Genomic DNA, 68,247 nt, shown 5'->3' with positions numbered 1-68,247 from the left:
GCCCCATTCTGTCTGAACATGTTTCATACCAAATTTCAAATAAAGCTTATTGCATGGAACACAGCTTTTTGGGTATGGAATCATTCACAGATGAACTTTTGGATAAAATAGAGCATGGTTAAACCAAAACTGCCCATTTTTAGTTATGACCACCAGAGATGACAGTGACATGTGGAAGAAGGGTCTGCAGGATTAGAGTACTGAATAAACACGTTTTTTCAGACTTTCTTATGTGTATTGTTTAAAATTTACCCCTTGGATAGTAAACAAAGAGTTGGATTGACAACACTAGGATCCAAAATAATCCATTTACCCAGAGAAAAGGAATAGCACAGAAAGTGATACTGCAAATGTTCATACTATAAGCAAAGTGGACCTCACAGTGGTGAGGTTGACATAGCATATGGGGAAAGCCCTGTAGGCCCTCATCAACCACTATGGAAGTTATCTGGTGGGAGATTGTCTAGGGCTTCACCTTTACCAGCTCATTACTCCATATGTTGAGTCCTTGGTTTCCGGGGGCTGGCAGAACTTAAGCAAGAGTCTCTCAGTGTTGGCAATCTGCTCCCCAGAGGGGAGGAGTTAGCAATCTGATGTAGATCTGCTCCTCCAGAAGGGAGGAGTAGGCAATCGCTTGTAATTCTGCTGCTCAGAGTTAGCAATCTGTTACCGAGCTCCTCCAGTAGGGGGAGGAGTAGCAGTCTGTTATGGATCTCCTCCTGGAGAGGAAGTAGTTAACAATCTGTTATCGATCCCTGCTACTAAGAGTGGCAATCTGTTATAAGTCCGCCAGAGGGTTAGAAATCTGTTATGAATCCCCCTGCCAAGGGGAAGAGCTAACAATTGTAATACTCCGTAGGCGGAGTTAATGATCTGTGGTGAATTGGCTTCCCACAGAGTGGCAGTTGTATAATATCGCTCTAGTAGTGTAAAGGATGACACTGAGATAAATTGTGATCCCTGGGCCGATGACAGATGACAGCGCTTCAGGAGAATATCCTGAGAGGGACCACCGGCTAGGCTGGAGTATGGAGACAAACACAGATAGTTCTTTATTAGACAGGAAGTAGAACCACCAGAAGTGGCAGTAGTGAGGTAATGTGCCCGGCAGGGCTGAAGTCCTTTCGATACTGAATTGCAGTCTCTGGGTTGCTGAGCTGTAGAGAGAGACTATAGGTAGTAAGTAGACAGGGTATGCTGGATACATAACCAGTAGAAGATGATATACTCACAATTGTAGATATCTGTAATGGCTTCTATGCAACGGAGTCTTCAGTATATTCAGGAACAGGAGCCGTAGGCGAGTGCTGGTTTCTATATGCAGTCTGAAATGAGAACTCACATTATCTGTGTAGGAGATGGCTTGTAGAATAGAAGAGAGTGGAGGGTTTTAGGAACATAGGCCCTCGTGGAGCGAGTACCGACTCCTATCTGCAATCTAATAGTAATGTACCAGATAAAGGTATATAATAACTTCTGATATAGAAGAGAGTTGAGAAGGGATTTAGGAACATGGGCCCTCATGGAGCGAGTACCGGTTCCTATCTGCAATTTACAATAATGACTCACGATCTCCGTACCTGTGATAACGTCTTAGCAGAAGGGAGTCTTCGGAGATTAGGAACATAGGCCCTCATGGAGCGAGTACCAGTTCCTATCTGTAATAGAACTCACTGGGGCAAATTTTAAAAGCCCTGCTCACTAAATCCGCCCGGATTTACGCGAGCAGGGCCTTGCGCGCTGGCGCGCCTATTTTTCATAGGCCTGCCGGCGTGCGCAGAGCCCCGGGACTCGCGTAAGTCCCGGGGGTTTTTTGTCTGGGGCGTGTTGGGGGTGTGTTGGGGCGGGGCCGATCGACGTGGTGTTTTGGGGGCGGGACGCGGCATTTCGGGGGCGGGCCCGGGGGCGTAGCCACGCCCTCCAGAACCGCCCCCGGGTTGCGTCTCAGCGCGCCAGGCGGCCCGCTGGCGCGCGTGGATTTACTTCTCCCTCCGGGAGGCGTAAATCCGGGGACAAAGGTAGGGGGGGGGGGTTTTAGATAGGGCCGGGGGGGGGGGTTAGGGAGGGGAAGGGAGGGGAAGGTGAGGGGAGGGCGAAAGAGAGTTCCCTCCGAGGCCGCTCCGATTTCAGAGCGGCCTCGGAGGGAACGGAGGCAGGCTGCGCGGATCGGCGCATGCCGGCTGCCCAAAATCGGCAGCCTTGCGCCTCGCCGATCCTGGATTTTAGAAGATACATGCGGCTACGCGCATATCTACTAAAATCCAGGATCGGCGCGCCAACAAAAGTACGCGAACGCACATTTTTTAAAAATCTACCCCACTGTGTTCACGTCTGCGATCGCTTCCAGGTAGTAAGGAGTGGTGGTGGAAGCAGAGCAGCAGAGAAAAATTCCCCCTTGCTAACTCGATTCGAATTAGCAAGCAAAATATTTTAAAGTGGAAGCGGATGACATCACTACGGGGGACGCCCCCAAGGTCCGCACCCTTGTCAGTACAAACTCTGGAGCACGCGCATGCGCCTTTACATCATCAGAAACATGGTGGATCCACAGCATCAGGCCAGCCCAGGGATTCCAGGAAGTACTGCGAGAAGAAGCCGTGGCAGCAACTGTCCATCAGACCTGAAGGGAGTCACCACAGAGGTAGAGAGAGTGGAGCGAGGGCGAGAACAGGCATGAATGCAACACTCAGAGAGCAGGGTAGGTGGTAGTCCAGGATCAGGCAAGGGTCAGAGGCAGGCAGTGAGAAAACAAGGTCAACATCCAGGCAAGAGGTCAGTGGCAGTGGAAATCTAGGGCAGTCAGTATTCAACAAGGAGTCAGTGGCAGGGAACAATCCAAGTAGTCAGTGTCCAGGCAAGGGTTCAGTTCCAGTAGTCAATCTGAAGAGAAGATATGGATAAGGCAGGATAGGCTGGAGAGATGAATCAAGACTAAATGAGGCAGTGCAGACTGGAAGGGCAAGTCAATGCTGGACAAAACAAGAAAGGACAGATGGACGAGGCAAGTCTGGATGAGGCAACACAAGCTGGAAGAAGAGGCAAGATTGGATGATACAGGGCAAGCTGGAAGGATGAGGCAAGGCTGGAAGGATGAAAAGCAACAAACCCTACACTAGTTAGGAGGACATATTGCTAAGGAAAGATAGGGATGTCTGTGGGCCCAAACATCCCTACTTTACCTCTGCTGGGTCTTGGGCTTTGGCTTCTGTGGAAAGTGACAATGAAATTCTCTAAGCAACAAGGGAGTTAGGAGGTTGATTGCAGGCTCCCAGGAATTCCCCTCAGGTCCATAATTTTTCCATGCTATGAGATAATTTAGCTTGTTTCAATGTCTGTGGATGTACAGGATTTCTTGTACCTCATAACTGGTGTCCTCTTCGGAGATTGTTTCCATGGGTCAAGATGGTTGCTGAAAAAGCCAGGAGAGTACCAGTGGTTTCAAGAAAGACACATGGAAGATATTATATATATGTAATGTAGGTGGTAGCTTGATCCAGTAAGTCACAGGGCCAACTTGTTGCAGCACAGGGATCAATGAATTGAAATGCCAATCTGAAGGAGGGTATTCAGAGATGCAAATTCTGTGTATTTAACCATACCAAGTCACCTGGGTTGAATTGCAGAATGGGCCTGCACTTCTGTCTGCCTGCTTCTTGGAATCAACTGCTGCCTGGCTAAGCAGCTGATGGTTCCTTTGCCAGAAATCGTAGAGCTCCAGAGAGGTGAGATAGGCTGCCAGAAAAGTTACTGCCTGAGGGAGAGAAAGCGGCTCCCAAGGATTTCTGATGTAAACCACTTGGAATGGATTGGAGCCTGTGAAAGTTCTTGTGTGGTTGTTAGGAGAGAATTCAGCCCAGGGAAGGAGAAGAGCCCAATTGTCTTGCCTGTCTTTGACATACAGTCTGAGGCAAGGACTTGGTTAGTCCTCTCAGTTTATCTGTTTCCTTGGAGGTAGTAAGCTCTAGTAAGGTCTAGCATAATCCCAGATTTCTTGCATGTCCTCCTCCAGTTTTGGGCCATGAAATAAACACCTCTATCTGAGAGGATGTGAGAGGGCAGCCTTTGTAAGAAAAAGACATGTTGTATGAAGAGATGGGCCAATGCTGGATCAGAAGGCAAGCCCAAAAGAGGAATGAAATGTGCCATCTTGGAGAATCTATCTACCATGTGCCATATTGTGCTGGAGCCATGAGAGAGACAGACAGTAGACAAGTGGGTCCATGGTTCGTCAGGGGCTGGTAACAGCTGAAAGAGCCCCCAACATCAGGCTCAAGCAGTCTTGTGTTTCAAACAAGCAGGGCAGGATTCCACATTTCTTTTTACTTCAGTTCTCACTTGGGGGCTACCTGTAGAGATGTAGGATAAGTTCTCAAGTGTGGATGATTCCTGGGTGTCCTGCTAAGCATGAATAATGAGCCCATTTCAACACTTTTTGCCAGCTGCTTGAGGTCTAACATCTATCCAGGGGGTATCAATGTGGCAGTAGCGAAAATGACCTTTGCAGGATCTATGATATGTCTAGGGATTTCTGGGGTATCTTCCATCAGGAAGGAACATGAGAGGGCATCAGTTCAGTAGTTCTTCATTGCTGGTCAGTAGTGCAGCTCAAAATCAAACCGATTGAAGAAGAGTTACCATCCAGAGATGTGCTTTGTTTTTTACTACTGGGTTGTTTTTTGAGTCAAACGCTTCGGGGTAAAGTTCGGTTTTCCTCGGTTAGTTTTTTTGACAAACAAATAAAAAACTAAGAGAGAAAAACGAAACCGGCTCAAAAAATGACGCGGGAAAACGAAGCTAAAAAATCCCACCCCAAGCATTAAAACTTACTATAAAACATTAAATACAACCCCCCATCCCGATCCCTCCCCAAGACTTACCAACATCCCTGGTGGTCCAGCGGGGTCCCGCGAGCGATTTGTCCCTCCGTGCCCGGCGTGCCTGCCTCGCTCAGAATGGCGCCGATAGCCTCTAAATTACTATGTCACAGGGGCTACCGGCGTCATTGGTCAGCCCCTGTCACATGGCCATCGGTGCCATCTTGTGCTCTTACTGTGTGACAGGGGCTGACCAATGGCGCCAGTAGCCCCTGTGACATAGTATGGGCAAAGGCTATCGGCACCATTTTGATTACAGTGTGAATGTTTGCTATGTAGTGTATTGCTGACTGACTCCTTTTCTATACACATAAAAATGATAGAAAGTTAACAGAACCAAAAAGGTTGGCAGCCTGGAAAATCCTTCTTAATCTTCACTTATAAATATGCTAACTTCACTCCACTGTACTAGTCACTCAGACAGAGACAAAAGCACTGCTTCAATCTCCAAATCTTACTCTCCTCCAGTGAACAGAGAAAGCATAGTGCCACTGCCTCTATCTTTCTGATACTTTCTGATACCATTGCAGCAGAGATCAGAAGCAGCCTTTTACCAGTGCCAAAGCCAACTTATTTTTAAGCTTTATTTGAACTCTCAGGGAGCTTCACAAAATAAAAACCTTCTCTACTAACTTCTAGAGATGTAATACAGACTTTCTTGCACATGTGCAGACTTTTCAGTGGGGGGTTGTCAGTGTCACTTGATCCAGATGGCAGTTTTAGGCTGATTAAATAGATGCTTCACTATGATTTGTCTTCCATCTAGTTTCCTTGCCAACTTCTTCTGCCTTGGCTCCCAGGAGGCTGTGATGTCACACAGGCAATAGTTGGTTGAAAAGTTATAGCACCTGTTTGTGCACAGCACAGCCATAGACTTTAATGAATATAACGTTGAATGGGAACATAAACAAATGAGAGAATATTTTCCATTTAAATTCATGGATGCCCTCCATTTGTTTTGGGCATTAGAATCTGGTCTCCATACCAGTTCTGCAGTGTCAGGCCTGGACTCAGACTCTGGCTTTGGCTGATGCCCAGGTGTTGGGACCCAGACTCTGGACTGGGCTGTGGTGTCAGGCCTGTGAACAGGGCCTTGGCCCACTCATCAGGATCCAGTTTCATTTTCCACTTCCACCCAGTCTGTCCCAGTCATACTGACTCATCCCCAGTATGGCCCAGTCATACTCACTCACTTATAGTATGGCCCAGTCTGTCACAGTGATGCTCATTCCCCCTCAGTATGGCCCAGTGACACTCACATACACTGTATCAGCAAAGATGTGCCATTCAGTGAAAGTTTTCCCCAAAGCTCTGTATGAGACTGCTGACCAAATTTTTCTTTATAACATACAACATTCTGGCAAAGGCAAGATGAAGCCAGCCTCCCCAACACCTGGTCGAAAAAGACTATGAATTTGATCATAGCAGTAATATATTTATCTGTGCATTGCTGATGATGTTAGTACGTACTTGGATTATAAAATAACAATGTACGTAATTAAGTGCAAACCACTCTCTGACATGCCTGCTTTTTTCACATGTACATTATCTTTTGAATGCAGATCTATATGCGTTTGTGACTCATTTGCAAAATATGGCTTATATTTATATGCTTCACATACACGCACCTATGCCATATTCGCACTTGTATCTCTTGAAAATTCAACCCATTGTGCATAAATTAATCTATTTATTTATTTATTTATTTGTTTGTTTATTTGACGAGTTTTATATACCGTCATTCGGAATCGTTAAAATAACGCCATCATCTTTACATTGTTTAGTGTGCATCTTTTTTTAGCAAACTATTTGGTAGGCTGACTGCCACCAGAAATATCAGTTGTGTGAACTGATACCTGTCTTTAAAGTAAGAAATGTTCAATGATTATGAGCTTGTGCTTAACAATGAAAGTGGATTTTTTTTTTTATCATTGTGTTCCCTGATGCATCCCTTTTCAGCATAACATTGGCCACACTGGATCATTTCTTAAACATTGCTGAAGGTTTCCATTCCCATATAATTCTCAAGATAAATTGTTTCATTAGAGCATGATGACACTTGAGGGTTTTTTTAGACTTTTGATTGAAATCAAAATGGTGAGTTATGACTCACTGGTGGTACGCTAAGTTTTTTTTCCCTCCTTTATTACAAATCTTAAGAGAGATGGTGTTTAATAACTGCCCACCAAAGTTTTTTCTTAGCTGAACAAAGGAATACTGCCAAATCTACAGAGATGTAATAGTAACTAGTTATTGAGTCCATATTGAAAATGAGCCATGGAAATAAATCATACAATTATCTTATGGCATAACTCAAAGCATGAAGACATCTAAAAAGCAACGTTTCTTCCTTTGGAAATTATCTTAGAGGACAATTGAGCTCAGTTGCTGTGCAATGGGACTTCTTCACTTAGCATTTATAGGAAGGAAATTTCTAGAGGAAAACTATTAAACTGGTATGACTTGCTGAAACTTGTCTGTGTTTTGTGTATGTGTGCAGGCCAGGAGCATTTATTTCCTGTAAAAACCTCCCACTTGTTGGTTAAGAAGAAATAAGCCTGCGGTGTGCCTATGAACAACAGCCACTAGGGAGATCAAAATATACTCTCCCCTCTACTCGTGTTGTATTTTAAGGTTTGTTAACCACCAATGACCCAGTTTGTCACACCTGCATGAAATAACCCAACACCCAGGTCCTCTAGCAGAAGCATTAATTTGAGAGAATTCACATTACATTAATTCATATATGCTCCTACAAGTATGAAATAGCAGGCTATTTCCACCTCAGGCTGTGCTGGCTATTACACAGGGTGTTCATTTCAGCAACTTCATTAAAATTTGTTAAAAGAAGATGATATTGAGTTGAGGTGCTAATTTTAGTAAGATAAATGTTTGGCAATGCAAGCTTTTAGAAGTAAGTTCACTTCCATCTACAATATAGTTCAAATACAAATATAAAGCAGAAAAAGTCAGATTATGAACATAGTTTGAAGATCCATTTTATTTTATTTATATGGTTTTCTGATTTAAGGAATTTCAGTTGCATTTGTAGTACACTGGAAAAGGAAAGAACCTTAGTAGCCCCAAAACCTTGTGCTTCTAAACATTTGATCATCTAATAAAAACTCTCATTTTTATCCAACTGGTTTGCTGGGTTTTTGTTAAACTTAGGAGGTAATTTTCAAAAGTATTTATGCATGTAAAAGTGGCATATATCGTTACAATTTTCAAAAGCCCATTTACACGTGTAAAACCTTTTGAAAATTCAGTGAAATTTCAAAGGAGTTACGCGTGTAAAGGTAGCAATTTTCAAAAGCCCATTTACATGGAGGGCCAGTATCTTTCAAAGTGGCACACAGGCACACATGTACACGTGTTTGTCAGCAGCCCATGCCCAGGGATGCGACAATTTTATAACAAAGACAGGTATATGTGTGCATGTTATAAAACAGCCTGACAGTGTGCACATATGCATGTAATTTTAAGTGGACTCGTGCCTGTGCGTACAAATACCACTTCTACCGCATAAATGGGGGGATTTTAAAAGCCACACTCTCCAAGCCTTTACCACTTTTCCCAGTATGTTCCCAGTTCACCAGGTATGGGATAGGACTTCCAAACCCCCTAGTTTAATAGCCTCCTTTCTCCCGTTAGTCCCAGCCTTTAAAACCATGATGATCTGATTAGAACTTTTTGTTTTACAGATTACACATCATCCATAGTAGAAGTAAAGTTATGCAGCACAGCAGGGGACTCCACTGCACACTAATGCATGTAAGTATTTCCGTGCAAATTTCATGTTACAATCCTGGAACGTCCATTCCCAGCCCAGACCATGCCCACACACTGCACCTTTTTTGGAAACTTCACTTGTGCAGGCAGTGGCATGTGCCCACGTATCTGGGTGGCTTTTAAAATCCACTTGGCGCAGTCTGGCCCAACATATTCGCACATCTCCTAATTGATGCACGAATTGGGCTTTTAAAATTCATCTTATAAAACCCAGTTTTACATACATAACTCCTTTTGAAAATTACTTCCTTAGGGGTGGATTTTCAGAGCCCTGCTCGCCTAAATCCGCCTAAATCCGCCCGGATTTAGGCGAGCAGGGCCCTGCACGCCGGTGCGCCTATGTTCAATAGGCCTACCGGCGCGCGCAGACCCCGGGACTCGTGTAAGTCCCGGGGTTTGGCGAGGGGGGCGTGTCGGGGGCGGGCACGGTCGGCGCGGCGTTTTGGGGGCGTGTCGGCAGCGTTTTGGGGGCGGGCCCGGGGGCGTGGTTATGGCCCGGGGCGGTCCGGGGGCGTGGCCGCACCCTCCGTACCCGCCCCCAGGTCGCGTCCCGGCGCGCGGGGATTTACGTCTCCCTCCGGGAGGCGTAAATCCCCCGACAAAGGTAAGGGGGGGGTTTAGACAGGGCCGGGCGGGTGGGTTAGGTAGGGGAAGGGAGGGGAAGGTGAGGGGAGGGCAAAAGAAAGTTCCCTCCGAGGCCGCTCCGATTTCGGAGCGGCCTCGGAGGGAATGGGGGTAGGCTGCGCGGCTCGGCGCGCGCCGGCTATACAGAATCGATAGCCTTGCGCGTGCCGATCCAGGATTTTAGCGGATACGCGCGGCTACGCGCGTATCTACTAAAATCCCGCGTACTTTTGCTGGCGCCTGATGCGCCAGCAAAAGTACGTCAATTTGCGCGGTTTGAAAATCTACCCCTTAATTTTTAGTATGCGCACTTCTTTTAAAATTTAAAACAGTCTGATTTATTCTAAGTTAATTAGCTAATAAATGCACTGGGTGAATGTTTCATGCCAGAGAAAGCAATCTGTGGAACTACAGAAGATGCCCAGATTTACTAGTTTATTAAAGGTGTAGATTCCTGCATTTCTAGACAATCAAACTTGAGGTTTTAAAATTGTGTATGAAGATTAGTGCAGTGTGAAAGAAAGATACAATTATGTTTGCTCTCCATATTTTGCTCCCATTTGGACTGTGCATTGTTGAAATGCAGTTTTCAGAAAAAATGCCATTTTGTCATAGATCTGTAGACTTCAGAATACTCTTAACTTGAATATAGTAGCTTACTGAATATCTAATGGTGTGAAATATATATCATCCTCAACATTATAATTCTTTTGAAGTAAAACACATACAAGCTTATAAATGGCACAGCCTTTACAGGAAATGCTGTACACAGGAAATTAAGTTATCCAAACATGATTAAAAAAGTTTGTCAGTCTGTGTGTCAATCACACTGTCATGTCTGTCAGTGGCTATCAAGTGGCATGCTAAACAGTGGAAGGTGCACTGTGAAAAAATAATGTGCTCTATCTGCAAAGCCCTGCAGCCTACACACATGAGTACCCACACAGGCACACACACACACACACACACACACACACACACTTTCACACACATACACACAGGTTCCTTCACATGCACACATACACACACAAACATACAGATGCATGCACACAGCCACATACACACACAAGCATACACATGCATGCACATACCCACACACACATAGGATCCAACACAGTTTTTCACACACAGAGGCACATTCACAGGCAGACTCAGGTACACACACAGATAGGCATAAGCAGAAATACACACAGAGACACATTCACATGCACAGGTACCCAAACACACAGGGGAAAATACACAGACACACAGGCACAATCACACACACACAGGTACATACCTCTACACACACAGGCACAGGCAAACACTTACAGGCACAGGCACAAACACAGAGGCACACACCCAGAGGCACAAAGACACACACAGACACCCCAAGCAATGGCTGGTATATATATATATATATATATATATATATACTCATTTTTTTAGTGATAGTTACTTGTACAGTGTCTGCATTCTGTAGTTTACACAAAAACATTTTATCAAGGGTGAAAACTAATGATAGCTATTTCAATAATTTAAGTAATTTCACACATGCAAATGTAATAATGAAAGAAGCATAAGCAACCAAGAATGACTTAACCTTGTTAGTTTTAGATTTGTCAAAGTGTAAATCTTAGTCCACTAACTTACAAAGTCTTGAATCTGGATGTGATAGTAGGGATGTGAATCGTTTTTCAACGATTAAAATTATCGTCCGATAATGTTTATATCGTCTTAAATCGTTATAGAACACGATACAATAGAAATTCTAACGATTTATCGTTAAAAATCGTTAAATCGTGTTAGTGCGCACTAAATCGAGTTAGTGTGCACTAACTCCCCGTTTGTGCGCACTAACTCGATTTAGTGCGCACTAACTGAAAATGATACAAATAAACACTTTCCAGGTCACTGAAGGTCAGTTAGGAATGAATATGTGTTCCTATTGGCTGGCTGCCCTCTTATCTATTGATATTACCAAGGTTACCACTGAGGTGATGGTTGGGGGGATGGGAAATGGAACTGGAAACTAACGAACACCAACAGAAAATGAAACAAAGTGTTCACACTTCCCAGGTCAGTAAAGGTCACTTAGGAATGAATATGTATGTATGTATTCCTATTGGCTGGCTGTGCTCTTATCTATTGATGTTACCAATATGGTTGGGGGGATGTGAAATGGAAACAGTTGGAAGCTTGACAAATAAAGTAATGTAATGATCAGCACTCACCTGACTAGAACTTGTTTGTTTATTATTTTTGTTAGCAGGCACCTGAAATGCTAGTGCATGTTGAATTTGCCAATCACTGTGCATTTTAGAAAGGTGGTCCTGGCTGGAACTGTACACAGTTCAAATATATGTAATTGAATGTTGGTAAGTGTATTTTTTAAGTAGCCACACTGGCACCAGTATGTTTACTTTTCCTCCTACTTAACTCACTAGCTCAGCTTTGTAAGAAGGGCTTCTCTGCTTGTGTGTTGTTTTTGTTTGGTGTGAGGAGAGCAGAAACATCAGATCTTTATTCAATCTACTACAGTCATCTCTTACAGTGCCCTATCCCTATTAATACCAGGAGTGTTGTGATCTTCCTGCACACAGTGCCCTAACCCTGATACCAGTCTGAGACAGCTCCCTCCCTGCATTACTAGTGAGAGGCTGGCTTCACAGACAGGGGGGAGCTGCCTGACCCTCACTCCTGACTTCCCCCATGTCCCAGCTAGTGAATGGTGTGTGGGTGCGGGGGGGGGGGGGGGAGGATGGTGAAGTCTGAGACAGCTCCCTCCTTGCATTACTAGTGAGAGGCTGGCTTCACAGACAGGGGGGAGCTGCCTGACCCTCACTCCTGACTTCCCCCATGTCCCAGCTAGTGAATGGTGTGTGGGTGAGGGGGGGGGGGGAGGATGGTGAAGTCTGAGACAGCTCCCTCCCTGCATTACTAGTGAGAGGCTGGCTTCACAGACAGGGGGGAGCTGCCTGACCCTCACTCCTGACTTCCCCCATGTCCCAGCTAGTGAATGGTGTGTGGGTGAGGGGGGGGGGGAGGATGGTGAAGGCTGAGACAGCTCCCTCCCTGCATTACTAGTGAGAGGCTGGCTTCGCAGACAGGGGGGAGCTGCCTGACCCTCACTCCTGACTTCCCCCATGTCCCAGCTAGTGAATGGTGTGTGGGTGAGGGGGGGGGGGGAGGATGGTGAAGTCTGAGACAGCTCCCTCCCTGCATTACTAGTGAGAGGCTGGCTTCGCAGACAGGGGGGAGCTGCCTGACCCTCACTCCTGACTTCCCCCATGTCCCAGCTAGTGAATGGTGTGTGGGTGAGGGGGGGTGGGGAGGATGGTGAAGTCTGAGACAGCTCCCTCCCTGCATTACTAGTGAGAGGCTGGCTTCGCAGACAGGGGGGAGCTGCCTGACCCTCACTCCTGACTTCCCCCATGTCCCAGCTAGTGAATGGTGTGTGGGTGAGGGGGGGGGGGGGGCGGGAGGATGGTGAAGTCTGAGACAGCTCCCTCCCTGCATTACTAGTGAGAGGCTGGCTTCACAGACAGGGGGGAGCTGCCTGACCCTCACTCCTCCGGGGTATTGTGATCTTTCTGCACACAGTGCCCTATCCCTGATACCAGGGGTGTTGTGATCTTCCTGCATGCAGTGCCCTATCCCTATTAATACCAGGAGTGTTGTGATCTTCCTGCATGCAGTGCCCTATCCCTATTAATACCAGGAGTGTTGTGATCTTCCTGCACGCAGTGCCCTATCCCTGATACCGGGATGTGTGCAAGAAGATCACAACACCCCCGGTATCAGGAATAGGGCACTGTGTGCAGGAAGATCACAACACCCCCAGTATCAGGAATAGGGCACTGTGTGCAGGAAGATCACAACACCCCTGGTATTAGGGATAGGGCACTGTGTGCAGGAAGATCACAACACTCCTGGTATTAATAGGGATAGGGCACTGTGTGCAGGAAGATCACAATACCCCTGGTATCAGGGTTAGGGCACAAGTTCTAGTCACATTGACTGATCACATTACTTGTTTTGTCAAGCTACCAACTGTTTCCATTTCCCATCCCCCATATACTGTCAGTAGGAAACTTGGTAACATGAATAAATAAGAGGGCAGCCAATAGGAATACATATTCATTCCTAAACTGACCTTAACTGACCTGAAAAGTGTCAAATTGTATCATTTTCAGTTAGTGCGCACTAACTCCCAGTTAGTGCGCACTAACTCGAGTTAGTGCGCACTAATCGGAAAAAACGATTTTTAACGATTTTTTAACTAAAAAATCGTGCCTAAGACGATTTTCTTGCCCTGCCACACGATTTCTATCATTAAGACGATATGGAAAACGATTCACATCCCTAATTTGTATCATTTTGAGTTAGTGCGCACTAACTCGAGTTAGTGCGCACTAATCGGAAAAAACGATTTTTAACGATTTTTCAATGAAATAATCGTGCCAAACACGATTTTCTTCTCCTGCCACACGATTTCTATCGTTAAGACGATATGGAAAACGATTCACATCCCTATGTGATAGTACATCTGGTCCATGTTTTGCTGATCAGCATATTTAAAGGAACTTACAAATATGTAATCATGACAAAATTTAGACATACTGTTAACTTTAATTATATTTAATCTCAAGTGTTAAACATGAAGCAAGTGTTAAACATTAGACAATACAAATGGACTTACCTGCCTCAAACCATCAAAAGTATAAGTGCAAATGTCTCTGAGTCAGGTTGCATATTTTGTAAATGCAGATATTAGGCTAATATTTATAATAAAATGGATGTTTGGAATGTTCTGAAAAATGTTGTTTGGATATGAAAGAAAAGAGCTGCCATATAAGCTTCATGATTACCCTCTCTCCACTCATAGACCCGCTTACAAAGAGCAGTTTACATGAATACATATGTGGTGTTTATTTGCCTCTGGGAGCCCTAAGGCAGGCAGAAGTTTGGCCTGGAGTGTTGCCACAGCTGCTCAGTGTTAGCTTCCCTTGCTCACAATGGTACTTATGAGTGAGGTTAGCATGGAGGGGATAAGGGCTAACTGAAACTGAAATCTAAATTGCAGACTATAATCAGGAACTTGTGAAGGGTTACAGGAATGCTGAGGTGAACTTGGAGCTGAGGCAGAGTCCAGAAACTGAAATCTAAAAGCCAGGGCCAGTGCAAGGGTATTAGGCGCCTTAGGCGAACCTTCTGCCTTGTGCCCTTCCCCCCCCCCCCCCGCGGTCGCACCCCCCTCCACATTCCGCCAAAGACTACCGCACCATGGCTGGTGGTTACCCTCCCCTCCCCCGACCTCCCCATCCACTGGGGTCTCTGGTGCCACCACCACGCACGATGCACCCCTAGTTAAGAAGGAGTGGCTGCTCTCTCTCTCTGGGAGAGGCCATGGTGGTGGTGGTGGAAGCATGGCCGGAGCTGATGGGGAAGCGGTTCCTGTGTGCTGACGGTGGAGAGGAGCTGCCTGCTCTTCGTTGCCCCCAAATGGTTGGCACCCGAGGCAGCCGCCTAGTTCGCCTAATGGGACACGTCGGCCCTGCTAAAAGCAGGAGCTGACATGGCACCACGGTGAGGCTGGGGTGAGGCTGGAGCTAATGAGTGAAAAGAGGAACTGAAGCAAGGAACATGTCAAGATTTAGAAGGTAGATAGGAAAAGCAGAAGTTCTCTTCATTACAGAGCTCAGCCAGGCTTGTGGTTCCTGGGAATCACTTTCTGGTTCCAGCAAGCTCTTTTAGACAGGCTTTGGCCAATTCAGTCCCTTTGTGGCCTTTCATGTTCCATGGTCTTACTAATTAGGTCTGTTCTGGGAGCTCTGGACATTCCTTTCAGCTTCCCCTAGTTCAAGCGAGCTGGAGCTGTGGCCTGACCCTCAACTCCTAGTATTTCTTTTGATAATAGCTTTGACATTATGAGAAAATGTAACATTTGGGGGGAAAGGGAAATCTAGTATTAATAAAACGTCTTTGTTTACTGTATCTGAAAATGTTCCAACAATTTTTTCACAACATTTACATGTTTTAAATATTTTTCTCTTTTTAAAGTACACTTTTTTCTGTCTAGGATGGAACTATTTTTTTTTAAGTAGTGGTCTCAACTACTGCTGAAATTATCCAACATCACAATCACACTCTCTCTCTTACCTTATTATACACATAGTTTTACCAACATTCACTATGGTACTCCTTATTTGTCACAGTTTTTCAGTTTTTACACATACATTCAGACTCGCAAGCCACCTACCTTTTACAATCATGCAAATCTACTTCTACGTATCATCCTCTCATCTGCTTAAACAGGCGGCACACTTCCAAAAGGCATATGTGCCGACAGTGCATCAGGGATATTAAAAAACATATACTTTTATTTCCATTATATCTTTATTAAATGTACTCACTCCAAAAAAGAAACATCTTAGATATCACAAAAAAACAAAACATCTCCACAGAAAAAAAATGAAAGAAATATACATTAAATAAATCATATATTCAGGCACATCTTATATCAATCCCCCAAAAAGAGGGGGAGGGACAAAAATAGAAAATAATATGCAAAAACATTAATCATTGCAAACATCATTAGCACCCTTAAATCACCTCCTGAGTAGAATGACAGTTATCCAACCAAACTAAAGTAGTTTCGGATGATTATACCAAAGGTTTCTCTTGCAGAAAAGAAATCAATTGATATGGATCAACAAAAATATAAATATTACCTGCATACGTGACTGTACACTTAGATGGAAATTTAACAAATAATGAAGCTCCAATAGACAAAGTCAAAGGGTGCATCCAAAATACTGCTTTCATAAGAACATAATATATGCCATACTGGGTCAGACCAAGGGTCCATCAAACCCAGCATCCTTATCTCCAACAGTGGCCAATCCAAGTCACAAGTGCTTGGCAAGTACGCAAACATTAAATAGATCTCATGATACAAATGCCGGCAACAAGCAGTAGCTAATCCCTTTTGATTGATAGCAGTTTATGGATTTCTCTTCCAGGAACTCATCCAAGCCCATTTTTAAACCCAGCTACACTAAGCAGTACATTTTAAAAGAAGCGCTCGTGTGGAGCGTGTGGTTCCCCGTACATGCATGTGGAGCGCCAATTTTATAACATGTGCCCGCTAACACACGCACGTTGTAAAATCCGTTACCCGCGTTCACACGAGCGTCCAGTTAGTATATCGAGGAATTCCTCTGCGCAGGGGTGGCGCACAGGGGGTGGGAGATTTTCTTTAGAAGCACACGGCGACTCAGACTGTTGCCAGTTCACTCCCAGTCTGCTCCAATAAAGGAGTGGGGACAAGGGCTAGCCGGGACAGCGCTATTTTGCGCTGTTCCGGTGAAGCATGTGCTAGCAGCTGGCTGGCCTGTGCAACTGACTTCAACTCATCAGAGGAAATAAGTTTTGAAACAGAAAAAAAATGAGAATATTTAGATAGGGATTAGGGGTTGGGGTGGAGAGGGGAAAAAGGTGGCAGGGTAAACCCCACCCACGGCTTGCCCTTTTTCTAAACCCTGGCTCTTCCAAGCTTATCAGCAGATATGCGCTTCGCCGGGCCATTTAGAAAACCCACCTTAACCATATTCTCTGGCAATAAATTCCAGAGCTTAATTGTGCATTGAGAGGAAAATAATTTTCTCCGGTTTGTTTTAAATATGCTATTTGCTAAATTCAATTGTCCCCAAGTTCTTGCATTATCTGAAAGAGAAAATAACCTTTTCACATTTACCCATTCAAGTCCTTTCATGATTTTGTGGACTTCTATCATAGTCCTCGTCTGTCATCTCTTCTACAAGTAAAACAGCCCTAACCTCTTTAGTCTTTCCAAATAGGGGAGCCGGTCCATGCCATTTATCATTTTAGTCGCCCTTCTCTGTACTTTCTCCAATGCAACTATGTCTTTTTTGAGATGCAGCAACCAGGATTATACACAGTATTCAAGGTGCGGTCTAACCATTGAGTGATGCAGAATCATTATTTAAGAACATAAGAACATAAGAAAATGCCATACTGGGTCAGACCAAGGGTCCATCAAGCCCAGCATCCTGTTTCCAACAGTGGCCAATCCAGGCCATAAGAACCTGGCAAGTACCCAAAAGCTAAGTCTATTCCATGTTACCATTGCTAATGGCAGTGGCTATTCTCTAAGGGGTAGATTTTATAAATGTACGCTGGATTTTATAAGATACGCGCATAGCCGCGTGTATCTTATAAAATCTGGGGTCGGTGCGCGCAAGGGGGTGCACATTTGTGCAACCTGCGTGCGCCGAGCCCAGCGTGCGCTGCCTGTTCCCTCCGAGGCCGCTTCGAAATCGGAGCGGCCTCGGAGGGAACTTTCCTTCCGCCTCCCCTCATCTTCCCCTCCCTTCCCCTCCCTAACCCACCCCCCGGCCCTATCAACCCCCCCCCCCTACCTTTGTTGGCAGATTTACACCTGCAGAAAGCAGGTGTAAATCTGCACGCACCAGCGGGCTGCTGCCCCACCTGACCCGGAGCAGGCTGCCCCACCTGCTCCGGGTCAGGTGGGGCAGCCCACCTGACCCGGAGCAGCCCACCGGGTCAGGTGGGCTGCTCCGGACCAGCCCACCTGACCCGGGGGCTGGTCCGGAGCACTCGACCACGCCCCCAGGCTGGCACCACGCCCCTGGGCCCGCCCCTGAAATGCCGCGTCACTTGCGGCCCGCCCCCAAAATGCCGCATCACTCGCGGCACGCCCCTGACACTCCCCCGACATGCCCTTCCATGCAAGCCCCAGGACTTACTCGCGTCCCGGGGCTTGCGCGTGCCGCCGAGTCTATGCAAAATAGGCTCAGAGCGCGCAGGGGGGTTTGGGGTAGGTTTTCGGGGGGGTACGCGCGTATCGTACGTGCGAACCCCTTTGAAAATCTACCCCTAAGTGAACTTAATAGCAGGTAATGGACTTCTCCTCCAAGAACTTATCAAATCCTTTTTTAAACATAGCTATACTAACTGCACTAACCACATCCTCTGGCAACAAATTCCAGAGTTTAATTGTGCGTTGAGTAAAAAAGAACTTTCTCCGATTAGTTTTAAATGTGCCTCATGCTAACTTCATGTGTGCCCACTAGTCTTTCTATTATCCGAAAGAGTAAATAACCGATTCACATCTACCCGTTCTAGACCTCTCATGATTTTAAACATCTCTATCATATCCCCCTTCAGCTGTCTCTTCTCCAAGCTGAACAGTCCTAACCTCTTTAGTCTTTCCTCATAGGGGAGCTGTTCTATTCCCCTTATCATTTTGGTAGCCCTTCTCTGTACCTTCTCCATCGCAATTATATCTTTTTTGAGATGTGGCGACCCGAATTGTGTACAGTATTCAAGATGCGGTCTCACCGTGGAACGATACAGAGGCATTATGACATTTTCTGTTTTATTCACCATTCCCTTTCTAATAATTCCCAACATTCTGTTTGCTTTTTTGACTGCCGCAGCACACTGAACCAACGATTTCAATGTGTTATCCACTATGACACCTAGATCTCTTTCTTGGGTTGTAGCATCTAATATGGAACCCAACATTGTGTAATTATAGCATGGGTTATTTTTCCCTATATGCATCACCTTGCACTTATCCACATTAAATTTCATCTGCCATTTGGATGCCCAATTTTCTAGTCTCACAAGGTCTTCCTGCAATTTATCACGATCTGCTTGTGATTTAACTACTCTGAACAATTTTGTGTCATCTGCAAATTTGATTATCTCACTCGTCGTATTTCTTTCCAGATCATTTATAAATATATTGAAAAGTAAGGTCCCAATACAGATCCCTGAGGCACTCTGCTGTCCACTCCCTTCCACTGAGAAAATTGTCCATTTAATCCTACTCTCTGTTTCTTGTCTTTTAGCCAGTTTGCAATCCACGAGAGGACATCACCACCTATCCCATGACTTTTTACTTTTCCTAGAAGCCTCTCATGAGGAATTTTGTCAAACGCCTTCTGAAAATCCAAGTATACTACAACTACCGGTTCACCTTTATCCACATGTTTATTAACTCCTTCAAAAAAGTGAAGCAGATTTGTGAGGCAAGACTTGCCTTGGGTAAAGCCATGCTGACTTTGTTCCATTAAACCATGTCTTTCTATATGTTCTGTGATTTTGATGTTTAGAACACGTTCCACTATTTTTCCTGGCACTGAAGTCAGGCTAACCGGTCTGTAGTTTCCCGGATTGCCGCTGGAGCTCTTTTTAAATATTAGGGTTACATTTGCTATCCTCCAGTCTTCAGGTACAATGGATGATTTTAATGATAGTTTACAAATTTTTACTAATAGGTCTGAAATTTCAATTTTAAGTTCCTTCAGAACTCTGGGCTGTATACCATCTGGTCCAGGTGATTTACTACTCTTCAGTTTGTCAATCAGACCTACCACATTTTCTAGGTTCACCATGATTTGATTCAGTCCATCTGAATCATTACTCATGAAAACCTTCTCCATTACGGGTACCTCCCCAACATCCTCTTCAGTAAACACCAAAGCAAAGAAATCATTTAATCTTTCTGCAATGGCCTTATCTTCTCTAAGTGCCCCTTTAACCCCTCGATCATCTAGTGGTCCAACTGACTCCCTCACAAGCTTTCTGCTTTGTATATATTTAAAAATGTTTTTACTGTGAGTTTTTGCCTTTACAGCCAACTTCTTTTCAAATTCTCTCTTAGCCTTATTTATTTATTTACCCCATTGCATGCTGGGACTTATTTTTCCCTATTTCAATCCTTAGATAAATCAAGACTATAAGTACTTGTATGCAAAGGAATAAAACCAGGACTGGATCAACTTGTCCTGAAAATCTGGAGCCACTTGTCAAACCTAAACTCAGCGTTGGTGCGTTTTAGCCCTTGATTTTACTTTTCATGCCAGGGAGGCAACAGCAGTGTGGCTTTGAACTGTGGTCCAACTGGTGGTGTTGGAGACACAGAAGGACTCAGCGCTGATGTGTTGTGGCCCTTGCATTCTTTGTTTTGGTCCTTGCTGGGAACAGCAGTGGATTGTTGAAGTGCGGCCCAAGTAGTAGAGTTGAGGAAACAGCAGGACTCAGCATTGGTGTGTTTTGCCCTTTGAATTGACTTTTCAGGCTTTGGAGGTAGCAGCAGTGTGGATGTTGAAGTGTTGCTCAACTGGTGATGCTAGGGACACAGCAAGACACAGCATTGGTGTGTTTGGGCCCTTGGATTCACTTTTTTTAGGACAGGAAGACAGCAGCAGTGTTTGGTGAAGAGAGGCCCAGCTGGCAGGGTTTTGGTTTTTGGGCTGGGGAGGCATCAGTAGTGTGGTTGTTGTACTGTGGCCCAATTGGTGTGTTGTGGCCCCTGGATTGGGTTTTTGGACAAGTGAGGCAGCAGCAGTGTGGTTGTTGTAGTATAGCCCAACTGGCAGTGATGGGGCACAGTAAAACTCAGCATTTGTGTGCTTTGGCTCTTGGATTGGCTTTTCAGGTTGGGGAGGCAGCAGCATTGTGGTTGTTCAAGAGTAGCACATTTTTTGGTGTTGGGGTCACAACAAGATTCAGTATTGGTGTGTTGTGGCCCTTGGATTGTTTTTTTTGGAGGTGGCACTTGGATTGTTTTTTTGGCCATGGAGACAGAAGGAGCAGTGTGGTTGTTGAAGTGTGGCCCAACTGTCAGTGTTGGGGACACAGCAGGACTTAGCATTGGTCTATTTATCCCTTGGATTGGCTGTTAGGGCTACGGAGACAGCAGCAGTGTGGGTCTTGAAATATGTCACAACTGATGGTGTTGGGGACACAGCAGACAGATGTAGTCAGTAAATCACAAACACTGGATGTTGATGGATGCTGGATATTGGCCCCATTGCTATTATTGAAGCACAGCAGGCTGACATGCAGATCAGCCAGCTATAGAACCTTCAAGTTCCTTTCATTTGTCTTGCCACTTGCATGGCAAATCTGTAAAGCCAAGCAAAGCTGGATTAATTTTAAAGAACACTAGCTTCTCCATCAAGTGTGGTAACAGCCTGGAGCAATGAGGGCTTATGATATCTCCTGTCATGGAAAACAATACTTCACTGGGGACACTCGGTGGCAAGATAGACAGCACTGAGCTACTTTCACTAAGCCTGGCCAGATGCTGGACTGAACTTGTGTGACCAATATGCTAGCACATCTATCTCTATGTCCTCAATGTTCTCTGCAAGTCAGTCTGACACTAGTATTTGAGCAGCCATCTCCTTTGCTGGTATCGGATGTGTGTCTTTCTTCCCAGCTGCTTTTGTGATCACATGGGACAGAAGTGAGGATTGTTTCAGTTTTACTGTGCTCGAGGGCATGCTAGATGGCAATGACAGTGTGCTGCTCTGACTTGCACTACTGTCTGACCTGAGCAATGATTGTCTTTCCTCCTGTGCTACATCCCTCCTCTGCCTCAACCTCAGGCACTCTAGTTGATAGAGCCACTCAGTCATCATGCTTTTCTTATGTGTCAGATTGCTGGCCTGCAGTGCGAGTTTCCTTTTCAGACATGGATCACATAATGTGGCCAGCATGTATATGGAGTTTCTGGTCAGAAGTCCTAGTCTCTCTGTCACCTTCTTTTCCAAGGACACCAGTGTGGCACCTCACTTCTCATTCTCTCTTCCTATTGAAAGCCCTCCAACTTTTCTAAAAGGATGTTTACGATAGGGATGACATCTCCCAAGCAGGTGCTTGTGGCACTCAGCTCCTCTGTGGCATCCTTAAAGAGCTTCAGAATTTTTACAAGCTGTCTCACAACTGACCAGTCATGATGCCCTGGGGAGCCTGCTCAGCTATCTTCATTTCCAGAGACAGCCACTAGCCTCTGCAGCATCATGTGGAAGTGCCCAGCTATTTTTCTACACTTCTCTAGTAAACCATGCAAGTACACATGTCTGGGTCCCTGGACCCCAACCCCAAGGTCTCCTTCACTGCTAGGTACAAGGTGTGAGCAAAGCATCATACATTGTGATATCCCCAATCATATACTGCCTTTACCATATTATAGCCATTGTCAGTGACAAAATACCCTGCGTTAAAACTTCTAGTTCTCTCATCCAGCTCCCAGTTCTCCAGCATTTGTCTGAAAGCTGCTAAAATATTGATAGAGGTATGGGAACAATCCGCCCTATGAGTATGCAGCAAATCCCCCCTGCATCTTGTTTCTCCGGCCCTTGTGGAGCTGCTGCCTGCCCCTACCTCTGCCAGGTCCCACCAGTGTGCTCTCAGAGAGAGGAAGGAGTGTGAGATGTTTGTGGATGCCCATATGTTGCTTGTGAAATTCACATGGCTCCCCTGTGCCTTCACCAGCAGTGACACAAATTGGGATGATCTTTCTGCTGAATGTGGTCCTGGAGGCTATTTATAGCTTGGTGCTAAGAGCTTCAACAAACGCCTAAGATCCATGTTCTCCATGACCTTCAGGGGCCAATCATCTAAAACGATCATCTCACCAATAGCCCTAGTCACTACTTTAAATTCTGCCTGTTTCTATCCCTGTGATAGTGCCATCAATCATCACCCCATTTCCTTCATTATGGGCTGTTATTTCTTATAGATAGCTGTGGACTGTTGCTGACAGCCTGCCTCCTGACTGGTAGAAGGAGCTGAAGTCTTGGAAGCAGCTTGAGGAACACTCATCCCCTCTGCCTTGCAGAAGGGCCCCTCTGACTACTGCTACTACCATCCCCAGATTCATATTGAAGGAGATGCTGCTTCTTCAGATGATGCTCCATCCCAGAATCACTTAAGTGGCCAAGTTGCTTTCCTCAGCTGATGTTCTTCACACAATAGTCACAACACACAAAGTGTGGGTCCTACCTAATTTGAAAATGGCCCAGATCACAGATTTCTTTTTTGATCCCTTGTCTCTGACTGTATCCTTGGGGATGGATGATGCTGCTGGCACTAAAGTGGTGGTGAAGATAGATGGAGCCTGAGAAACTGGGGTAGAGATTTCACTCATCCTGTCTTTCTGCACTGTCAGTGTGGCCTCCTCTCCCTCACCAACATCAGCTCCTGCCTCTTTCTCCTCTCAGTAAAGTGGAAGCTTGCACAGTACTGACTAAACTTCCTAATACTGGTCTTCAGCTAATGCTCTCCCATCTCTGTTTCAGGAAATCCTTTAAAACGACATTCTTCAAGCTCTGATTCAGAAGAAGAAGGTGACAAAACTGCTTTTATGGCTTCTGCTGCACTAAGGGATTGTGCTGTTGGTGCTTTAGGTTTCACCACTTGTACTTCTACTTCTAAAAGCACTGGTGGTTGTACTTTGTGGCTGATACAACAGGATGTAAGCTGAGACACTGATGGAACTGGCATATCCTCCCCAAATTTCATGCCTGCCTCTCCTGCTAATGTTATAGATTTGAAGAAATCCCTCTTTGTTTTGATTGAGGCATTCGTCTTGCTATCAAATCCCCTACCAACAACTGCAGGCTTCCCATGTCCTCTATTACCTTTGCCTGACTTGATGGGACTTTATCTGCTGCAGTGATGGACAAAAGATGTTTTAATCTTCATGTCTTAGAATGAAGTGGATGTGTGTGTAACACTGACACTAGTGTGACTACAATGCAATGCAGTGCCCTAACCCTGATACCGGGAGTGTTGTGATCTTCCTGCACGTAGTGCCCTATCCCTGATACCGGGGGTGTTGTGATCTTCCTGCACTGAGCAGGGATACGGCACTGCATGCAGGAAGATCACAACACTCCCGGTATCAGGGTTAGGGCACTGTGTGCAGGAAGATCACAAAACTCCCTGTATCAGGGATAGGGCACTGCGTGCAGGAAGATCACAACACTCCCGGTATCAGGGTTAGGGCACTGTGTGCAGGAAGATCACAACACTCCCGGTATCAGGGATACAGCACTGTGTGCAGGAAGGTCACAACACTCCCGGTATCAGGGATAGGGCACTGTGTGCAGGAAGATCACAACACCCTCGGTATCAGGGATAGGGCACTGCATGCAGGAAGATCACAACACCCCCGGTATCAGGGTTAGGGCACTGCATGCAGGAAGATCACACTCCCGGTATCAGGGTTAGGGCACTGTGTGCAGGAAGATCACAACACTCCCGGTATCTCAATACAGCACTGCGTGCAGGAAGGTCACAACACTCCCGGTATCAGGGATAGGGCACTGTGTGCAGGAAGATCACAACTCTCCCGGTATCAGGGATACGGCACTGCGTGCAGGAAGATCACAACACTCCCGGTATCAGGGATAGGGCACTGAGTGCAGGAAGATCACAACACCCCCGGTATCAGGGATAGGGTACTGCATGCAGGAAGATCACAACACTCCCGGTATCAGGGATAGGGCACAAGTTCTAGTCACATTGACTGATCACATTACTTTTTATGTCAAGCTACCAACTGTTTCCATTTCCCATCCCCCATATATTGTCAGTGGGAACCTTGGTAACATGAATAAATAAGAGGGCAGCCAATAGGAATACATATTCATTCCTAAACTGACCTTAACTGACCTGAAAAGTGTCAAATTGTATCATTTTCTGTTAGTGCGCACTAACAATGGTTAGTGTGCACTAACATCCTGTTAGCGCGCACTAACTCCCGTTAGTGCACACTAATCGGAAAAAAACGATTTTTTAACTAAAAAATTGTGCCAAACACGATTTTCTTCTCCTGCCAGACGATTTCGATCGTTAAGTCGATCGGACACACGATTCACATCCCTAGTGATTATTATTTATACTTTTATGAGTTGGGTTGAAAAAAGTTATTTCCACCTTTATTAATTGGTGATTAGTCCAGGGCAATAGTGTGGGATGTATTGATTAAAGAATTACTAGTATTGTCAAATATTTGAGTAGCTTTAGATACAAAGTGGGACTATCCCAAAACAGTCATTGTTTCTAAAACATTTGACAGGCTACAGTTCTTGGTGTTTTACATACATGAAGGTTAAAATCTCCTAAAATTAGGGTAGAATCTGGTGACGGAAACACTTTAGAGAATAATTCAATCAATGGTGAGCAATCTTTTTGTAGTGATCCTGGGGGACAACAGACCAGTCCTATGTTTAGTTGAGGTGACTTTAGAATTGCCACCTCATAGGGAGAGTTAACCTCTATTTTGTAAAGGTACTAACTTAAGTTATTTTTTTACTAATTATTAATAAACTTCCACTTTTTCATTTAGGTCTAGGAAAATGAAATATATCAGAGATAAGATGAGAAATTTGGTTTAAGAGCACATTGACTTTAACATTCAGCCAGGTTTCATAAATGCAAAAATAGTAGGGATGTGCATTCGTTTTTGCCGAATTAGAAAATTAAACAAAATTGTCCAATTCGGCTTGGATCAGAGGACCCAAAAAACAATCGGGTTTTCCCCGAAATTTCAGGAAAAAAAATCATTTTTCGGGTTAGCGCATGGGGAGGGGCACCTTTATTTAAAAAAAAGCTCAAACCCACTTCAACCCTTCAAATTTACTTAATTACAACTCCCCCACCATCATCCCAATCCCCCTCCCAAGGCATACTGAAAGCCCTGGTGGTCCAGCAGGGTCCCAGGAGTGATCTTCTGCTCTTGAGCTGTCGGGCCTGCCAGGAATCAAAATTGCACCGGTGGACCTACGCTCTTAGCATGTGACAGGGGCTACAGGTGCCATTGGTTGGCCGGCACCATTTAAGCTGGCGCCAGCCATCCATTGCTCCTACCATGTGACAGGGGCTGACCAATGGTACCAGTAGCCCCTGTCACATGGTAAGGGCAAAAGGCCACTGGTGCCATTTTGATTAGTAGCAGCCGATGGCACGAGAGGGAGAGATCACTCCCGGTACCCCGCTGGACCACCAGGGCTTTTAGTATGTCTTGGGGGGTTGTAATTAAGTAAATTTGAAGGGTTGGGGTGGGTTTTTTTTTTCATAGACAATAGCCAAAAAAAAAAAAAAAGTGCAGCAGGAAAATGTCATTTTTGACGAGGTGCCCGAACCGCAGCCTGACCCGACAACCTAAAACGATGCACATCTCTAAAAAATAGTAGGATTTAAAACATCTACAGGACATTAATCAGAGAGATGTTTTTTACAGAGACTGAACATTTAATAGGAGCAGAGTAAGCATAAAGCAAGAAGAGATAACTGGAGAGATGTTACTTATTTTAGGGAAGCCAAATTTGTGATCCTTCTTTGCTTCTTTCTAGGGATACTCCTTAGATCTCCTTACAAGCCATGTCCTAGAATAGGCTCAATGAAGCACATCTGTTCCATGATTGTAGCACTGATGACCTGGACATGATTGAATAAGCTCTTTAGGTCTGCACTATGGGTCCGCATGAAGGGACACACAAAGGAGCAAGCTCCTTTGTTGCGCTAAGCGCGCGCTCCTCATAGTGCATGTGCCTTCGTTATCGCCACCGTAGTGAAGAGCTTTCAGGCAGTGGGCAGGCCCAGTCCTCAAGGCATCAGCATCTCCCTCCTTGGTCTCGGGGGGGGGGGATGGGGAGCGATCTCACTGTTGCTGTTCACCTTGTCGTTGGTGGAAGAGGTTGGTGGAGGAGGCCAGGCACTGGCCTCACTGGCGATTCCAGCAGCCAATGATTTTCAATGGGAAACATAAATAAATGAAACAAATGACGTTTCATTTCTTAGACTTACTCATTAATTTTTGGGGCAAACAAATCAAACAATACAGCATAATCATCACTGATCACGGAGCCAGCAGCTGCCACCACCAGTGATCCCAATCGGCCCACTGACCGACGCTTCTCACTCCTCCCACCGCATCAGACTGAGGCCTACCCCCATTGACGTCCTCCAAGCACCGGTGAGCCCTTTAAAGGCAGGCGCAGACCTCAGGGTCCCTCCTCGCAATGTCACAGCTGACCGCCGACAACCGACCACCCGCTCCGCACTGCTGGCACAGACCTGCCGGGGTACGGAGCCAGCAGCCACCACCGCCACCATTGCCCAGTGATCCCATGCAGCCCATCGACCGATACCCCTCACTCCTCCCACCGCATCGACCGAGGCCTACCCCCGATGACATCCTCCAAGCACCGGTGAGCCCTTTAAAGGCAGGCGCAGTCCTCAGGTGTCACGCGCCGAAGGAGGATGAACCTTCTGTATGTGTAGCTGATGAAATGCTGAAGTAAGTTTCTCCAAGGCATCTTGCTGCTCTGAAATGTGCAAGGCCAGGCCCCGTATGGCCTGCAAGGCATTGAGCTGTGCCGGATCCATGGAGTTAGCAATCTGATATTATTTGTGATAATTGTGGGTAGATCCTTGGGCCGGTGGCAAATGACCACACCCACGGGGGAAGATCCCGAGAGGGACCACTGGTCAAGCTCAGAGTTGGGAGACAGACACACACTAGATCTTTTATTAAACTGTATAGTGAACCACCAGAGGTGGCAGTAGTGAGCTGGAAGAGCCCGGCTGGGCTGTAGTCCTTCAGGCACTGGAACAGCTATCCCAGGATGGCTAAGCTGTAGAGAAACTGAATATAGTGAGTAGGCAGAGTATGCAGAGTTCAGGAACAGAACCTTGATGGTAACCTCACACAATAGTCTCTTGAAGTAGCCGCAGGGGCTGGAATGAAGTAGGCCCTCGAGGAGCGAGTACCTGGTTCCAGGGAAGGCTCTGAGAGAGAGATGGTAACTCACTGGTGTTGTAGGCAGCGGTGACTTCCTGGCAGAAGTTGTATTCAGTAGCAAGTCTGGAAACGTGGGCCCTCGAGGAGCGAGTGCCAGTTCCAGACTGTGACCTGAAAAGCAAGAGAGAGAGCGAGGCCCCTGAGGAGCGGTACCCCTGGTAAAGTCCGAGGAGGCAGAGTAGCAAGGTATGCGGAGAGTGAATCCCATCCACAGCGATACCTGGAGGAAGCTAGGAAAACCTTTGTAAACTTTTGCCAACTCGAATAGCTAGCAAAAACAAAGACCTTAAATATCTGGTGAGGATGACATCATCTCAGGGGGATGCCCCTGAGGTTCATGCCACAGCTGGTATTTGAGTCAGGGCCGCATCACGCGCGCGCCCTTAGGCTTCAGGAGAACATGGCGGAAGGCAGTGTCTAGCTGGTCTGGGGACGCCGGAGGAGAACGGCAAGATGACGCCGCGGTAGCCAAACTTCCATCAACCAAAGAGGGAGTTGCAAAAGAGGTAAGGTGGGCAGAGTGGAGACGTCAGGCAGCGACGGTTGCAACGTCTTGGTGAATATTTTACATGATTTGGAGTAAGGAAAGTCACGCAAAGTTGACATTTCTACAATTCACTCTAGCTTGACTACAGTGTTTTCTCACCCTAGCTTGTAGTCAAGCTAGAGTGAGAAAACACTGAAAAAATATCATCTTTGTGCGACTTTCCTCACTCCAAATCCCATCAAATCTTCACCAAGGTCTACCTTGCTATTCGTACATCTCACTCTGCATGTTAAACTGGCCTCCAAGCCCTAGACCACCACCAAAACCTCACCTCAACTTGCTAACTGGCTCACCTATAATGATATAAATAGTCGACTACAATAAGAGCCTTATAAAGAGGTTCCTTTTCCTTACTGTGGGCATTATTCATGTAAAAATTATCTCATTTTAATAAATCTAGGCCTGTTTGTCTCTACACCAGCGACAATTAGTACCAGTAATTACTTTTATTAGTACTGCTTCTCTGACTAAGGTTTCTACCTTTCCTTCTGCTTATAGCCTAGTCCACTTCATTTTTCTGTCTCCATCTACTGTGGTTGGCAGGGTTGATGACTCCAGGTGCTGCACTTTGCCACACTAGGAATGTGCTTTCCATCCTGTCTAAGCATCGTCTCTCTCCTCTTCACTGTCTGCTGCTGCTCTTTTCTCTGGGCTGATGATTAGAATTATTGCTCTTTGCCCCCCCCCCCCCCCCCCCGACATTACTCTCTGTTTTAGAGTTCAGTTGACTGTAATTGCTATTTGCTGCTCCATTGATACTGATATGTATTTCAGTGCCTTTCACCCCACCCTGTTTCCCTTGCCCTTTCTTACCCCTCTGTTTCTATTTGATGCCATTAGCTCCACCAATACTGCTTTGTACTTCTGTCAATGCAAGCAGAACATTACTGTTGTTTGCTTCGCTGAGGCTGTTCTGTGTTATTGGCAACTCCAAAGAGGCTGTTCTCACCTCGCATTATCCCATACTGCAGTACGTCAAAACACACAGAATTACAGAAAGACAGATGAGCAAAAAAGGCGGACAACCAGAATTTGTCCATGAGGCATTCTTTTATTTTTTTTTTCCTTTCCAGAATAACTAATAATGTGTAGGAAGCTAAATATGCATGTTTTTAGAATAATTTTCAACCCCAAATGTATTTTGGAATTTCCCACTAAACAAAACGTACAATGCAGAAACGTTATTAATGTTGTAAAAAAGAAAACCCCCATAAGAAACACAGGCTATATCTTTATTAAGGACAGTTGAGACAAATGTGACTATTTAGTTGCTTTGAATCCTAGCTACTCAACATTAAGTTACATATAAATTATTGTTGTCCTGGACATTGATTATTTGCTCATAGAAGAGACTAAAAGTGAAACTGGAACGTTTACTGTTGACAACATCAAATACAATAACCTGACTCTTCCAGCTTCTCCCAGTAATCCCCATCTTTGCTTCCAGACTCATTCCCCACATCAACACTTAGTGGTATTCTTCTATACACCACAGAATCTAATTACAAGCTCAGAATGGCATCTTTCCCTTTTTGTTTATTTATTTATTTATTTATTCAATAGCAGCTTAACAATACACTAAGTTGCTCATTAAAGACTGAATTATAAATAAATCAACAATAACTACAATTAAAATCATCAGTACTGCAGCGCCCAACTAAAATATATATGCATAACATCTTGGCACTAGCAGCTTACCACAGAAGGACTAAACTAGAAATAATTCTCCTCCAACTAGAAATAAAACAGTCCTCCAAGCACTACTGTTCGCCAAAATAGATTACTGCAGTGCCCTTTTCCTAGGACTCCCCAAATCCACTACCAAACCTCTGCAGATGATACAAAATGCGGCAGCGAGATTGTTGACCAGTACCAGCCGCGGTGAACACATCTCACCCATACTCTGGAACCTACATTGGTTACCAGTGAATTTCAGAATTCTTTACAAATCAATCACCTTAATCCACAAAACCATCCATCATCATCTTCAACTTGACCTGGAAATACCTCTCAAACTCTACTCATCTAACAGACCAATTAGAGATATTCACAAAGGCACTCTGAATGTTCCCCCCACTAAAGCCACACGCCTCGCTACGACCAAAGACAGATCTTTTTCGATAGCAGGCCCATCGATCTGGAATAGCATCCCATCAAATCTCAGACTAGAGCCCTGCCTTTTAACATTCAGAAAAAGACTTAAAACTTGGCTCTTTCACCAAGCCTTCCCTGATCCACCAGACAATAACTAGTTGTCTTTCACCTCTACCCAGTCAGGCACTCTTTTTCACGAAAATTGGACTTGGAGACTTTCAGGGTAAAGCACTGTTTTAAGCTTTTAATTCATACGCTCTATGGTAACACCACTTATTTATTACCGGCCTTTCTTCCTTCCAGCTTGTTGTAAGCTTCCAAGTTCTCTTTCCCTGTTGATTGTAACTTTGACTTATTCCTGCCTATCGTTATCTCTCGTTTACTTGAATTGTTACTCCAGTTATTCCCCTTGTTAAATTGTAAACCGATCCGATATAGTTATTTACTATGAAGGTCGGTATTAAAAACTGTTAAATAAAATAAATAAATAATTAATACTAGTATTGGCTAATCAGAAAATCAACAACAATACCTAAACTTAAAGTAAAAACATAAGCATTGCAGCAAAACAATGGCTTTAGCAGCATGTTGGAGGCACTTAAAAAGATGCCAGGAAGTTTATCGCAGTCAAGTTAGTTTACTGCATGCATTTTAGGGTGGAGGAAGTTCTGGGTTTGGCATTAAGGTTCTGGTAGTAGAACCAGGCTTTTCTTCCTTCCTTCCTGAAGGAAAAGTATTCCTGCTTTGTGATAGAGTTCCATAAGCAAGTGCTGCTCCTGAGAAGGAACATTAGTGGTTTTCTTTTCTTTAGATTTCTTTTGCCGACGGGGTTGTTATGGAGGCACCAAGTGAAGATCATATTGATCTGGCGGGTATGCATAAGGACTACCTTTCTCTCAAGTAAATAAATCCATCTCCTCTTAGAGCCTTGAAAATCAGGATTGATAGCCAGTACAGTTGGTGTAGCCTTGGTGTGGTATGGTGCAGCCTGAATTCTTCTATCAGCTGTACAGAACAGTTTTGTATTATCATGAATTTATGGTGGACTTTATCCATTAGGCCTTTGTATGCTGCGTTACAGTAGTCTAGCTGTGTGGTTGCTTGTGGCATGTACAACTGTGATGAGGTTTATTTTCTCAATGTGAGAGCACAGTCTTCGTAAGTTACATAACTGGAAGCGGCATCACATTACTGTTGCCTGTATTTGTGGGAGCGTAATTAGTTCTGGGTCCAGCACAGTACTCCAAGGATTTCTACCTGTGTTTTTAGTGCAGCTGATAGGTTCCAAATGGAGTTTTCAAATCAGGGATTTATCTGTGCATGTTTTATATCTAGAAAATCTCATGTTTGAGAGTCTGTTGTTTTGTGTCCATTCTTGTATGTCTGTGAGACACAAACTAAGTTTTTTTTTTATAGCTGTTGATGGATCTGGGCCCATTGATAGTAGGAGTAGGACATAATCCATATAGATTCATGCTTTTATATCATTAGTTCCGATCAACTGTGCTAATGTTCTGAGGTATATATTGAAAAACTCGTGACAGTATAGAGGTGCCAGTGAAATGTACATATTAATGCCTGTCAGACAGAATGGAGTTGAGCAGAGTTAAGACTGTGCTGCTTAGGCCAGCCCCTGGTAATTGTGATAACATACAATTGTGATCTATAATGTCAAATGCTAATAAGAAATCCAGTAGTATTAAAACTGCTGCTTGATTTCTATTGCAGTATCTAAACAAGATCTTCCAATAGGGTGAGAAGGACTCTCTCTGTACCATGGCCTTTTCTGAGTCTGGATTGGTAAGGATTCAGCCAGTCTTTTTGCTGCATTCATACAATTAGTTCTACTAGTTTCTTCAGAAATGGAATATTATGCACTAGGGAGTAGTTTTCAGGTTTGTCTGGATCCAAGTTGGTCTTTTTAAGTAAAGGCAGAAACACAACTTTTTTTTTCAGATCTATAGGTTGCAATCCCTCAAAAAGGGAGACATTTACAATTTTGAATGCTTAAGTTAAGAGGCCTCAGCTTGCTAGTTTCGTTAACTTGGATGATCAAGGATAGAGATTGTCAGGCATAGGTTGGTCAGAGGTTTCCTGAAACCCTTTTCATTGATTTGAGTAAATGAGTTCCATACCTCTAGTGTATTTGGAGGGGCTCAGCATATCTATGTCTCAGGTCAATGTCTCCAAGTGTTTTTTTTTGTTTTTTTTTACATACCATGACAAGAAATAACCTCATTCGTAAGCCAGAGTATGTTGGGAATGATCTCAATCTCTTTACTGCTAATGCCTTTCTTGTATTATTCCAAAGACTGCATACTTCTGGTGTAATGTTTATAGGCAACATGTCAAGGGGCACTTGGAAATTCCTCTTAATTTAGACTATTTCTGTATTTTTCTGCCACATTTTCTAGGTTTCTGATTACATCTCTTGGTACTTAAGGATATTCCATACGATCCACATAACAGTCACCTAGTACTGGCATCTCTGTCATACAATATCCAATTTTCAAGCATCAATCTTCATATCGGTTGGAATAGAAATGTTCCAAGTACTCAAAACTTCTTTATTCTCTTCTATTCTGTTAGGGTGTGCTCCCAGTGGGTTTGTTTTTTTTTTATGCATTGATGATATAATGTTTATACAGTTTTTAATGAACAAGTTTTGCCACTTTGTTAATTTTTTCTGTATTCAAGCCTTCTGACATCAGCACATCACATCCAGTGATGACGTGTAACCTTTTCTAGTACTGCTCGGCAGAATATGTATTTGTCCATTTTACCATTCGTTTCTATGCTGGCTGTGAACCATCTTTCCCATAGTCCACTATTCTTGGCAGCAATTATCAATCTCTCATCTATAGGTCTGAGTTAGAACATAGCATAACCAAATATAAAATCAAAATATCATTAGCGTAAGGAGACTATAACTATTTGAAAAAACACTGAATTTAAATACACCACTGACGCTCACTTTAACTCATCATATTGTCTTATCGTGGTTTAGTAAATCCACATATTAGCTGAATAAGTCTGAATTTTGCCACTTTTCTGGCTAAGTTAGACAACTAAGTGGCAACATCCCAGAATGCCCCCTCTCCCCACTCCCTAACAATTAGATGGATAACTATTTAGCTGGATAAATAGTAATCCAACTAAGCAGAGGCCAATACTCAAAAGAAAAAGCCTGTACTTATCCAGCTAAGTGGAGCTGAATATCAGGCCCAATATTTTTAGGTACAAAAATGTTATATTTAAGAAATTAATATAGAACATTGACATCTATAAATATAAAAAGGTAAATGTTCGTTTGTTCAAAATCTTAAATCTCTGAAAGCTCTTTACCGATTGCTTTGAAATTTTGACACAACGTTGCATTCGAATATGTGCGTGTTTTTATATACCTATATTATATAGATGTCACACCTGTGACAGGTAAAAACATGTTTTTTTGAAAAAACAGCGCCATCTGTTAGACGTACAAGCAACACACGCTATCTACAATATAAATAGGCTCTGACCGATGGCCTGCAAATGCGCAGTAGAGAGCAGCTCTACCGCACATGTGCAGACCATTGAGCTCTGCGCTATGTGCTGAGTGTCACAGAGGGGAGGAGGAAAGGGCAGATGAGTCACCGCTCCGAGAAATGGCTCAGCCCGTTCCTCCCCCGCTGGGGAAGGGGGGAGGGAGTAGGGACTGCCGACAGTTACACACAGGAGGAGGAAAGGGTAGAAGAGTCACTGAGCCAGTCCGTCCACCTCCGGGGAAGGGGGGGAGGGAATTGGGACGGCCGGAGCAGAGCAAATGCAGTAGAAACTGGCTGTGAAAAGATCACAAGCAGCTGCAGCCTGCAGCAGTCAAAGTGCAAAGAGCTGAACAGAGAACAGCTCGCCCTCCTCCCCCACCCCCTGAGTCCCGCAGAGTAGGAGAAGCCAAGTAAATATCCCGCAACTGCAGGGGGGGGGAGTGGAGAGCTAAGGGGGGGGGGGAAAGGCAGTGCTGTCAGCCCACCCGTGGGTTTCAGCCACCACAGGAAGAGTTTACATGGGCATCGCTCCACCCCCACTCCCAGCAAAGCACAGTGACGAAAGTGAAAGCCAGAGCCCTGCTCCCTCCTCCCTCTCAAGCCCCCGATTGGATTTCTTAAAGGCATAGGTCTGCCAGAAAGAGCAAAGTAAGCTAGGCAATGTGTCCCAAATCTGTTGCAGTGCCTGCTGCCTGCCCTTTGCGATGGGGGGGGGGGGGGGCACGGAGTGTTTTCCTCTCTCTCCCAAACACAACTGGCGTGGGAACTTTGCAAGCTCTTGCAAGTGCAGAGCTAAGACTTAGGTGGGGAGGGGACAAAAATCCCACCCATTTTAACTGTGTGAGAGAGAAGTGTGGTAATGTGCACTGAAGGCGAGTGTGAGTGCCAGAGAGAGAGGGAGACTACGTGAGGGATATTGTATGTGTGTGAGAGGGATTGAGCATGCGTGTGTGAGGGATAGGGGGAGAGTGTATGTGCAAGAGAGAGAGAGAGAGAGAGGAAGCCTATGTATGAGAAAGAGAGTCTCTTCCCCACCCCCCAGCTCTCCACTTATAGGTTACAGTGGAAGGGGCTCAGTGTAGAGGGGAATGGGAGAGCAAAGGAGTTGGGGCCTGTAAGGATAGAGTGAAAGGGGTCTGAGTCTGTCCCTCCACCACTGGGGAAGGGGTGAGGGAGTTGGGATGGCAGGAACATTACACCTCGCGAGATCTCCCTCGGCCACCATTGCAGCTCCTACCACTGCCGCTGCCTCTGGCCCTTCGTCGTGCTGGGGGGGGGGAGGAGCGGAGCAGAGCAAAGATGTAGGAGGAGAGGGGACAAAAATCTCGCCCGTTTTAATGGGCTTAACGGCTTGGACTAAATATTTTACGATTCCATTTCAATGTTTCCGATTGCATTGTTAAATTGAATTTTCATAGATTTCGATTTATTTTCATTTTGATTTAATTATTTCGTGTGACATTGCATTGGAATTGAGCTGTGTCGTTTACCATACCGTTCATTTAGTGAGTATAGTTTATGTTTTTTCTTTTTTCATTCTTTTTCATTTCTAGAATTATGCAGTTTACATCTAGATACGGATTGCTTCTCACATGGACAATTATATGTTACGTGTTCTAGAGTCGGCAAACCAGACAATCTGTATATCTGCACAGACAATGGAACAACAAAAAATATTGTATACCCACAAGCATTGTGAAATTAACCATATTCGAAACGTGAGCTTTCTCTTTTCTTTCTTTTCCATTTAACCAGACTGAGCCACAGCAACGCGTGGCCGGGTACAGCTAGTTTCTAATAAAAGTAGTAATATACTTATAACTTAGGTCTAGAGTAGAAATGACATATTTCAGCTAAGAAATGTTTCTTCATTCACAGATAGAATTAATACATTTTTATGACAGTCTTAACAAGTTCAATACAACATATGAGACTATAAAATATATCAAACTTAAATGTTTGAATTAAAGATGAAGGAGTCAGCTTTGACTTGGCTCATTTTTTGAATCACATTTTCCCCATAGAACTGCAACAGTTGATTTGCATTATCCATTAAGTCTTGACATAGATACTTCAATGGGTAACTTCAGACTTTGACTTCAGATCTTCAGAAAGAGAAGGTGGTTTTCTATACAGCCAGAAAAAGACTGAAAAATGGGTTACAGCATGAAGAAATGAGATCAGTTATTCAAACCATGTGTCATGGTTGTTTTATGGACAGGATATGGATCAGTCTCTGTCAAAACAGAGGGACAGTGACTTTGAAATAGCTGCATGGGTGTACAAGTATGAGCACATGCCGGCTCATGCCAAAGGATGCAGCCATATTATATGTGTGCATATGCATGCAAAGTATAAAATAGGCTGTATGTGTGTACATGTGCACACATCTTCTCTTTTGAGAAAATATTTCGCTTTCCTTTTGGACTTTGGAAGAAATTGTATCCATTCTTCCTTCACTTTTTGCTGCTTTAGAAAATCTGAATTGTTACTTTTGATCCAGCAACTGAATTCCCAAAGGCCTAGGGAATTTAGTCAGTCAGGAAGAAAGGAGTTTTTCCAGGAGTTTTTCACCCAGAGAGATCCAAGAACCCTTCAATAGTCAACAGTAAAAGTCACATTCATTCCAATGAGGAGAAAAGAAAATGGAGGAAAGGAGAACTGTAGCACCTATCTGATGTTAACCACCAAATATTAACATGATATACTGGAGGAAGCTGGGTGAAGAGTAGTCATCTGAATCAAGGTATGACAAATAGGATTGTGTTGTATGCTGTCTAAAATTAGCGAAGAATCCTATTCCACCAATTCTGGGAGGGAGCTCCAAAACCATACCTGCAATTGGAAAGAGAGGTGAAAACAGAAGAGTAAATTAAAACTTTACTAAAAAGTCCCAGATTTATTAGAACTGAATTATGTAATGGATTTCATGGAACAAGGATTTGTAAAATTGTCGAGGTCAATATTCTAAAACATTTAGTAGGGATGTGCAGAAGGAAAAAAATTGTTTTGATTCAGTTTTCGTTTTGCTGGGACCCAAATTCATTGCATTAGTTTCATAGGGGGAAAAACCAATTTGTTGATTAGTTTTATTCATTTTCCGTTTTCCCATTAAAATCAATGGGTGAAGTATTTGCAGCCTATTTTTGGCTGCAGAATTGGGGTTTTCTTATAATTTCTAATGAAACTTCTGTGGAGCAATCATCAGAACGAGAAAAGAGCTCCAAGGCACTTAGTCTGTGGCAAAGTGGCACCAAAGTGGCATGAATAGCCTAAGGCACTATAAAGGGGCAAAGGGGTAACAGGAGTGGCAAAAGTGCTTTAACAGAGGTGCAAAGCAGCAACATCAAAAAACACACCACAGCTTCAAAAGAGACCACCGATAACAGTTGCATGAACCCTCGAAAGCAGCACAACATGCAAAGTGGCAAGACAAGTGGCATCAACATCCTACAGCACAATCAAGGGGGAACATAGCAAGCAGAAAGAGTGACAGAAAAACAACACAAGGCACCGATAAAGGGACAAAGCAGCAGAAAGACTAGCATCAACACACTGAGGAACCATGATAGTGGCAAGAACACCACAAGGAGTAGAGTGAGTCATCTGGTGTATGGCAGCAAGGCAGAGTGGCGGAAAGTTGATAGGGACAAGACAGGCTGGCAGAGCAAAGGTAGCCTGGTCCCTGTGGTTTTGATAGGGGCAAGACAGGCTGGCAGAGCTGAGGTAGTTAGGTCTCTGTGGTTTTGATAGGGGCAAGACAGGCTGGCCCTGGGGAGAGTTCCCTTTCCTTTGCACAGGACAGGGCTCCCTAGAATAGGTTTGCCCCTAGAGTGAGGTGTTTCCGTTGGCATCTAGTTAGCTCTTGCTGGTCTTTTAAAATCTGGTGGATGTAGCAGATATACAAATGAGAATTTTGAAGGCTGAGGCGGAGGAAGTTTCCATGTGAACAGTGGTTCAACATGGGTCAGAGGTGTTAAGAGATAGGCTGGCTACACCCAGGGAGAGTTCCCTTTCCTTTGTTCAGGAAAGGGCTCCCTAGAATGGGTTGTTGGCCCCTAGAGTGGAGCATGAGCCTTCAAGCATGGCGAGTCAATGTGGAGGAGGTTTCCATGTGAACAGCAGTTTAACATGGGTGCTAAGAGACAGGCTGGCTACACCTGGGGAGAGTTCCCTTTCCTTTGCATAGGAAAGGGCTCCCTGAAATGGGTTGGCCCCTAGAGTGGAGCACAAACCTTCAAGCATGGCGAGACGACATGGAGGAGGTTTCCATGTGAACAACGATTCTGGTTCAACATGGGTCAACGGGTACTAAGAGACAGGCTGGCTACACCTGGGGAGAGTTCCCTTTCCTTTGCGCAGGAAAGGGTTCCCTAGAATGGGTTGGCCCCTAGAGTAGAGCACAAGCCTTCAAGCATGGTGAGTTGATGTGAAGGGGGTTTCTATGTGAACAGCGGTTCAACATGGGTGCTAAGAGATAAGCTGGCTACACCCGGGGAAAGTTCCCTTTCCTTTGCGCAGGAAAGGGCTCCCTGAAATGCGTTAGCCCCTAGAGTGGAGCACGAGCCTTCAAGCATGGTGAGATGACATGGAGGAGGTTTCTATGTGAACAACGATTCTGGTTCAGCATGTGTCAATGGGTACAAAGAGATAGGCTGGCTACACCCAGGGAGAGTTCCTTTTCCTTTGCGCAGGGTAGGGCTCCCTAGAATGGGTTGGCCCCTAGAGTGGAGCATGAGCCTTCAAGCATGGCGAGTCAACATGGAGGAGGTTTCCATGTGAACAGCAGTTCAACATGGGTCAGAGGGTGGTAAGAGATAGGCTGCCTACACCCGGGGAGAATTCCCTTTCCTTTGTGCAGGAAACGGCTCCCTAGAATGGGTTGGCCCCTAGAGTGTGGTGGTTCCGTTGGCATCTAGTAAATAACCAGAAGCTATTAACTGTACTTATGCACTTCAGCTGATGACAAAGGAACTTGAAGTGCTCTCAGAAATAAGAAAACCGCTACTCAAGTCCAAATCTACAATATCATCCTATGTTGTCTTTGTAGTTTACATAGTGCCTCTGTAAACTATGGGAAGAAAGAGGATGAACTACAGTGCAACTACCACCAGTTTTCTATAGTACTAGAAACATTAATATTGGCACCTAAGAAATATTTAGGGAAAATGGCCCATATTATGAAGGTCATGAAAACTATTGAGCATATGAAATATGCAAGCTCCAAACATCTTAAGTCAGATTTTTATGTTCTTACATTCCAAATTTTGCAAAACAGGAAAAAGAATATTCTGTAAAGAAGTGATGCACAAATACATGAAACTGAAATTAGAAATACTAGAACTAAATTCAGACAGGTACAGAGTTTGAGGTCAGGCCCTTGTAGGGACGTACGGCTTGGACACTGGACAGACTGGCACAGCGTTTCAGGTCAGGTACATGTGCTGATATTATCCGGAGCATAAGAGGCAGTTGGAGCTGCTGCAAGGCTTTCAATTGCTTTTATTCATCTTGCCATTCCCAGGGAAAATTTGGAAACCCAAGCAAAGGCATGTTTATTTTCAAAAACACTAGCATTTCCTTCAACTCTGGTGCCAGCCCTGAGTGGTGAGGGCTCATGATATCCCCTGTCATTGAAAAGACATGCTCACTGGGCACACTGGTTGGTGGACATGACATATATCGCTGAGCCACTTTGTCTAGCTTTGGCCAGACAGTGAACTTGTGTGCCCAATATGCCAGTGGATCTGTCTGCATGTCCTCTGTGGGCTCTGTGAGATACCGTGTCACTGACATTTCTGCTAGTGTCTCCTTTGCTTGGGTGGGCTGAGAGTCCTTCATGCCAGCTGCTTTATCTCTAGCCCATTCCAGAACAGATAATTTTTTAGGGGCAACATGGCTTTGGTGTACTGAAGTGGAGGAAGAATTACTAGCTGTCACTGACAGAGTGCTGTTCCTGCTTGGGCTAGCACTACTCTCTGAAGTGCCCGCTGTTTCCTCCTCTGCCTCATGCCTAATCTGTCTCTGTCTTTGGTGCTCCTGTTCATGGACTTTTACTAACAGCAGGTCCTTCATAAATATGAGACAATCGGATTATAGAGTGAGTTTCCCATTCACACGGGGATCACAGACTGTGGCGAGCATGTATGTGTGGTCTTTTGTTAAAGGTATTTATCTTGCACCTGCTTCTGCAAAATGTTCATACAATGCAGCACCTCTGCTGTCATTCCCTCTTCCTGTTTAAAGCCCTCCAAATTTTCCTCCAGAAAATTAACTATATGGATGATGTCAGCCACGGTGGCACTTCTGGAACTCAGCTCCTCTGTGGCATCCTTGAAGGGCGGCAGGATTTTTACCAGCTGACTCATGACTAACCAATCATAATGCCCTTGGGGACTATGCATATCTATCTCCATTTCCAGAGAAAGTTCATGAAGGGGTGTCTGCTGCTCCACTAGCCTCTGCAGCATCATATAGGTGGAATTCCACTGGGTGGCAATGTCTTGAATGAGACGCTTTTGAGGCATCTCCAAATCAGTCTGCTTTTGTCGGAGAACCTGTCCCGCCTTCACACTTCTGTGGAAGTGGGCAGCTAGGTTCCTGCACTTGTGTATTAACGTATCCAGGTATTCATTCTCTTGTTGATTGGACTCCAACCCCAGAGCTACCAGGTGCAGAGTGTGTGCAAAATATTGTATGTTCTTGCTTAACACCATTACTGGCTTCCCTCAACTCACATTGGAGGCTTTTCTGGTTCTGGACTGCTTTTTGCTATACCAGCCTGACCGACAGCAGTTTCCCTGACCAACGACTCATGCTGTCCGTCCCCCCCCCCCCCCCCCCATGATGTGTTTCCGCCCCCTGACGTCATCCACGGGCAACCGGGGGGGGGGGGGGTTCATAAGCGCAGCTTCGGGAGGCTAGCTTGCTTAACACCATTACTGGCTTGCCTGAACTCACATCGGAGGCTTTTCTAGCTCTGGACTGCTTTTTGCTACACCAGCCTGACCGACAGCAGTTTTTCTGGACCTACAACCCATGCTGTTCCTCCCCCCCCCCCCCCCACGAGGTGTTTCTGCCTCCTGACGTCATCTACGGGTGACGGGGGGTCATAAGCAAGGCCTTAGGAGGCTAGCTTGCTTAACACCATTACTGGCTTGTCCCAACTCACATTGGAGACTTTTCTGGCTCTGGACTGCTTTTTGCTACACCAGCCTGACCGACAGCAGTTTTTCTGGACCTACAACCCATGCTGTTCCCCCCCCCCCCCCACGAGGTGTTTCTGCCTCCTGACGTCATCTACGGGTGACGGGGGGTCATAAGCGTGGCCTTGGGAGGCTAGCTTGCTTAACACCATTACTGCCTTGCCTCAACTCACATCGGAGGCTTTTCTGGCTCTGGACTGCTGTTTGCTATACCAGACTGACCGACAGTAGTTTCCCCAGACCAACTACCAGTGCTGTGTGTCCCCCCCCCCCCCCCCCCCGTGAGGTGTTTCTGCCCCTGATGCCATCCACGGGAGATGGGGGAGGGGCATAAGAGTGGCCTCGGGAGGCGTCACACACCTAAGGTGTGCAACAAAGGGGCTTACCCCTTTGTACACCCCTTAGTGTCACCCCTTTTCATCTGTATCTACATTGAGTCTGCACTGTATGAACTATGACGTCTAACATAATGTCTTCTATTCCAGTTTGCCTGTATCACGGATCATACTCCAATAACCGAATTACCAGACCAACAAAGAGAACTTCACATCCAGGCATAGTAAGAAAATCATTAACTAGTAACCTGGTATCTATTCCACTGAAATACACTATCCTGTTGGTTAACATTCAAGCACTTACAAAAAAGTCAGCTGTAGTTTCTGATCTACTGATGGACCTTAAGCCGGACTTTTTCGCTATAACTGAATCCTGGTTGAAATGTACAGATAATGTCATTATTAATCAATTAGTGGACAATAATATTTATGAGATTTTTTCTATACCTAGGAAAGGTAAAAGAGGGGGTGGAATTGCACTTATTACAAAAAAATCCCACTTATTTAAATTAATAACCGTGAATCTCCCCCATCAATATGAAATTGCTATTTTTGATTGTCCAAATTTTCAGATCTGTTTGTTATACTGTCCACCGGGACTTCTAGATCATAATATTTCCCCTTTGATCGAATATTTTTTCACTGAACTAAATTTAAGGAAACTCGTGATTGTACTAGGTGATTTTAATTTGCATATGAATGTTTTACCGCTTTTAACAACTTGCCAAATGTTAATAGACACAATGAATGCAATAGGTTTTTTCTTTTAACTGATCAACCAACCCATAAAGCGGGTCATATGTTAGATATGATTTTAGTAAATCAAGATCTGAATGGTAATTCCAAGATAACATACCAACAAGTAGCTTGGTCTGACCATTCATTATTACAAGCAGTAGTCACACTTGACAGGAAAATTAAGACTCAAGTCCTAGAAGAGAAATCCTTCTCGTTCCATCCTCCATTTGTAATAGAAGAGTTACAGAAAGAACTAGAGACTCAATTAGACAGAATTAATAATTTGGCTGGACCAGGCCTTTGGAATTCTTTACCCACTGAATTAAGGCTCCAAAGTAATTTAAAAGAGTTTAAGAAAGCACTGAAAACCTGGTTATATGTACAAGCATTTCAAGTAGAAGCCAGTTAGGAATTTGCCATATTATTTTACGTTCTTTTAAGTTTATGATTTTTATTTTAAAATTTGAGTACTTTAATACGTCATATAATTTTATTTTATTTTAATTATTTATATGATTGAAATTTTTATTTTGTATGAATGGTTTAAATTTCCAGCGTATTTTGTTTTTATGAAATTTTGTATTTTATGTTTTTTATGTATTTTATATTTATTTTATGTTAAGGAAACATTGTAAACTGGTGTGAAGGTATATACCAACATTGGTATAGAAAAATTAATAAGTAAATAAATAAATAAAGCCCCTGTCACATATTGCCTTTAACATGTTTGCACCATTGTCTGTGACAAAGAACCCTGCCTGAAGATTTCTGTGTCGCTGGTATGGCTGCCAGCCCACCAGCATCTGTCTGATGCATGCTAGAATATTGGCTGAGGTATGGGCCTTGTCCTTATGGTAGATGTGCAGTAAAGCCCACCTCCACCCTGATACTTGTTCACTAATAGAGCTGCTGCCTTACCCCCTGCCTCAGCCAGGTCCCACCAGTGTGCTGTCAGGGAGAGGTAAGAATGTGCAGCATTCAGTGCAGTCCAGATATCGCAGGTGAAACGCACACTCCTCTGTGCCTTAGTTAGCAGTGCTTGGATGCAACTGCAACACTGCTTGTACAGGCTGGGGATGACCTTTCTGCTAAATGTGGTTGTGGAGGGGACTTTGTAATTTGGAACTAAAACCTTCAGCAAATTATTGAAACCCACATTCTCCACTATCTGCAAGGGCTGGTCATCAAGGGCAATCATTTCCCCAATGCTACTGGTTACAACTTTTGAGGCTGCCTGCCTCCTTCCCTGAGATAATGTTACCCAACACCACCCCATGGTGGGTTGTCACTTCTGATACATGGCAGGGGGCTGCTGGCCTGCCATCTGACTGCTAGAAGGAGCTGAGGGCATGGGGTGACACTGCTCCTTTTCAACCACTTTACGCTGCCTGGAAAAAGGGGTCCCCTGACTGGTACTGCCACCATCCCCAGATGGCAGTACTGTTGTGTGTTGCTTCTGCATATGATGCATCATGCCAAAATTATTTAGATGTCCAATTTGCTTGCCTCTGCTAATAGCCCTGGCACAGTAATAAGAACACTGAGAAAAATGCATGTCCTCCATCACTTTAAATTGGCTCCAGATCACATATTTCTTTTGTGATCCATTCTCTATAGTCTTCAGGGTGGATGCTGGCACTGGAGCTGAAGTAGTGGGTGCACCCTGAGAAGCAATGCCAGGGGCATCAGTCACACTCTGTGCCTGTGCAGACTGCTCTTCCTCCTCATCATCAACAGTTTCATCTCTCCCCTGCAGTACTGAAGTGGACACTAAGACAGAACTAACTAATCCTCCTAAACCTTGTTCAGCTATTACTTCTTCGATTTCTGATGATGAGTATCCCACACAAGGTGATTCTTCATCGGAATCAGAAGCAAACAGTGCCTGCGCTACATTTTCAATGCTAAGTCGAGTCTGCTGTTGCACTGCTTCTTTTGGGTCTCACCCTTTTGTCTTGCATGACTCAGCCTCCCCTTCCCTCACCTGCAAAACTACCGGGTCAGAAACAGGTGGTGGTGATGCATCATCTTTAAATTTCAGTTTTTTCCGGATGGAACTGCCTGCCCCTCCAGAGATTTAAGATTGAAACAGCTCCCTTTTTAAATTTAATGGGGGACAGGCACTGCCTTTTGAAGTATCTCCTCTGCCAGTGGTATAGAAACATTTTTAAATAAATAAATAAATAAATAAATAAATAAATAAATAATGTCACCTACTTGGGATTTCAGTTAAAAGAATTATTTCCAAAAGAGGCCTACTGGGGATTTGGCTTTAAAGAGCACCGCTGTCCCAATATATGTGAGTCTCCAAAACTGCCCACAGGTGCACAATGCAGTACCTTGATGAACACTACAACTGGGATCTCTGTATGTGTACACACCAAACTTGTAACTACAAAAGAGGCCTACTGGGGATTTGGCTTCAAGGAGCACCACTGTCCCAATATATGTGAGTCTGCAAAACTGCCCACAGGCGCACGATGCAGTGCCTTGATGCACACTCAACTGAGACTGCTCTGTGTGCCCAATTCTTAGTGATGCTGCTTCTTGTTTGAAAATACCTACTCACACTATCTCCCACCCCTACCCTGCCTGTGCCTGCAACTACCTATCCCAGGGTGGTAAGATAAGCAGCAAAATGCCACTGGTAGCAACTTGTCTCAGTGGGAGAGACAGAGAGACTGACTGAGATCAATGTTAAAAAGTGTGGTCAAAAAAAGCCTGGCTGGCTGGCACTACAGCAAAAACAAATATATTTTTCAATGGAAAATGATATCAAAATAGCTAGCAATTGAACACAGATTTGAGACACTCAGATTAGCTCTGAGTAAAGCCACCTCCCCAGACCACCCCCACAAAGAAAGAGCATGGCACACCGTGTGCTTAAGGTATAAATAGTATAGCATCATCAGGAACAGCGTCACAGAGCACTGAGTAAGAGCAGCGATTGGCTGCATTAGAAAAATGCTTAGCTCTGATAGGTTGCATTCTTGTCTCCTTGGCAAGCTATCTGACCCACTCTATGACAGGCCTGTGAGGTCACTTATGATTCACAGGAAAGGGCTATTTTTTCTTATGGATACTCCCACATGGCCTTCTCTTATTTCAAACAGCCGCTAAGAAATCACTGTGAACCAAAATAATTAAAATAATATGAAATGTTTTATTCGTGGGGGATCGCCATGCATTTCGCGAACCCAATAATCAAATGAAAGGGTTGGGATGGGGGGGTTGTGGGGGGGGGTTCCCACAGAATTAGAAAGACAAAAGTTTTCTGATCTGGGGAATGGACCGAAATGGCCCTCCCCAGACCCAAAAACAAAATGGGGAGAAAAAAAATGTTATGCACTCCCCTAATTCACTCCATAAGACGCACAGATGCCCGGGGACAGAGCCGGTTTAGCACAAACTTTTTTTTTTTAATTTCCCCCTCTGAATCCTAGGTGCGTCTTATGGTCAGGTGCGTCTTATGGAGCGAAAAATACGGTAAGTTATTTAAAGGGACAAGAGTAACAGAAAAGTATGAAAAAAAAAAAGTGTGAAAGCTTGCTGGGCAGACTGGATGGACCATTTGGTCTTCTTCTGCTGTCATTTCTATGTTTCTATGTTTCTATATTTTGGTGTAAGTTGCTGTACAGTTGATTATACATAATTGAGAAGCAGAAAAATATTGTAATGTTGGGTTAAGGTATTTTTGATGTTTTAATATTATAGGTTATTTTTGGGCACTTGATGATATTGACGGGGATATTGTGATCAGCGAGACAACATATTCTACCAAGGGGATGAAGAGTGGTTTATCAAGATCATTGATAAGCAACCCCTGAGGAAGCCATCTTAGGCGAAACAAGGGTCCTTGTAGGGAATTTTTGAAAATATGCAATTAATGATATATAAGAAATGTGATGACATCTAATTGACATATCAATATAGGAAATTATGATTGGCAATCGGGGGATATGTAAATAAATGTATTGATAGTATATTATGCTGTATTAATGATATTGAATAAATTGTAATTGGGGATGATGACATTTAATTGATTAATCAATATAAGAAATTGTGATTGGCAATTGGGAGATATGCAAATACATGTATTAATGGTATAATATGCTGCATTACTGATATTGAATATATTATAATTGGGGGTGGGAGTGTATTTTAAGGCATCCCACACTGGGATGTGTTGTATGAATGTGTGAATAAATGACATAGTTTTAGGGGGATAAAATCATGGGTAATGTATTTGTGTGATTATGTATACATAACAAGTGTCCAGATTGTAAAATGTTGGAGAAAGGTTTTTTTTGATATGGTATTAAACTATTTATAATTGGTAAAAATTTACAAGCAGTAAAAATCATAGGGGCAGATTTTTAATATTACACGTGTGGGGTACATTTGTGCGCATTACCCAGTGCGCACAAATGTACACCCGATTTATAACATGTGCGCGCTACCACACGCATGTTATAAAATCCAGGGTTGGCGCGCACAAGGGGGTGCACACTTGTGCACCTTGCGCGTGCCGAGCCTAGGGGAGGCCCGATGGCTTTTCCTGTTCCCTCCAAGGCCGCTCCGAAATCGGTGCGGCCGAGGAGGGAACTTTTTTTTTTGGTCCCCCCTACCTTTCCCTCCCTTCCCCTATCTATCCCACCCCCCAGCCCCCCATCCCCTGGCACAGGCCGCTGTGCAGGAGGATTCTGACCCGCCCCTGGTCCGCCTCCGAACCGCTGCCATGCCCCCAGCCCTGCCCCTGACCCGCCCCCGAACCGCCACCATGCCCCTGGCCATGCCCCCGGACTGCCCATTTTTTAAAGCCCCGGACATACGTGCATCCCATGGCTTGTGTGCGCTGCCGAGCCTATGCAAAATAGGCTCGGTGCGTGCAGGGGTAGGTTTTGGGGGTTACGCGTGTATCTTACAATCGTAACCCTTTGAAAATCTACCCCATATTATTTATGAAAAAATACAAAAAGAATTCCTTATTGTATTGTGATTGTCCAGGGTTATGGAGACACAGGAGGAAAGGATTACAATGGCTTTATAATCCTTTATAAGGGAGGCTTGTGCCACCCTCTGCTCCATTTCCACCTACCATCTCACAGCTTAAAATTGGCACCCAGAAAGAGGCTTATCACCGGGAACATGTGCCTCCATAATGAGTCTCTGTCTGGCTGTTGTGGAGGGAGGGTGGCAGGGAAAGCAGGAGGGGATACAACCCACCCCGCAGATAGCAGGGTGGCTTGTAGGCATGAGGATTGCTTGATAACTTCCCTGCCTGGTAAAAAGATAGCAGACCTCAAATGCACCTAGATAAGATTGTAGAAAGTGCAGAGGATGAGCCAAATGTCATTGTGCATCTGGGTATCAATGACATGGGAAGATGCAGTGGGTAGGTTATGGAAGCTAAATTTAGGAAGTTGGGTATGAAACTGAAATACAGAACCTCCAGGTTTGCAAGCTCAGAAATGCTTACTGTTTCACTTGTAGGACCCCAGAGGCAGGCTGAGCTCCTGAGTTTCAATGCATAGATGAGACAATGGTGCAGGGAAGAGGGTTTTAGATTTGTTAGGAATCAGGCTGCTGCCACTGGATATTGTAGTCGAGGCAAGGCTAAAACCAAAGGCAGGCATGGAGCTGGAGTCTGGAATTAGATGGAGAGATGTGGCACACTGAAGCAGGCTGGAACACTGGAGTAGGCTGGGACTCTGATAAGGGACTGTAACTGGAACAAGCCTGAGTCAGGAACAATGGCTGGATACTGAGATAGGACAAGACAAAGACTAGACCAGACAGATAACAGAAGGCTAGGAAAGCCACAGAGCAATAGGGATGTGAATCATTTTCCATATCGTCTTAACGATAGAAATCGTGTGGCAGGGCAAGAAAATCGTCTTAGGCACGATTTTTTAGTTAAAAAATCGTTAAAAATCGTTTTTTCCGATTAGTGCGCACTAACTCGAGTTAGTGCGCACTAACTGGGAGTTAGTGCGCACTAACTGAAAATGATACAATTTGACACTTTTCAGGTCAGTTAAGGTCAGTTTAGGAATGAATATGTATTCCTATTGGCTGCCCTCTTATTTATTCATGTTACCAAGTTTCCTACTGACAGTATATGGGGGATGGGAAATGGAAACAGTTGGTAGCTTGACAAAACAAGTAATGTGATCAGTCAATGTGACTAGAACTTGTGCCCTAACCCTGATACCAGGGGTATTGTGATCTTCCTGCACACAGTGCTCTATCCCTATTAATACCAGGAGTGTTGTGATCTTCCTGCACACAGTGCCCTATCCCTAATACCAGGGGTGTTGTGATCTTCCTGCACACAGTGCCCTATTCCTGATACTGGGGGTGTTGTGATCTTCCTGCACACAGTGCTCTATTCCTGATACCGGGGGTGTTGTGATCTTCTTGCACACATCCCGGTATCAGGGATAGGGCACTGCATGCAGGAAGATCACAACACTCCTGGTATTAATAGGGATAGGGCACTGCATGCAGGAAGATCACAACACCCCTGGTATCAGGGATAGGGCACTGTGTGCAGGAAGATCACAATACCCCGGAGGAGTGAGGGTCAGGCAGCTCCCCCCTGTCTGTGAAGCCAGCCTCTCACTAGTAATGCAGGGAGGGAGCTGTCTCAGACTTCACCATCCTCCCCCCCCCCCTTACCCACACACCATTCACTAGCTGGGACATGGGGGAAGTCAGGAGTGAGGGTCAGGCAGCTCCCCCCTGTCTGTGAAGCCAGCCTCTCACTAGTAATGCAGGGAGGGAGCTGTCTCAGACTTCACCATCCACCCCCCCCCCTCACCCACACACCATTCACTAGCTGGGACATGGGGGAAGTCAGGAGTGAGGGTCAGGCAGCTCCCCCCTGTCTGCGAAGCCAGCCTCTCACTAGTAATGCAGGGAGGGAGCTGTCTCAGACTTCACCATCCTCCCCCCCACCCCCTCACCCACACACCATTCACTAGCTGGGACATGGGGGAAGTCAGGAGTGAGGGTCAGGCAGCTCCCCCCTGTCTGTGAAGCCAGCCTCTCACTAGTAATGCAGGGAGGGAGCTGTCTCAGACTTCACCATCCTCCCCCCCCCTCACCCACACACCATTCACTAGCTGGGACATGGGGGAAGTCAGGAGTGAGGGTCAGGCAGCTCCCCCCTGTCTGTGAAGCCAGCCTCTCATTAGTAATGCAGGGAAGGAGCTGTCTCAGACTTCACCATCCTCCCCCCCCCCCTCACCCACACACCATTCACTAGCTGGGACATGGGGGAAGTCAGGAGTGAGGGTCAGGCAGCTCCCCCCTGTCTGTGAAGCCAGCCTCTCACTAGTAATGCAGGGAGGGAGCTGTCTCAGACTTCACCATCCCCCCCCCCCCCCCCCTCACCCACACACCATTCACTAACTGGGACATGGGGGAAGTCAGGAGTGAGGGTCAGGCAGCTCCCCCCTGTCTGCGAAGCCAGCCTCTCACTAGTAATGCAGGGAGGGAGCTGTCTCAGACTTCACCATCCCCCCCCCCCCCCCTCACCCACACACCATTCACTAGCTGGGACATGGGGGAAGTCAGGAGTGAGGGTCAGGCCAGCTCCCCCCTGTCTGCGAAGCCAGCCTCTCACTAGTAATGCAGGGAGGGAGCTGTCTCAGACTTCACCATCCTCCCCCCCCCCCCCTCACCCACACACCATTCACTAGCTGGGACATGGGGGAAGTCAGGAGTGAGGGTCAGGCAGCTCCCCCCTGTCTGTGAAGCCAGCCTCTCACTAGTAATGCAGGGAGGGAGCTGTCTCAGACTTCACCATCCTCCCCCCCCCCTCACCCACACACCATTCACTAGCTGGGACATGGGGGAAGTCAGGAGTGAGGGTCAGGCAGCTCCCCCCTGTCTGCGAAGCCAGCCTCTCACTAGTAATGCAGGGAGGGAGCTGTCTCAGACTTCACCATCCTCCCCCCCCCCCTCACCCACACACCATTCACTAGCTGGGACATGGGGGAAGTCAGGAGTGAGGGTCAGGCAGCTCCCCCCTGTCTGTGAAGCCAGCCTCTCACTAGTAATGCAGGGAGGGAGCTGTCTCAGACTTCACCATCCTCCCCCCCCCCCCCTCACCCACACACCATTCACTAGCTGGGACATGGGGGAAGTCAGGAGTGAGGGTCAGGCAGCTCCCCCCTGTCTGTGAAGCCAGCCTCTCACTAGTAATGCAGGGAGGGAGCTGTCTCAGACTTCACCATCCTCCCCCCCCCCTCACCCACACACCATTCACTAGCTGGGACATGGGGGAAGTCAGGAGTGAGGGTCAGGCAGCTCCCCCCTGTCTGCGAAGCCAGCCTCTCACTAGTAATGCAGGGAGGGAGCTGTCTCAGACTTCACCATCCTCCCCCCCCCCCCCTCACCCACACACCATTCACTAGCTGGGACATGGGGGAAGTCAGGAGTGAGGGTCAGGCAGCTCCCCCCTGTCTGCGAAGCCAGCCTCTCACTAGTAATGCAGGGAGGGAGCTGTCTCAGACTTCACCATCCTCCCCCCCCCCTCACCCACACACCATTCACTAGCTGGGACATGGGGGAAGTCAGGAGTGAGGGTCAGGCAGCTCCCCCCTGTCTGTGAAGCCAGCCTCTCACTAGTAATGCAGGGAGGGAGCTGTCTCAGACTTCACCATCCACCCCCCCCCCCTCCCTCACCCACACACCATTCACTAGCTGGGACATGGGGGAAGTCAGGAGTGAGGGTCAGGCAGCTCCCCCCTGTCTGCGAAGCCAGCCTCTCACTAGTAATGCAGGGAGGGAGCTGTCTCAGACTTCACCATCCTCCCCCCCCCCCCCCCTCACCCACACACACCATTCACTAGCTGGGACATGGGGGAAGTCAGGAGTGAGGGTCAGGCAGCTCCCCCCTGTCTGTGAAGCCAGCCTCTCACTAGTAATGCAGGGAGGGAGCTGTCTCAGACTTCACCATCCTCCCCCCCCCCCTCACCCACACACCTTTCACTAGCTGGGACATGGGGGAAGTCAGGAGTGAGGGTCAGGCAGCTCCCCCCTGTCTGTGAAGCCAGCCTCTCACTAGTAATGCAGGGAGGGAGCTGTCTCAGACTTCACCATCCTCCCCCCCCCCCTCACCCACACACCATTCACTAGCTGGGACATGGGGGAAGTCAGGAGTGAGGGTCAGGCAGCTCCCCCCTGTCTGTGAAGCCAGCCTCTCACTAGTAATGCAGGGAGGGAGCTGTCTCAGACTTCACCATCCTCCCCCCCCCCTCACCCACACACCATTCACTAGCTGGGACATGGGGGAAGTCAGGAGTGAGGGTCAGGCAGCTCCCCCCTGTCTGCGAAGCCAGCCTCTCACTAGTAATGCAGGGAGGGAGCTGTCTCAGACTTCACCATCCTCCCCCCCCCCCCTCACCCACACACCATTCACTAGCTGGGACATGGGGGAAGTCAGGAGTGAGGGTCAGGCAGCTCCCCCCTGTCTGCGAAGCCAGCCTCTCACTAGTAATGCAGGGAGGGAGCTGTCTCAGACTTCACCATCCTCCCCCCCCCCCTCACCCACACACCATTCACTAGCTGGGACATGGGGGAAGTCAGGAGTGAGGGTCAGGCAGCTCCCCCCTGTCTGTGAAGCCAGCCTCTCACTAGTAATGCAGGGAGGGAGCTGTCTCAGACTTCACCATCCTCCCCCCCCCCCCTCACCCACACACCATTCACTAGCTGGGACATGGGGGAAGTCAGGAGTGAGGGTCAGGCAGCTCCCCCCTGTCTGTGAAGCCAGCCTCTCACTAGTAATGCAGGGAGGGAGCTGTCTCAGACTTCACCATCCTCCCCCCCCCCCTCACCCACACACCATTCACTAGCTGGGACATGGGGGAAGTCAGGAGTGAGGGTCAGGCAGCTCCCCCCTGTCTGCGAAGCCAGCCTCTCACTAGTAATGCAGGGAGGGAGCTGTCTCAGACTTCACCATCCTCCCCCCCCCCCCTCACCCACACACCATTCACTAGCTGGGACATGGGGGAAGTCAGGAGTGAGGGTCAGGCAGCTCCCCCCTGTCTGCGAAGCCAGCCTCTCACTAGTAATGCAGGGAGGGAGCTGTCTCAGACTTCACCATCCTCCCCCCCCCCCCTCACCCACACACCATTCACTAGCTGGGACATGGGGGAAGTCAGGAGTGAGGGTCAGGCAGCTCCCCCCTGTCTGCGAAGCCAGCCTCTCACTAGTAATGCAGGGAGGGAGCTGTCTCAGACTTCACCATCCTCCCCCCCCCCCTCACCCACACACCATTCACTAGCTGGGACATGGGGGAAGTCAGGAGTGAGGGTCAGGCAGCTCCCCCCTGTCTGTGAAGCCAGCCTCTCACTAGTAATGCAGGGAGGGAGCTGTCTCAGACTTCACCATCCTCCCCCCCCCCCCCCCCCTCACCCACACACCATTCACTAGCTGGGACATGGGGGAAGTCAGGAGTGAGGGTCAGGCAGCTCCCCCCTGTCTGTGAAGCCAGCCTCTCACTAGTAATGCAGGGAGGGAGCTGTCTCAGACTTCACCATCCTCCCCCCCCCCCCCCCTCACCCACACACCATTCACTAGCTGGGACATGGGGGAAGTCAGGAGTGAGGGTCAGGCAGCTCCCCCCTGTCTGTGAAGCCAGCCTCTCACTAGTAATGCAGGGAGGGAGCTGTCTCAGACTTCACCATCCTCCCCCCCCCCCCCCCTCACCCACACACCATTCACTAGCTGGGACATGGGGGAAGTCAGGAGTGAGGGTCAGGCAGCTCCCCCCTGTCTGTGAAGCCAGCCTCTCACTAGTAATGCAGGGAGGGAGCTGTCTCAGACTTCACCATCCTCCCCCCCCCCCTCACCCACACACCATTCACTAGCTGGGACATGGGGGAAGTCAGGAATGAGGGTCAGGCAGCTCCCCCCTGTCTGTGAAGCCAGCCTCTCACTAGTAATGCAGGGAGGGAGCTGTCTCAGACTGGTATCAGGGTTAGGGCACTGTGTGCAGGAAGATCACAACACTCCTGGTATTAATAGGGATAGGGCACTGTAAGAGATGACTGTAGTAGATTGAATAAAGATCTGATGTTTCTGCTCTCCTCACACCAAACAAAAACAACACACAAGCAGAGAAGCCCTTTTTACAAAGCTGAGCTAGTGAGTTAAGTAGGAGGAAAAGTAAACATACTGGTGCCAGTGTGGCTACTTAAAAAATACACTTACCAACAATCAATTACATATATTTGAACTGTGTACAGTTCCAGCCAGGACCACCTTTCTAAAATGCACAGTGATTGGCAAATTCAACATGCACTAGCATTTCAGGTGCCTGCTAACAAAAATAATAAACAAACAAGTTCTAGTCAGGTGAGTGCTGATCATTACATTACTTTTTTTGTCAAGCTTCCAACTGTTTCCATTTCACATCCCCCCAACCATATTGGTAACATCAATAGATAAGAGCACAGCCAGCCAATAGGAATACATACATACATATTCATTCCTAAGTGACCTTTACTGACCTGGGAAGTGTGAACACTTTGTTTCATTTTCTGTTGGTGTTCGTTAGTTTCCAGTTCCATTTCCCATCCCCCCAACCATCACCTCAGTGGTAACATCAATAGATAAGAGGGCAGCCAGCCAATAGGAACACATATTCATTCCTAACTGACCTTCAGTGACCTGGAAAGTGTTTATTTGTATCATTTTCAGTTAGTGCGCACTAAATCGAGTTAGTGCGCACTAACGGGGAGTTAGTGCGCACTAACTCGAGTTAGTGCGCACTAACACGATTTAACGATTTTTAACGATAAATCGTTAGAATTTCTATTGTATCGTGTTCTATAACGATTTAAGACGATATAAACATTATCGGACGATAATTTTAATCGTTGAAAAACGATTCACATCCCTACAGAGCAATACTGAAACAAGAAGACTTAGGAAAGCCACAAAACAATACAAAAGCAGAAGGCCTTTGGAGGCTTAGAGCATACAAAAATGTGGGGCCAAGCAAGGAGCTGAGAAAACTCAATGATAAGGCCTTGAACATATACAAAAGCAGAATTAAATAGGCTGGGCCTTGCTGAGTCATGAGGTCTCAGAAACTATAGTTGGAGAGAGGGGTAGGAACAGCTCCCCGAGGACCTCTTATAGTTGAGAGGCTGCAGAACTGGCAGAATCACAACAGTTCCACTCCTCTTAAGTGTCTCTCACCCCCGGGTCCCACTGGGAGGGAGGACAAGTGTCTTTGAGGTGCATGATTAGGCTGCTCCCCTCATGGAGCAGTGGAAGTTGGCTGACTCGGTGCCCCTCCTGGGGAAGCTAGTCTTGGCTAGAGTGGTGCCTCTCCTGTAACAGCTGGGCTTGGCTGGGGTGGCACCCCTCCTGGGGCACCTGGGCTTGGCTATAGTGGTGTCCATCTTGGGGCACCTGGGCTTGGTGTTGCCCCTCCTGGGCCTGCAGGAAACTAGACCCCTACTGGGGCTGTGGGCACTGGACTCCTCCTGGGGTTGAGAGGACCTGAACCCCTTCTGGGGTTGAGAGGACCTGAACCCCTCCTGGGGTTTCGGGAAACTGGACAAGGCAGAATCTGACATTAGAACAGAAACTGAGACAGAATTAAAGTTCTCCTTAGAGAGTAAGGGCAAGATCTGAGTTCAGAATACCAAATCTTTTTCAGGCACAAAGATTTTTTCTGAAGAGGAAAGCAGGAAATTTGGAGTTGAGTGCAATAGTGGATTAGGTCTTAGAAAAGAGAGTGTGCTAGCAGCTGGGTTAGGAACAATGGCCGGATACTGGAACAGGACAAGAGAAAGACTAGACCAAAAAGATAACGGAAAGATAGGAAAGTCGCAGATCAATACTGGATCAGAAGACTTAAAAAGCCTAAGAGCAAACTAGAACAAGAGGGCTTAGGAAAGCCACAGACAATACTGGGCTAGGAAAGCCACTAAGCAAGGCAAAAGCGGGAGGCCGTAGAGCATACAAAAACATGGAGCCAAACAGGGAACCAAGCAGACTCAATGACAAGACCTTGAGCATACACAGAAGCAGCGTTAAATAGGCTTGGCCTTGGTGAGACACGAGGTCACAAAAGCTATGGTTGGAAGTCACAAAAACTATGGTTGAGAGAGAGAGTAGGAGCAGCTCTCCAAGGACCTCAGGTGTTTGGGAGGCTGCACAACAGGAAAAATCACAACATCACCAGTTTGTCCATTTCCTTGAGCTAGTCCTTTCTTTTATCTACAATTTCTCAAACTTCTCCACCTCAGTTCGTCACCTCTCAGATCATCATCAGATAACTTTCACATGAAGCCACTCTCCCCCATAGCCTCATCTAATCACCACCAACATCTTGAGGAATCATCAGGTTATCAACTCTTGTATTCTCTCCACTACGTTTTCCTCTTTCCTTGTATCCATTGCATTGTCTGTGCCAGCTGAGGCAGTTTCTTCTTATAATCCTCTACTCTTCTCTGCTTTAGACATTCATTACCCTCCCTTAAACTGTCCTATACTACAGACAAAACCCCAGCTTTAGCTCACCTCCAGAATACACTTTCTACATTCTTGTGCTCACTCTGCAGAGTGTCTATGGCTAAAATCCTATGCCCATTTCAAATTAATGCTGACCTCTTTCCAGTCTACTATTTCACTTGTCAAGCAAGATTACTATGTCAATCTGCCTATGTCGTTTGTCTCCAACTGCAATACCTTTTTGTCACACTCAGTTCTTTCCTCAAACTGCCTTCATCTCCCTCACCTCCCTTCACTCTTTGTGCAGTCTATGGCTGACTATTTGCATAACAAGCTTCATAAAATTAATCTTGAGTTCTCAACCAGTTCACCTCAACTTCCCCCTCCCCCACCTCATTCCTCTCCCCTTCCTCTAGACCCTGCCACCCTCACCTCCTTTTCTAAATCACAGTGGAGGAAACTGCTCCATCTTCTCTTCTTCTCCAAACTCACTAATTTTTGCTCTGATCTCATTCCCACCCAGCTTCTCAGCAAAATTTATCTTGCAGTCATCCCTTCCATCTGTCACATATTTAATCTATCATTTTCCTCTGTAATTGTTCCCACTATCTTCAAAAATGCTGTGATCATACCACGCTTTAAAAAAACCTCACTGGGCCCTACCTGCTCTGTTTACTATTGTCCCATCTCCCTCTTCCCTTTAGCATCCAAACTCTTTTAATGTTTTTTTTTTTTATTTTAAAATTCTTATATCCCACATTATCTTTACATCTAAGTGTGTCACAAAGACAACATTCACAATACATAAAAGACAAGAGAATTAACAGAACAAATAAATCATATACAAGAACCAAGTTATAGCTTTAGGTTTGTTTTTTTTATATATAAAATACACTTGATCTGCATCTAATTGAGGATAATTTAAGATCTGCCAGAACGCAAAAAAAACATACTTTCTAGAAATTCACAGTAAATTACTAAAAGCCTTTGAAAATAAATAAACTTTGTCTTATAGAATGTCATTATAGAAGATTCAGTTTTAATGTCATCCAGAAGTGAGTTTCATATTGGAGAGCCAGCCACACAGAATAACTGTTTTCTTGATTCAGGCATTTGCATCCTTATTGATGGTACATCCCATAATTTTTGGAAGGAAGATCTTAGAACGCTAGGGAGTTTATTAAATTTTAGCACTGTGTTGAAGTATTTTGGTGCCAAACCATTCAGAGCTTTAAATACAAGCAATAACACTTTAAACTTTAACCTCCAAGCAATTATTCCAAGTCAACGCAGCCTGTAGAGAATTGGTTTAATATGGGCACCTGTAACCAACTGTGAAGCTACATTTTGCAGGGCTCTAAATGTTGATTGATATAAACCAAGATAAAAATAATTAGAACAATCTAAATAAGATATTACTAAATCATGCAGGACAGATTTGAAATCATCACATTAAAGTATTGGTTTTAGATGTCACAATAGCAGTAGATTAAAAAAATAATTCTTAGCAATAGTTTTAATTTGCGATCTTCAAGAGCCTGAGGAGTAGAGCTAATTCCTAAATTTCAAGCTAGAAGATAGGATACTGAAAGCCATCAAAAAGCAAATAAGATGGCACATTATATAGATCTTTCCATGACAAATGTACAATCTTATTCTTTTTAATATTTGTTAACTTGTTTTGTGACTTCCATCCATTGATGGAAACAAGCAATGAGAAACATCGGCCACAGTAGAGGAAATGGGTAAATAAAACTGAATTTTATCAGAAATCATGAAATCATGATTTCCCAAAAGCTGACATAAAGAAAAAATGTACGGCTGAGAGTGCAGAGCCCTGAGGGATACCAGTGTGTAAAGCAGTCAAAGAAGATGCAAAGTTGCCTATAATAATTTTTGAAAACAATTAGGTAAGATTTAAACCACCTAAGAACAACAGCTGTGATACCCTTCCTGAACATTCTGTTTGCTTCTGCTGTTTCAACTTCCTTTCATCTCAAGCCATTCTCCATTCTATCCAATCTGTTTGCCCTCTGCATTCAAGAGAAACAATCCTTGTCAAAAGCTTTTAGTCAATACTCATCCTCCTTGACATATCTACTGCTTTTCACACTGTTGATCACCATGTCAGTTCTTAATTGGATTTTGAGACTCTGTCCTGTCTTGGTTCTTTTCTTACTTTTCCCATCATCAACTGGTATGCCTCAGGGCTCTGTCCTTGTTGCTCTGATCTTCTCTCATGGCTTTAAATACCATCTTTATGCTGATAATTCCCAGATTTACCTCTCTACACCAGAAATTTCATATGGAATCCAGTTTCAAGTGTCAGCCTTCTTGTCTGATATTGCTGCCTGGATGGACGTTTCACTATCACTTGAAACTCAACATGGCCAAAACAGAACTCCTTATCCCCCCCCCCCCCCCCCACCACCACACACACACAAAGCTCACTTCCCCTCTTCCCCCTTTCTGTATTCCTATGGATGACATTGTCATCTTCACAGTCCCCTCAGTCTGTAACCTTGAGGTCATTTTTGACCCTTTCTCTTTTTTTTTTTCTACATATATCTTAAAGATAAAATATGTAAACCAACTAAAGTTTGCGTAAAATATGCACACAAAATTGAGATTCTTCTCCATATTGATGAGTGTAAGCTGATGTTTCAGTTTATGCCAACCACAAAAGTCCAGCAATGTCATTTTTAATGATTTTTCAGACTTTATTTCTTGATGTTGTATTAGTAAAAGCAACATTACATTTAATAATCTTTTTTAGAATGGCATTTGCCTGTTTTAGAGCTACAAGTAAACACTGTTCACTGAGGCAATGGCAGATCCATAATCTATCTAATAGTTTATTGATTGTTTAAGCCTGTTGATTTCTTTAGGCTAATACTGATTTGCATTCCTTCCCTTCCTACTGATTCTTGTTTGCAAACCTAAACCAAGGAAAGAGAAAGCTAGAAAGATCACCTTTCCCTTGAAGTACCTCAATGTACTGTTCTTTGCATTAAAATGCATTGCGCTGCCACTGGCTTTTATTTCTGTGTGCTGCTATAACAGGAACCGTCTCACTGATTTCATTATTGCTATATTAGGCTCTTTAATTTCCATAATCAATTTACATTTCTCTGGAAAATTTCATTATTTTCATTTTGTCTCATCTTACAATGCACATTTAATTTGCATTGTCCTTTGGCACTTGAAGATATGCTACATAAATACTAATCTGTGATGGAAACCAATCGTTATCCATCTCTTCACGTTGAGGCAGCAGATCCAGAATCCACCAAAATTAAAAGTGAACCTTTCATATACATTAGGATGCCAATTTTCAAAGCTACTTTGCTGGATATATGGCAGTCATCAGTAGTCAATATTTAGCCAGATAAGTACATACAGGCCAATACAGTAAAGCGCGGCCGCAGTTACCCTGCTTCTAACCCACTTCTAACTCACAATTTGGCCGCGTAAGTCCAACCCGCGATTCACTACCCCTTTAAACTCATCCTTACCACTTCTTTAAATCAACGGGTAACCCTTTCCACCCGCAGCATGTATATGAGATGTAAACGCTCCGATTAGCTATTCCCTCCCATACAGCAATGTGCGCCCCGATTATCTCCTTTTTAACCTGTAGTTTTGCCACGCGTTTAACCTGCTAACTTACCGTCTACCCTTACCCCTGCGTTAGTGTGGAGCGTCGGTTCAGAGAGACGAAATTTCATGGGCAAACGACCCCCTAACCCCCCCGGGACCCTTACCCTGGCGTTAGTGTGGTGTAACAGCAATAGGCAGGCTCCGGTCAAAATCCCCCCCTCCCAAAGCAAGGCGCAGGGCGCAGGGCGAAAATCGACATGTCATTAAAACAAAAGTAAATAAAGAATAATAAAAGTAAACTTACTGCATGTGAATTTTCTTTGAACAGTCCTCTCTCTCTCTCCTCCTCCCGAGGCGCGTACTGCGGCTCTCCTGCCTCCCGGGGGCAGCTGAGGGCGAAAGCGGCAGGCGAAAGCGTACGGGCGGGCGGGCGAAAGCGGCGGGCGAAAGCGTGCGGGCGGGCGAAAGCGGCGGGCGAAAGCGGTGGGCGAAAGTGTGCGGGCGAAAGCATACGGCGAAAGTGAATGAATGCACGCCCGTACGCGGCGGGAGCCGGTGGGCGTGCATTCATTCACTCACCTTCGCAGGCGGGCATGCATGCATCCATCCAGCGGAGGGAGCCGGCGGCGAAAGCGGCTTCCAGCAGCCCCCGCCGGCGAAGGTGAATGAATGCGCGCCTGTGCATGCAATTTGGACGCTCAAGGTGTGACTTCACGACATTTGGCGTCACGGCGTGTGACGTCAGCGTTCGCTAATGCACTGCCTTGAGCACCCAAATTGCATGCACAGGCGTGCATTCATTCACGTTCGCCGGCGGGGGCTGCTGAAAGCTGCTTTGGCTCTCCTGCCCCCGCCGGCGAAGGTGAATGAATGCACGCCTGTGTGTGCAATTTAGGCGCTCAAGGCAGTACATTAGCGAACGCCGACGTCACATGCCGTGACATCAAATGTTGTGACGTCATGCCTTGAGCTCCCAAATTGCATGCACAGGCGCGCATTCATTCACCACCGGCGGGGGCTGCTCGAAGCTGCTTTCGCCGCCGGCTCCCTCCGCTGAATGAATGCACGCCCGCCGGTGAAGGTGAGTGAATGAATGCACGCTCGCCGGCTCCCACTACATATGGGCGTGCATTCATTCACTTTCGCCTGTACGCTTTTGCCCGCCGTTTTCGCCCATACGCCTTCGCCCTCCCGGGAGGAGGAGAGAGAGAGAGGACTGTTCAAAGAAAATTCACATGCAGTAAGTTTACTTTTATTACTCTTATTACACTTTATTCACTTTTGATTTAATTTTCGTGCTGCCTTGCTTCGGGAGGGGGGGGGAGAGGACTCGCAATCCCCCCTGGTACCTGTCATTTCAAACGTCATTTGAAATGACGTTTGAAATGACAGGTACCAATGCACCCAGGATACTGTATAGGCGCTATATAGAGCTCTATACAGTAAAATGGATTGCGCGGGCCTAACGTTTCACGGACGCTTCTTGGACACGGCTTGCATTTGCAAGCTATTTAAATACAGTATCGAGCGGTAGGTGATCCGAACTGTGCGTGCGGCAAACGCGGGTGCGCCCGGCCGTAATGCACCTCTTCCTACCGCTCCTTACTGAATCGGCCTGTTATTCAGATAAGTAGTTAACAGAAGTAGTGGGCAGGATGTGGGCGGATCAGGGAGGAGCTACATATTTGGTTCACTTAGCTGGATAAATGACAATATTCAGCCTGTTCAATAGCATGTCTAAATGTATCCAGATAATTAGTGACTTTTATGGGGATATTAAGCAACATAGCAGAACTGCTGAATGTCCCTTGTAAGTTTGCCAAATATATCTTATCTAGCTAACTTACTTATCCAGCTATGTTTGAATATCAAGCCCTAGATTTACAGTTTTTACATAAGACTACCTTTATCCTATACTATATATAGTGTTTGTTACAGGGAAAAATTATATATATATTTCATGAATTTCTTTGATATACTATTCATCCTGCATGCCATGAATAATAGAATAAGGATCAGTAAAACATGTAATGCAAATAAAATGTTAAATTACAATTTCCACAAGTTTACATTTTTATGGTTTCTAACATAAGAAATATTGGAAAGAATTATGTAAAGTAGGTCCATATCTATCTGGAGACAATATAACTCTCCAAAAATGGATCAGAAAATCACCAGATTTGGCTTCCCAGAATAAAATAGGATGAGTTTGAAAACCAGAAACATTGGCTCTGTAATTTCAGACAAGGAACCCTTCCTAGGTTTCAGTTTTAATGTAAACGGGTGTGATAAGACTGTTGTCCTGAATGTCGGTATATTAAAAGTAGGTAAATAAATAAATAAATAAATAAATAAAACATTCCCTTTGATTTAATATGGAGGTGGTGAGAGGACGTGAATGAAGAGTGGGTGGCTAACGGGAATGATGACTACTACCTGAAGATAATACCCTTATTCAATAATCACACACACGGTTAATGCAACAACAACATTGCTCTAAGCTTCAACGGCAAGAGGAAATGTGGAAAAAAGGATTTGCATTCACAAAAAAGCGGGGAGTAGCTTGCTTGTTACTGCGGTTACTACCCCAAACCAAATAAGCCTTATACTCTCTCTGCTTCAACTACAGGGGAGAAAGACCGATACTTCACGCATATCCAGCATAGCTCTCTGCTTCAATGGCAGGGGAATGAAGAAAAGTAGATCTATATACAGACAACCAACAAGGACTGAATAACATAGGCTGGGTAAACAAGCATGGGTGTAGCTTGCTTATTGCGGCGGTTACTACCCCTGACTAATTAAGCTAGATATTTCACTTAGATGCAGTTCCAACACTGCTCTCTACATTAATGGTGGAGGTGGAAGGGAAATAGAACCAAAAGGTTCATAAGAGCCAAGAGTAACAGATAAGTATGAGAAAAAAAAAAAAGTGCGAACCTTGCTGGGCAGACTGGATGGGCCATTCCGTCTTCTTCTGCCATCATTTCTATGTTTCTATGTTTCTAAGGATACAGATTATTGACGGATAGGGGAAAACAAAATGGAAGCAACTGAAAACAGATGGCTCAATTCAAGTCTCCTCTCCTTACATTTCCCAAGCAACACCCCTCACACACACACATACATACACACACATACACACAAACTTAAACAGCCACACACACTCACACACCCAACATAAACTACTGCCTGGTCCCCCACATGCCTCTAAACATACATACAAATGCCTACCCATACACACACATACACACACACATACATGTCTATTCTTCTATAGCTCTGCTATGCATCTATACAGCATATGCCCACCCCTTCACATGCACAGATATTTAAAAAAAAACCTATAAACACTCCACACCCCTTCATATACACAGCAACATATACACACGCATAACCCCACACACACAATCCACATACACATCCATCCCCCCACTCCCAAACACACCACCACACAAAAGCCCCAAAGACACACAGAGATACAAATTCTTACACATAGAAACATGCACAAGGACTGAGATAGATACAGATATATCTGAAATTTATCACTATTCTTTTGTGTGTGTGTGTATACATGTGCATGTTAAGTTAGAGTGTGTGTGTATGTGTGTGCATTCACATCACTGTCTATGTATGCAGTCTACTCTTCTTTGCTTGCTTACTTGGTTTTAAGATAGCTTAGGATGGTTCTGGTCTGTCTGTTGACAGCTCTATTTAATCGATCCTTGGAGAGTTATTCTGTGGGACTATAGAAGGGTAGATTTTATTCCTCTTCAGTCAGCTCACATTGCTGAGAGGTGAATATTGGAGACTGTACTAAAGGAAAAGATAATAAAGTAGCTTGAATCCATTGTGATGAAGGATTCTAGACAGCATGGTTTTGCAAAATGTTTCTAATCATATAGCAAATATTCCAGCATAGGAAATAATAATTTACAAATTAAGGCCTGGATTCACTAAGCTACCATAATTTTCTGAGAGAGGGACCCCAATATCACAGGATAAGGAGAGCGCATACCCACCATGTGCCCCTCCCCTGAAAAAATATTGCATCTGTATTGCAAACAAATAAATAAATGTTCACACAGGTAAAAGAATATATGCAAAATCTGGTGTCTGAAGAGTATTTGTGTAATACAGTTCTTAGGCCTAGATTAGTGGATTTATCAAAATGCAGTAAATATTGAAGCAATGGGAAAAGGGGTGTGTTTTATGGTAGTAGGGAGTTTGTTGCAATAATACCTATGTGGTATTTCCTACATGCAACCACTAGGGGGGACCATGTTTGAGAAAGAGAGAGAGAGAGGGAGAGAGAGAGAGAGGCTAGCCATAATGCCCTGACCCTAGATAGGTATTTATATCTCCATGGAAGGCCCATCTAGTAACTCGAGGTGAGGCTTAGGTATTAATGTAGGGGTTAGGGGCAACTTTGACATTCAATGTGAGACGTACAAACAGAACAGTGAACTCTTGTGAATATTTGATGACCTTCGGAGTGAGGAAAGTCACACAAAGATGAGATTTGTGCAATGTTCCTTCAACCTAGCTTGATGGACTCTCTATCTGGGTAACATCAAGCTAGGTTGAGAAAAGATTGCACAAATCTCATCTTTGTGTAACTTTCCTCACTTTGAAGGTCATCAAATCTTCACAAGAGAGCAATGTTCTGTTCGAACATCTCTCTTTGAATGTCAAAGTGGCCCCTAACCCCTACACTAATACCTAAACCTCACTTCGAGTTACTAGGTGGGCCTCCCATAGAGATATAAATAACTATCTAGGGTCACAGCATTATGGCTTCTCTCTCTCACTCTCTCACGCTCTCTCAAAATGAATGCTCTGGGAGCTTCAAACTAGCATTCACAAAGGTCAACACAGCTTAACACTCCTGAAAAAGTTGTAGTTAAAGCCATGCAATAGGGCTTCACAAAACAGTAAGCCCACTCCTCCTCCTTTTCAGATTTGCATCACACCATACAATATTGTGCTATCACATGTGAAAACATGCCATCTTTAAAAATGGCACGGGCCATCCAGTGCTCCTACCATGTGACAGGGGCCAGCCAATGGCACAGAAACTCTGTCACATGGTAAGGGCCATCAGCACCATTTTGATTAGTGGCAGCCAACAGCCTGGGAGCAGGAGATCGCTCCTGGGACCCCCACTGGACCACCAGGTACCTGTAAAAAGTTTTTAGGGGGGTCAGGAGGGTGGGGGAAGCTAAGGGATTAGTTTTAAAGGGTCGGGGTGGGTTTAGGGGTTATTTTTGTGTGCCGTTTTTCCCACCCTCCCCCAAAATGATAAGAGAACCCCCACGAACAATATAGTGGGGTTTTCCTATCATTTTGGGGGAGCCCCCGATTTCTGATGATTTTGAAAATATCGTAAAATATTTTCAATCGTCCGAAGCCCGATTCACATCCCTAGTATTAATACACAACACAAAAAATGTTTAGATGAATAAACATGTGGATAAAGTTGAGCCAGTTGATATAGTGCATATGGATTTTCAGAAAGTGTTTGACAAAGTACCCAATGAGAGACTCTTGAGGAAATGAAAAAGTAATGGGATAAGAGGCTATATTTTATTCTGGCTTGAGAACTGGTTAAAAGAAAACAGAGAATAGGGATAAATTGTCAAATTTCTCAGTGGAGAGCCCAGGGATCTATAATGATAAACCATTGTTCTAATCTTAACAAAGTCAGAGATATGTCACCCCCATTACTTGGTTTAACTTGGCGAATGACAAAGAATTTTGAATCACCATTAGTATGAGACATGTAAATCCAATGATTAACCAATGAAGTGTTTTCCTTCTTTAACCTAATTCAACTCTTGTGTTCAATGCTCCTCAACTTAATCTGCCTTAGTTTGCCCGATATAAACCAAATTACATGGGCATAAAATTGCGTAAATAACACGTTCAGTGATATAGGAAAAATGACCCGGTAATACATAAGGGTACTTCAAATGAGGATGAATGAACGATTGTAAGGCTAAGATGTATGTATATATGGAACATGACCTTGTTATGTTTTTGTAAGGATGTGAACCCTGGGCCAAGATGAGAGATGTCTCCGCCCACAGGGAGGAGCCCTATGGACCTCACCATCGATAGGTGTGGTCTCAGCAGCGTAGGACACCTTGAAAGATAGAGACTTTATTATGCAGGGAGGAAAGCAGAACCCGCAGAGCGGGGAAGGCAATTAAATACAATTCTGAACAGTGGGGTATGCCCAGCATGATACTGATGGAGTGAAGTTCCGGGAAAGGCCTGCAGCGCGGAATATGCCAGGAAGTCCCTTCAGACGAGTAGAGGTTACCACAGAGATGCAGCTCCGGTAGTGGCCGAAGAGCAGGGTACGCCGAGGATGACTGTACTTAAGATGAAGTAGTCTGAGGTACAGGAACTCGGAAGTGGATCTTGTAGCTGGTACGGCAATAGCCTGCAACGCAGGGTATACTGGGAACACCAGTACTGAAGAGGAACAGTAGTGGCCCAAGGTTCAGGGTACACCGCAGAAGGCTTCAGTAGGCTGGTATCGATGAAGTCAGTAGAGAGGTACTCACAAGAAGTGGTTCAGAAGAGTAACCTGAGAAGCGGGTCAGTAGTCCAAGGCAGGAAGGCCCTCTGAGGAGCGGATAGCCAGGAATGTGGAAAGGCACCCAAGGAGCGGGTACCAAGAGCGGCAACATGCAAGGAGAAGGAACAGGAACTGAAGTCCAAGAATGGAGCGGATTCAGCAATGAGGGAACTCCTTGCTAACTCATAGTAGCAGAGGGTCGATCAGCTTAAGTACAGCAGCGAGTTGACGTCATCAGGAGGGGACGTCCCCGAGGTTCCCGCCATGACGTGTACAAAGGAGGCCCTTGCGCACATGCATGCCTTAGGTGATTCCGGAGTCAAGATGGCGGTCGGCAGCACCCATGCTGTCCCGGGATGCTGGGGAGGTCGGCATTGGCTGGTGGAGGCCACCATTCATCCTAGAACTGATGGTGCAGGGAAAAAAGAGATGAGCATGAGAGGTCGCAGCTGTCTGCGACCGACAGGTGTAACAGACCCACAATAAATTTGTAAATGAACTACAGATGAGAACAATGAACAAGGTGATCAAATTTGCTACTGATACAAAATTATTCAACGTTCTTCCATCACAAGAGGATTGTGAGAAGTTGCAAGAGGACCTTGCGAACCTGGGAGATTGGCATCCAAATGACAGCTGACATTTAATGTGGACATGTGTAAAATGATGCATGTAGGAAACAGCAACCCAAATTATAGTTAGATAATAGAAGATTCCACATTGGGAGTCACCACCCTAGAAAATGACCTAGGCATCATCATGATTAATATGTTGAAATCCTCTGCTCAATATGCAACAGACACCAAGTAAGCAAATAGAATGCTAGGAATTATTAGGAAAGGAATGGAGAATAATGCAGGGAATATCCTATTGTTTCTGTATTGCTCTATGGTGTGACCTCACCTTGAATATTGTGTGCTATTCTGGTCACTGATCTCAAAAAATTATATATTGGAATTAGAAAAGGTACAAAGAAGGGTGACAAAATGGTAAAGGGAATGGAACAATTCCCCTATGAGGAAAGGCTAAATGGTTTAGGGTTCCTCAGCTTGGAGAAGAGATGACTGAGGGGAAATATGATAGAGGTCTATAAAATAATGAGTAGAGTAGAATGGTTCAATACAAACTGGTTGTTTACTATTTTAAAAAGTGCAAAGACTAGAGGAAATGAAATGATGTTACTAGGTAATGCATTTAACTCTGGAATTCATTGCTGGTGGATATGCCAAAAGCTATTAGTATATCTGGGTTTAAAAAAATGTTGGTCAACTTCCTGGGGAAAAAGTCCATCAACCATCATTAATGTGGACTTGATGAAATCCACTACTGATCCCTAGGATGAGCAGCATGGAATATATTGACCTTTTGGGATCCTGCCAGTTACTTGTGACCTGGATTGGCCACTGTTAGAAACAATGTACTGGCCTTGATTTACTTTTGGTCTGACCCAGTAGGGCAAATCTTATATTCTTATATTAATTCAATCCATGCCCCCTTTAATTTAGCATAAATCAGCTGTAACAGATTAGAGCATAACATTAAACTTTGGACACTATCTCAGAATTCATACTGTTCAATGAAGTACTTAAGAAGCTCACTGTAGATGAATATTTGTGAATTTATGCTTTGTTCACAAAACTGCAAGCAAAACAAAACCAGATATTTCCATGCATAGTTTTCACAGTGGAAAACATTTTTATTACAATTTTCAAATACCTCAACACACTATAGAGTTGTCAAAAAGTCAAAGAAAACTCTGAATGAAAAATGTTTATACAGTTCAATAAAGCTGCAAAACCAGCACTAGATAATGATATATCATACAACATAATGATTTGAACAGAGGAGAAACCATACCACAAGACTGCTATAATTAATGTTGAAACAGCTATACTGAGCAGTAATGTTTTTGTAAATATTACAATGCTTTATTTTCTTTGAATTTTTATTGAGCTGCTACGAGAAATTAATAGAGCGATAAGTTTGACTTGCCATTTAGAAATAGTATTATAGGATAGATGCAACCTTGACAGGATAGACATACTAGATTGCAGTATTGAAAGCTTCACTTGTTCTGCCTTTAAGGTCTACTATTTCATCTTTAGGCACCTCTGGGGTTCATGTTTCTTCTAGAGAGTGAAGTCTAACTCCAGAAAAAATAATGCACCCTCTTTCTTTTCAGTCTGTTACCCATCTATCCTTGGCCAATGGG

At 45.1% G+C, this 68,247-nt stretch overlaps 1 long non-coding RNA gene across 1 annotated transcript; it reads left to right on the top strand.

Annotated features, from left to right (window-relative positions):
• Positions 1-8,584: 8,584 nt before the first annotated feature.
• LOC115080847 lies at positions 8,585-46,424 on the top strand. The gene is made up of 3 exons (XR_003853684.1): positions 8,585-8,648; positions 41,783-41,856; positions 46,085-46,424. It is a non-coding gene; the product is annotated as an uncharacterized LOC115080847 (long non-coding RNA).
• The last annotated feature ends 21,823 nt before the right edge of the window (positions 46,425-68,247 follow it).

This window comes from Rhinatrema bivittatum, chromosome 1, assembly GCF_901001135.1.
Source record: "Rhinatrema bivittatum chromosome 1, aRhiBiv1.1, whole genome shotgun sequence".
In the NCBI taxonomy this organism is placed as follows: Eukaryota; Metazoa; Chordata; class Amphibia; order Gymnophiona; family Rhinatrematidae; genus Rhinatrema; species Rhinatrema bivittatum.
Note: the sequence above shows the minus strand (reverse complement) of the source record. Positions and strands in the feature narration are given on the sequence as shown.